Here is a 67092-nt window from a genome sequence, read left to right as displayed (position 1 = left end):
TCTGATTCTCTGTGACCCTTTGGACCGCGGTCCACAAGGCTCCCCTGTCCATGGGATTCTCCAGGCAAGAATACTGGACTGGGTTCCCATGTCCTCCTCCAGGGGATCTTCCCAACCTGGGGATTGAACCCGTGTCTCTTGTGCCTCCTGCATTGGCAGATGGGTTCTTTATCACTAGTGCCACCTGGGAAGCCTGTAGATTGAAATAAATCACTATTGAATTGGCATCTGCCCATTCCACTGAAATATTTCATCATGTAAATAATTTCCACGTCTCTCCTTTATAATAAACTGATGGTGGCACCCCGATGTGGAGAGCATCTCCAAGACCACCCCAGGTTCAGTGACGTGTGGGGGCTCACAGGATGCAGCATATAGCTGTCCTCATGGTTGTAACTTATTATAGCTGGAAGATACAAGCCAGACAGCAAAGGGGAAAGGCACGGGGTGATAGTTGGAGGAGACCAGGTCCAGGCTTCCAAGAATCATCTCCCAGTGGAGTCACGTACGATGCACTTGGTTTCTCCAATGACACATAGTGAGAGCACATGTGAAATGCTGTGCCTAGGGGAAGCTCATTAGAGACGCGCAATTTTTATTGAGGGCTGGTCACAGAGGCACTTCCTGCTCAACGCATACCAAAATTCCAGCCTCTCACAAGGTAACAGGTGTTCAACATGAGCCCCACTTCGTGTATGAATAGTTCAGGTGCAGACAGTCATTCTTATCAATTCTGGGAATGGTAGGAGCAACCCGCAAATCCGACTTCCCAGACACCAGCCCTGGACCTAAGCTTCTCAGCAGGCTTCTCTAAGGATGGCAGTCTCTGGCCTGCTACATCTGGTTTGCACAGCCTGCTTATCTCTTGCTCCTTAGGAAAAGAGTAAGAAATCACTGGCATCGATATGGGTTTGGAAAATGCCCAAACTGTCTGAGCATGTGGATAAGGGACCCAGTGTTTTCTACAAATGTTCCAATGCCCGGGTCCCTGTATGCCAAGTGTGGCACTTCTTTTCATCTGTTTCAAGAATTGGATTTAAGCAGCAATTAGGCACCATGTCCGGAGAAAGCAATGGCAACCCACTCCAGTACTCTTGCCTGGAAAATCCCATGGACGGAGGAGCCTGGTAGGCTGCAGTCCATGGGGTCACGAAGAGGTGAACACGACTGAGTGACTTCACTTTCACTTTTCACTTTCACGCATTGGAAAAAGAAATGGCAACCCACTCCAGTGTTCTTGCCTGGAGAATCCCAGGGACTGGGGAGCCATCTATGTGGTCACACAGAGTCTGACACGACTGAAGCGACTTAGCAGCAGCAGGCACCATGTCAGCCAAGAACTTCTTTGGTGGGGTGGCAGCTCTTTTAAGGGATTCCAGGCCTGCCCGGGGACTGGAAAGTCACCTCTGGAAGGGGGTTCCGTCAACTACCCTGACATTATCTTGATGATTAACTTGCTTCCAGCCTATTCGAGGCTTCCAGAACATCACCAAGAGGAGGTCATTCTTGTACTCGCCAAGGTTTCAGGTTGCTTATATTGGAAACTGACTAGAACCTAGGCTCAAAGAAGTCCAGCTTTGGAGCTGTGTCACATTAAAAGAAACAGTTCAGTAAGGAAAATGCAGTTAAAATGAAGTCTGATCTTTATTTGCATTTTTCAAAGAACATTAAAGACCACAGATTTGTTACCTACAGTGATACATCTTAAAATGTATTTCTGCTCATATTTTTAAAACATTTTATTTTATAATTTTTAATTTAAAAAAGTTTTTGGTGCTGAAACCTGAGATAAATGTTTTGTTTTAGAACAGTTTTTGATTTCCAGAAAAGTTGCACTAATAATACTGAGATTAATATATGCGTGCATGGCAGTGTGCATGCTCAGTCTTGCCCGACTCTTTAGGGCCTCATGGACTGTAACCCACCAGGCTCCTCTGTCCATGGGATTCTCCAAGCAAGAGTGCTGGAGTGGGTTGCCTTGCCCTCCTCCAGGGGATCTTCTCGACCCAGAGATTGAATCCAGGTCTCCGGCATTACAGGTGGCTTCTTTACCGCCGAGCCACCGGGGAAGCCTCAGATGACTGTATATTCCTCACCTGATTTCTCCTATTATTAACATCTTATATCACAATAGTAGATTTGTCATACCTAAAAAATGAACTAAAAAGGAACCAATGTTGATACGTTAGTAACTGAAGTCCATATTTAATCCAGATTTCCATAATTTTTACCTAATTCTTTTTGTTTCAGGTTTCTAGTAAGGAAAACCTATTTAGTCAACATATGTCCTTAGGGTTCTCTTGGCTCTACTTTCCTTGTTTTTGATCACCTTAACAGTTTTGAGGAGGAAACTGCCCTTTGGTTAGGGGTTGTCTGATGTTTTTCTCATAAGGCTGGGTTTTGCATTTAGGAGGACCACAGAGGTCAAGTGCAGGTCTCATCACAAGAAACCTTGCTCACCTGGCTGAGGTTGTGTTTGTTGTAAACACCCCCCTCCCCCTTATCTGTACTGTTCTCCTTGGATAGAAGTCACTATGCACCACCCACACCTCAAGAGTAGAGGGTTATGCTCCACTCTCTTGAGGGCAAAAATATCTATATAAATTATGTAGAATTCTCCTTAGGAAACCTCTCTATTCACTTGCATCTATTTATTTATTCAATCATCTATTTGTGTTGGTAATGACTTGTATTTTGGGAAACTATCTCTCATTCATCTGGCACAGGTTCTCCTATCTCTTTCTACTATTCCTTACAAATAACTTTTTCCATTATTTTCATTTTTCTCTTCTTTCCTTTTCATTCCCATTATCCTGTTTTCCCACCCCCTTTCTTTCCTTGAATCTCCTACCCTATTCCTCCAGTTGTCCTCCCAATTGGTCGATTGGTTACTCCGCATATCAAATAAAGTATCTAGAAAATAAAGTATAAATAAAATAAAATATCTAGAAAACAGGGGGAAGGGAAGCAGGGAATGCTCATTAGTCAACATCAGAATAGTTTAGCAGTCAAGGGGGCAGAAAGAGGCTGTGACTATTTCAAGTACTGACAATTTTACCCATCTTGTATGCATATATGTGGAAATGGTTTCTAGAGAGCTTGTGTCCGGGGTGGTACTGAGAACCATACATGTAGTATCTTACTCAACCTCACAACAACCTCATCATGCTTATTTCAGAGCTGATAAATCTGAGACTCAGGGAGAGTACCTGCTCAATGTCAAGTTAAAAGGCAAAGTGGGGGTTTTAAGTCACAATTGACTCCAAATCTGGTGTACTCGTAGGAAGAACTGAGATGTATTTATAATCCTGGCTCCCTAGAAAATGAAACATACCTCTACTTCTAAAAACACCAATGTGGAGTACAGAAACATGTTCACAGTCTCAGAGAGTCTCAGCTCTCACGAGGCCTTGGCTCTGTCTGAATTTGTAGGTACACCTTAATTACAGTCTTGCCCTTTTCCTCCATGGAGCTGGTACCTCGGTTTTCACCTCCTGCAAAGCAGACTCTAGAGTGTTTTAGTCTTTTTTCCTCTGTGAGTTACTGTGGAGAAAACCGTTAAGGTCTCTGGATTCGTTTTCTCTTGCTGTGTCACAGGTAACCATAAACAGCGGCTTAAAGCAATACCCACTGCTTAGCTCCCGGTTCTGTAGATTTGTGTGACAGCTCTCCGTTCAGGGACTGGATGGCCAGGCTGCCTTCCTTTCTGGAGGCTTCGGGGAAGAATCGGCTTCCAAGCTCATCCAAGTTGTTGACAGAATTCAGTTCCTCGCAGACTAAGGCCTCTGTTCACAGGGTGACTTTTGCCTGGGAGATGCTCTCAGCTTCTAGACCGCCCTCCACTCCCTGCCACAGTCTTTCTTCATGTAGCTCCCTCCGGATACTCTCATGCTTTGAATCTCTTCCCTCCTCTGCCTCTGACTTGGGATCCAGATTTAAAGGGCTCATGTGATTGGTTAGGCCCACCCAAATAATGAACCCACCTTCCCCACCCACCCACCCCTTTTTCTTTGACCACACTGTGTAGCAGGCAGGGTATTTCCCCAACTAGGGATCAAGTCTGGGCCCTCTGCAGTGGAAGCACGGAGTCCTATCCACTGGGCCACCAGGGAAGTCCCAGCCTCCCCTTCTTAAAGTCAGTTGTGACACATAATATAACCTAAAAAAAAAAGTGAAAATGTTAGTCGTTCAGTCTGATTCTTTACAAACCCAGGGACTGTAGCCCACCTGGCTCCTTCATCCATAGGATTTTCCCGGCAAGAATACTGGAGTGGGTAGCCATTCCCTTCTCCAGGGGATCTCTCCAACCCAGGGATCAAACCTGGGTCTCTTGTATTGCAGGCAGAGTCTTCACCATCTGAGTCACCAGGGAAGCATAGCAGTAATACTCCATCACATTTCCAGTCTTAGGTATTAAACAGGCTGTAAACCACATCTTACAAGTCTGTCTACCACAGCCTCCATTCCTTCATTTATTTACACATCTCATAGTTATGGAATGCCTGCCCTGTGCCAGGCATAGTTCTAGGAGTTGGAGATACAATGGTGAACAAGACAAACCTGACCTCTTAAAGCTTACTATGTAGCATAGTAAGACAGATAGTAACCAAGGAAACAAACAAACAAAAAACTCCCTGTTAGCGCTGAATGCTCTGCGGAGAATTAAAATGGGCTGGTCTTTAGGAAAGGGCTCTCCGTGGAGGGACTGTTTTAGATGCTCCGTGAGAAGATAATATAATGAAAAGGTCCATGTGAAGATAATCTAACATCCACAAACCCAAGATGAAAGTCTACACATTCCAGGGTTCCTTCTAATCATGTTTAACACGCTTCACAGAGAAGCCTTGTTTTAAACCACACCCAAAACCACTATGCACAGTGTCTTACTCATTCTGCTTCCTTGGCTGTGGTTGGTTTGTGCAGCTTTGAGCATAATCTCCCAAGTTCCCCAGCAGTAGCTGGGTTCCATGGCATGCCAACCTTGGCCTGTGTGAGCATGTATTCCTTGTCCCATAAACAAGCCCCTGTTTCTCCCTTCAGCTTTCTTCTACAGGCAAGCAGTATCTTCTTAAAAAATTCTTGTTAAATTAATTAATTGTTTTACTTTGGCTGTGCTGGGTCTTCGCTGCTCTAAGGGCCTTTCTCTAGTCACAGAAAGCGGGGGCTAATCTTTGTTTCCGAGTGCGGGCTTCTCATTGTGGTGGCTTCTCTTGCTGTGGAGCACGGCTCTAGGGCACACAGGCTCTGGTGCACAGGCTCAACAGTTGTGGAGCACGGACTTAGTTGCTCCTCAGCCTGTGAGATCTTCCTGGACCAGGGATCAAACTTGTGTCTCCTGCGTTGACTGGCAGGCGAGTTCTTTACCACTGAGCCACCAGGGAAGCCCCAAGGCAAGCGGAATGTTAATTGAAGACTCCTGAGTGTAAGATGCATGTTTCCCAATCAGTAATAATATATCACCAGGACATGTTTCTGCTAAAAAATATACTCGACTGAATCTGCATTTCAAGTTCCTGCTTTAAATTTGCAGAACCCAAACTTTCAGTGAGGTGAGAACTGCCTGGCATAAGCACAGTGCACTCCACGTGTGCCCTGGGCACACCACTGTTTAAAGGCTTCCCAACCCCAGCTGGACATTTTCAAGGTGAGAAACACCAGGCTGTGAGGTTTTGGACCTAGTTTATTTTCATAAAGCATCGGTGCCACTGATGTGCTCTGAAATACACACCAAACACTTTCTGGTCACTTTCTGGTGACCATGAGCCAGGCACCATCCAGATACAAAGATGAACGGTCCCAGTCACTACCTTCAAGGGACTTCCAGGGTGACACAGGAGAAATGTGCAGATGGGCAATTATAATATAGAAGGCTTGCTTTGACCAACTGTCATTTATGCAAATGACTTTGACTTACTGAGTGTTTACTCTGCGTGAGGTACTGCTACTGGTGCTACAGAGACAGCAGTTGGACAAAACAGACATAAATCCCTCCCCTCATCAAGCTTATATTCTAGGAAATTCCCTGATGGTCCAGTGGTTAAGACTCCTTGTTCTCACTGCTGGAGGCCTGGAATTGATCCCTTGTCAGGGAACTAAAAGTCCCACAGGCCACATGGCACAGTCAAACAAGCAAATAAACAAAAAACTTACCTTTTAGAGGGGCAGAGAGTAAAGAAATAAACTCATAAAATATATCAGGGGTCAAATGGTGATAAATAAATATTATGGAGGAAATGAAAGGCTAGAAGGGTGCTAAGAAGTATAGAAAGAAGGGAGGCTATTATTACTTTAAAGAGGTGAGATAAGACATTGCTGAAAAGGTGACATTGGCATGATGTGAGGGGGACGAGGGAAGAGAAGGGGCTGTGTTGGGTCTTGCAGGTCATTATAAGGACTGACTTTCACAGAGTGATCTGGGGGCTACAAGAGGGTCTTGATTAGGAGACTGACACGATCACCTCACTTTTGTTTTGAAAAGGATCCCCCTCCTTGCTATGTGGAGAAAAACAGGTGAAAAGAGAAAGACAATCTAGCTGGTTATTGTACACTCTAGCTGAGAAGTGATGGTGACTCAGACCATCACTGGATAGCCGTGGAAGTGGTGTATGTGGGATTTGTTGATGGGCTGATCGAACATGGGGATATGACAGAGAAAAGTGGAGTCAAGGATGTCTTTAATATTTTTGTGGCTTAGGCAACCAGAGAAACAGGGCTGTAATTATTCTCTGGGGGATGGTGAGAAGAAGAGCAGGATGGAGCCAGAGAGATCTGGCATCTGGTTTGGGGCAGGCTGGGTGTACGTTGCGTGTCAGACATTTAATGGATGTGTCAAATAGACATCTGGGTGTGAGCTGGGCTTTCAGGAAAAGAGGTCAAGTGCTGGTGATACAGTTTTGTAACTTGACAGCACAGATGTGATTTGTAAAACTATGAGCTAGTATTTTGGATGTCTTTGCTGTCAGCGTCTTTGCTGCAAGCATTTTCGCTGCAGATTGGCCATAAGACAATTTTGCCATGAAGGATATACTAACCGGTTGACAGTTTGGAGTTTGACAGTTTGGTTTCAATAAGTTGAAAAGTGTTGGCATTTCTTCTAGTCAGTGACATTATGGATGTCTTTATTGAGCTACCAGGTGATGCCTCTCCTTTACTTTTTGTTCTTTTAGCTTTTTCCCTCCCATTGTTTTATCTTTTACAGCAAAATTGCCTCTGGCCAATCAGTTATGAGGTAAAAATATTTGGGGCAAAAATGCTTGCGGCAAAGATGCTTACAGCAAAAGCATCTAGAACCATGAGCTAGAACCAGAAGATGAAGGCAGTTAGAGGAGGAACAAGGTCCAGGAACTGACCTCCGGAACTTTTCAACCTTACAAGTCAGAGGGACGAGGAACAGACGGAGAGGTGAGAAGAAAATCAGGAAAGGAGGATCCTGGAAGTCAAGTGGAGAAAGTGTTTCAGGGAAGATACAGCGATCATCTCTGTGTATGAGAGGAGATGGAATCCAACACATTGGTAGGTAAGGGCTGACCCGAGATAGGAGCATCAATGAATGTAATAGGAGGGAAGGCAGAGAGTCTGAGCATAGATGAAAGTGGGCAGCCGATGGCACAGTGCCAAACTTCTCTAATTTCTCCTCTGTTTTCTCTCAGCCATCAGTGGAAAGTAGAGAAAGGAGGGCCTGGAGGTTAGAGAGAGGGAAACGTATGAACTGGTCACCTAGGAGAGTGAGAGCAAGGCCGAGAGAAGTGCAGTAGGATGGGTGAGCAGCAGCATGGCGCTTGTTGAAGCCTGTGGTTGTGAATTTGAAGTGAGACTTCTCGATGTGGCTGTGCTTTCATCTCCAGTCATATGAGGCTGCAGGCAGGAGTAGGTGGAGGGTTGGATTGGCCAGGGTTTGGGGTAAAATAGAGAACTGAGCAGACAATAACTAAATGATGGAGTCCATGTTGGGCCTGGAGGGACTTCCATGGTGGTCCAGGGGCTAAAACTCCGTGCTCAATGCAGGGGGCCTGGGTTTGATCCCTGGTCAGGGCACTGGATCCCACATGCTGCAACTAGGGATCCTGCATGCTGCACTGAAGACTGAGGACCCAACGTGCTGTAGCTGTAGCTGTAGCTGTAGCTGAGACCAGGTGCAGCCAAAATAAATAAATAAAAAAGAAGGAAAAATTTGGGTCTGGAGGAAACAGAGAACATGGGGGATGAGAGCAGAGAAAAGAGGTACACTGGATGAGTGGATTGCAAATAAATCCCAGTCAAGCAGCAGGGTTGTTCCAGTTGGGATCTGATAGAATTAACCACAGCAGAGGGTGGTCAGAAAGTAAGATGCTTGAAATCTAGATTTGGGAACTGAGATAGTTAGTATGACAAGATCTGGATAGAGGTCAGCATACTATGGCCTTGCAGGTTAAATCTGTGCCTATAGCCTGTTTTTATATAACCTTGAGATAAGAATGGTTTTTCACATTAAAAAAAAAAAAGAGTATTATCCTTTTAGCAAGAACAGTTGCTCCAAGAATTGAAGGTATTTCGTGGCTCACAAAACCTAAAATAATTACTACCTGGCCCTTTATAGAAAGAATGCTGACTCTTGGTCCAGACTCTAGGGTATCAATGGCTGTGTGAGTGGCTGAGGTCAGGTAGAGGACACAATGGTGAAGGCCAGGTGGCCAGGATATCTGCCAGGATCAATTACTTGGGTACAGAGCCCACCAATCATTATAATGGTGGCGTTGGAGAGAGTGACAGGGAACCAGAACTAACAGCCAAGGAATGAGGGGGTGTGACCTGGGATTGGTAGATGACTGAAGAGAAAGGGCCATAGCATGGAGGAATCAAACATGGTCTAGACTGACGATGTGAGCATCAGAAGTGAGAATTTAAGGGAAGAGAGAGAGGAAGAGATAGAGAAAGCATGCTCTGGGATGGAAGGAGTTAGTGGGTTAAAACTAGTTGGTCATGGATCCACCTCCCCGTGTCAGTGGTTTGATGGAGAAACTCTAAAATTTATTATGTTCATCAGTACAAATACCTTCATTATAGCATTCTTGTAAACAATGAATGTGAAAGTGTAAACTGTGAAACAGGATACTTGTTTTAAAGCTGTGAAGTATTATGTTGCAAATATGTATAATGTAGTACTTCAGTTGTACCCTTAACAATCGTTGTCTTTTTTTTTTTAAGAACCTTATTTATTCCACTCAAGTCAGAAAAATCCTACAAAACACTGTATTAGAGAAAGTATCCAGTCATATACAGTATAAGCATAGCTTGATTAGGGGTGAAAAAAAACCTTCATCAGCCTGATTACATCCTTTTGCCATTTCCTGAGTGGCTTTTAGCATTATTCAGGTTGCCTGTTTTCCACTAAGTGAGCATTAATCAACAGCAAGTAATTATGCTTTTCTCTAGGCCCAGAATAGATCCCATCTTGTCCCTCTTTGTGTACTAGTCTATTTTCACCAGTGAATCATCATCTCTGTGAAAGGAGGCATCGTGCTTATTTTTATCCCCAGCATCTTACATTATGGCTGTTAGCTGGTACTGAATACCTGTTAGTTGAGTTTAACAGGTAAATTTATCCTGGAAATTGACATTATACCTTTACTCATTCAAAAATATGGTAACAGACTCTAAATACTTTTCATGCACCTAAATGGTCCTTTGGTATTGCTGCCGCTGCTACTTAGTTGCTTGTCATATAAGACTCTGTGTGACCCTATGGACTGCAATACACCAGGCCCCTCTGTCCATGGGATTCTCCAGGCAAGAGTACTGGAGTGGGTTGCCGTGCCCCCCTTCAGGGAATCTTCTCGACCCAGGGATTGAACCGGGTTCTCCAGCATTGCAGGCAGATTCTTTACCACTGAGCCACCAGGGAAGCCCCATTTGGTGTTGATATATTACCAAATGCTTCAAATGCAGTCTTCTCTTGGTATCTACAGGGGATTGGTTCCAGTTTCCACCATATATTAAAATGTGCAACACTCAAGTCTTATGACATAGTATTTGCAGGCAACCCTATCACATTCTCCTATATAATTTAAATAATCTCTAGATTACGTATAACTCTCAATGCAGTGTGAGTGTTAAGTTGCTTCAGTCGTGTCTGACTCTTTGCAACTCTATGGACTGCAGCCCATCAGGCTCCTCTGTCCATGGGATTCTCCAGGCAAGAACACTGGAATGGATTGCCATGCCCTCCTCCAGGGGACCTTCCCAATGCAGGGATTGAACCCATGTCTCCTATGTCTACCTGCATTGGCAGGCAGGTTCTTTACCACCTGGGAAAAAGCCCTAATGTGGTGTTGCTGCTGCTAAGTCGCTTCAGTCGTGTCTGACTCTGTGTGACCCCATAGACAGCAGTCCACCAGGCTCCCCCATCTCTGGGATTCTCCAGGCAAGAACACTGGAGTGGGTTGCCATTTCCTTCTCCAATGCATGAAGTGAAACGTGAAAGTGAAGTTGCTCAGTCAAGTCCGACTCTTAGCAACCCCATGGACTGCAGCCTACCAGGCTCCTCCATCCATGGGATTTTTCCAGGCAAGAGTATTGGAGTGGGGTGTCATTGTCTTCTCTATAATGCGGTGTAAACCTATGTAAATAGTTGCCAGTAACAAATTCAAATTAGGTTTTTTGAAATTTCTGGAACTTTTTCCCCAAATATTTTCTTTCTTTCTATCTGTTGCTCTGTCTTTTAAGGCTTTTTTTTTTTTTTTTTTTGGCTGTGGGATCTTAGTTCCCCAGCCAGCAATTGAACCTGGACTCTTAGCAGTGAAAGTGCAGAGTCCTACCCATTGGGCCTTCAGGAAATTCCCTTCTGAATATTTCTGATGCACGTCTAGTTGAATCCAGGGATGCAGAACTCCACAGGTGTGGGTGCAGAGGGTTGACTGTACTTTTAAAATAACTTCAAAGAGAAAAGGATGAAGATGTAGAAACATTGGATTTCATTTTACCTCCCAATTTTCTAGTATTTTTGTTTCAGGTCTACCAAATAATGAGCAATAATCAATAATGATTTTGCCATTTTCTTTGAGATGTGACAATGGAAAGTTAAGAATGTTGGAAAGCTTTTTTGATACTTAGGTCAGGTTTCTCTTTATTTTATTCTGTTATGTACCTCTCTGGTCTACTGAAAAAGTTTTCTATCTACAGCATTTAAAAGCTATATTTGCTCTTATGTTTAGCTATTTTGACTTAAGCATTTTATACACAAATAAGCCTCTTGATCTTGTCCTATAAAACAGTTCCCATGGCTTTTTAATACCTACTGCTCAACTCTGCTCTTATTTTTTGAGGTGTAAGCTCAGGGTGATCTAATCACTTGGAAGAAGAACTCTCTGAAATGAATTTTAAAGTAAATTTTTTTTTTTTTTAGAATTTGTGATTTATTTTCTGTCTATGTCTGCATTTCCCAAATATTCTTTCTAGTGATAAACAGAAAAACCTCTTTGCTGAGGCAGAAGGAATGAGGGGGAAATGCTTTTTGTGTGTATATACTGTAGTTTTCTCATTCATTAATGTGGTACTCTCATTAATTTACACATCCCATCTATTATTGTGGTGGTGAGTTTAGTCACTAATTCTGTGTCCGACTCTTGTGACCCCATGGCCTGCAGCCTGCCAGGTTCCTCTGTCCATGGGATTTCTCAGGCAAGAATATTGGAATGATTTGCTATTTCCTTCTCCAGGTGGTCTTCTCCACCCAGGAATTAAACCCACATCTCCTGCATTACAGGTGGTCTCCTCTATTATAGGCAGATTCTTTACCACTCATTATTACAGAATGTGTAATAAATTTGCAACAATTTATTCCACTGCTGCTTTCTGAATTTTTCTTCTGAACTGATTTTAATTTTTTTGGTCAAGCTGCAGGGCATGCAGGATCTTCTGTTTCCTTGACCAGGGATGGAACCCATGCCCTGGCAGTGGAAGTGCATAGTCTTAACTGTTGGACCACTGCCAGGCAAGTCCCAGAACTCATTTTGAATAATTAGATTAAGTTTAAATGGCTTTCAAGTTCTAGGCATAATGTTTGAACATTAAAGTTGTTCATCAAAAATAGAAGACCTGTAGCAAAGGGCCGGTTACAGAATTTTTTCATTAACACTTTTCTTAGGTTTGTGTGGAGTATATGCTCAAAATAAAGGCGACGACAGATCCATGTATTTTCAAATATTTTGAGGGTCTGGTCTGCTGCACGTCTTTTCTCCCCACGCTAGACTGCTGTCTCCAGTATCTCTCCAACCTTCAGGTCTTGGCTCAAAACGAGTTTTTTCTGAGGGCCCAGGCACTCTCTGTGTCACCAACTTTAGGATTTTATCTAGATGTGAAAAAAACCTGCTTGGTTGTTTTGTTACTTATTGCAACTCTCCTCCCCAGGCTAGTCCGTCATGTGACAGGTCTCCACTAGAGGTGAAAATCCTTGGCCTAATGATATGTTCTCAATGCATTTGTGTTAAGCGAATAAATTTGGTATTTTAACTCAGCCAAGCCAGTATCCTTGTCTGGAGAATTCCAGGGAGGGAAGCCTGACGGGCTACAGTCCATGGGGTCGCAGAGAGTCGGACAGGACTGAGCGACTAATTTTCACTTTCAAGTCATATCATTCTCTTCCCTAGGCGAATGAAACTCCACTACTTTGGCCATCTGATGCCAAGAACTGACTCACTGGAAAAGACCCTGATGCTGGGAAAGACTGAAAGCGGGAGAAGGGGACGACAGACGAGATGGTTGGACGGCATCACCGACTCGATGGAGATGAGTGAGCAAGCTCCGGGGAGTTGGTGATGGACAGGGAGACCTGGCGTGCTGCAGTCCATGGGCTCGCAAACAGTGGGACACAACTCAGCTGACTGAACGGAACCGAACTAAGGCGAATGAGACCGATTTTAACTTTGTAGGACTCCGCACAAATCTTATTAGAGGAAGACTGCGCTTTCTCGCCAGACAGTAGTTCTGACCCAAACTGCATCTTTTTCACCCCTATTCTCACTCGAGCAGCTAGGGGCCTGAGAACCCTCTCCCCAACGTTCGTCTCGCAGAATCCAGAAGTGGAACCCGAGCGCCCGTCCGCCAAGCACAGCCGCCACGTCAGCCAGCGCGCGTGACGCCAACGCGCTTGCGCGCGGGAGGGGCGGGGCGCGCCCGGAAGCCCGCCCCCTACATCCGGGGCCTAAGCGGCGGCGGCGGCGCCGCCGCGCAGGGCGGGTCACGTGGTTCTTTCCTTTCCGTCTCTGGCCGGCTGGGCGCGGGCGACTGCTGGCGAGGCGCGTGGAGCCTCGCGCTGGTTCCCCTTCGTCTCCTCTCCCGGCCTGGGACCGCGAGGATTCGCTGACGCCGGGTGAACTGAGCCTGCCGCCAAGATGCCGGCCTATTTCCAGAGGCCGGAAAATGCCCTCAAGCGCGCCAACGGTGAGGAGGGGATCGGAGCGCGCCGGACTGGGGCGGCCCGAGGCCTCGGAGGTCGAGGGGGCCCGGGCCTGGTGCGCGGTGTGCGGACGCCCGACTGTGGCTGCACGGGAGGCCCCTGCGGCCTGCCCGCCGCCGACCTTACCCAGGGTTGGGTATGGTATCCCTTCTCGCCCCAACCGACATGGGAGGTAGAGCGGGGAGGGTGGGAGGCACGGAGCCGGGAACCGTCTCTCTGCGGAGCTCGCTTTCCTCCCGCCGCCTCCCGGTGAGTCTCGGAGGCAGGGTGGCGGCGTCGCGGCTCCGGAGACAGGCCGACCCGGGCCAGAGCTCCTCTCTCTCCCCGTCTCTGCTGGGCACCCCCTCACTCCAGACCACGGGGCCTTGTGCGATTCGGCCCCGCGCCCCCGGCCGCCATCTGGGAGTGCCGGGGAGGAGGAAACATGGCTCCCTCCCGGGGACAATGCACGCGAGAACCTCGGCTCCACCTCCCGCCGGGCCGGGAGGCCTGGCAGGCCCACCTCCGGGCTCTCCTGCGGTCGCCTCCGCGCCCCCGAATTCAGCGCCGCTCTTTGCCGGCTCAGGGTCCACTTCCCCTTCCGACCCCTCTTCTCCGCTTCGGGGACTCTGACCCCTTTAACTCGTTCCCTATTTTTTTTTTTCTTTTCTTTTGGCATTGATTATTGGCAGCTGCGAAGCCTACTCCGAGTCACAAGGAAGTTGGGACAGAGTTAATACTGTAAGAGGGACTTGAAGTTTCTCTCAAATATTAGGAAAGTGAGGCCTAGGGAGACTGGTTTGCCCAAGGTCACTCTGGGAGTGAGTTGTTGAGCTAGAAGCCTAACACCAAGGTCTCTGAACTTCAAGATCCATCGTGATCCCCCCCCCCCCGCCAACTATTGCGTTGCTACTTGCGATTATTTCCATATGTGTGTTTGAGTCGGCGGCACTGTTGGGAAAACGTGTGTGTCCTGATTTGTTCAAGAGGCATTTATTACATTGTCATTACAGGGGGTGCAAATGTATTCTCTGGTCTTTCAATAGATTTTATTTAGGGTTTTTAAGTGTTAAGAGTGTCCATTGCTCTTTAATTTTCACGCTTCCTCAAGCCAAACGAGTTTTGGGTCTTACCCCTGTTGTGGATCGATGTACCGTGTCTGTTAACCCTTTTATACTTATGAAGCTTATTTTGTTAGTTCGTTTGAAAATCCTCTTAGGAAAAGGTCAGTTTCAGTCAATGCGTACAATTGGTACTACTGATAATCTGTCAGGGCCAGAGAGCTGTTTGTCGTATGCTTGTTACTTTTACTGTAAGTTAACAATTTCGGGGATAAGTAACCGTCTGCGGAATAGGAGAATGCCACATTCTGTGGAATAGAGTAACTGTTCTAAAAAACAATGGAAACTACAACTTTGATCTAATCACTCATTCTGATCCTCCATGTTAATAGTTTGAACAGGCAGGAAGTTTACACATGCTGATTAATTTATAGGAAAGAAAATAAGATTGAGATGGAAATTTAACCCTACAAAATAAACTAGCAAATTTAGGGAAAGCATTATTTCTCAAATGTCTTGAAACTTAGGAGAATTATATATTGTGGTATACAGTGGCTTGGGTGAAACTACTGTACATCTGTTTTATAGCCCTTTGAATGCTTTACCAACATATTTTTTCCCATGTTAATTGGCTGAAGCCCTGTAATCTTCATGGCCTAAATACTACATATTGATGTGTTCAAGCCTTGTATCCTTCACTCCTCCCTTTTGAATCTATATGAACTTAATATTTCAGTAACTTGTATGTTAACATCTTAAATCTTTTCTCACAATTTCTAAGTTGAAATAGATTTGATTCATGAAGAGCAATGTGTGAAAATGTCAGAAATTCAGGTAGGCAAGATGAGAAAGACATGGGGATGGGGACTTGAATTTGTTAGTGTAGTTTTTGTAAAAGGCCTTTTAAAAAGCTGTTAGATGAGTGCTCTGGTATGGTAGAGATGCCTTCCTTTTCAGGTAGTATAATTTCTGTCCCTTTCATCTTAGATCCTGGCTTAGTATCAATGAGCAGAATGTGGATGGCATATGACACGTGACAAAATTTTATAAATAGGGTAATCAGAGCACATTTTATTTTTAATGGAAATCTCATAACATTTGTAATATCAAATCAAATCACATTTAGATCTCATCCATTCGAGTATCCTAATAAGATGTGAATAAATTTAGATGTAGAATGATTTATCAGAGCAATAGTTTTGGAAGCAGTTGGAAAACAAGCATTCTGGAAAATGACACCGAGTCCCAGCGGTTACCGGCAAGAAATTTGCATACCCCAGAGTCATTCAGAAAAAGCCCCTTTTCCAGTTCATACATGATGATAGTGCCAGTTCAGTTGCTTCTGACTGTATAACAGCCTTTTAACTTACACTCTACAACCATTGTCTTAAAAATAAAGTTGTTATTAAACCCACAAATTATGTAACATTATAGCTTATCTACTTGGTCTGTTACACAAATAAACTAGTAAAATTGAAGGGCTGACCTAAACTTTACTATAGGTAGATACACATAGATCACTCACTGTGTCTTTTAAGAATGTCTACCCTCCTAGGAATAGTTTGTAATTCCAGATTTTATTTTTAAGACGATATCAATCTGGAAATGAACGTTTCTCTAAAGATTGCAGTACAGCTTTTAGTGTGTGATAGTTTTCTATCGCATAGCCTCAAAAACTTGTTTTTTTCCCCTAATTAGATGATTGTTTTGGAATTTGAAAGTACTGAATTTGGAATCTTGACTAGCTGTTGAGGAAATGAAAAGTACTTTCAGTTTTATCACTAAACAAGGCTTACTATTTTTTTAAGTGACATTGTTACCACAGTCATTTAAAAATAAGAGATTGGGAATTATTTTTTGATAGTTTGTTGTTTTGTCACCACATCATACTGGGGCCAGCTCTTAAATTTAACTCTTGGTGCCTATTTTGCAACATATTGACAGTGCTTATATACAGTAGTATGGGATTTAAATCCTCAGTGTAATAGTGGGAATTGGATAAGTCATTTTGGTGGGCTGCTGTGATATCCTTAATGTAAAGGATAAACGTAAAAACATTTACTCCCCAATTTTTGGCTGATAGAAGCTGTTTCTATTAAATAGTTTTGAAAAAAATACTAAAATATTGTTGAATTTTAAAATAACGATGTGTGCGTGCTCCAGGAGGATGATGAGTAGGTCCTTCCCTTGAAACAGAAGTATCTAGTTGTAGTCAGTGTTACATCTTTGATTGGGAGGGGGTAATAAAATTGACCCGAGCGAAGATGGCCTTGCTCCCATATTGGCAGATTTGATATTGAGATTATTGAAGTATTGAAGAGGGGTTTATATTAATTTGCTTGTGAGGAGTATGATTGGTATAATATGGGATGATGTAGGATATTGTGTTAAAAGATACTAACTTCAGTGTGTTTTGTGATTTCTCCTGTATAAGGTTTTAAAAATATACTAGAGTAGAAATATTGTTTATAGTTTTCCTGGAGGAAGGAATGTTCAGAGGCAGCATTCCTGAAAGATATGATGATTGAAAGAAGAAATAACAGTTACTAAATCCATAGATCTAGTAAATCCTTCAGATAAGAGACATTTTGGTCTGTGTTTGCCCTAGAATAGTTATATCTTAGATAATGTTATACATTGTTAGGTTAATGCTTAAAATAATTATTTGTCAAGGATATTTTTTTAAGAAAAATGAACATTGATTTTAAAAAACGATGTGTTTTAACTTTTTTATAGCGTAAACTAGTGTTCTGCCAAATTATTTGTCAAATTTTCAGTGGAGAAATTTTTGTGTGTGTGAAATTTGGCACTTAACTGAGTTTTAAGTTGAACATAACCAGAAAAGAACTACGAGTAGTCTGTTAAGTGTATTAAGAAAGTTTGAAAAAAAAGAAAAAAAAAATGACAAATTTTAACTTTGGTCAGAAATGTAATGGAGGAGCTTTTGCTTTTATTTTCAAAACAAGCAGTATACCCAAAATCTGAGGTTGGAACAGGTTTTGAAATATTGCTACATACAGAATGCCATCAGATTTGGGCAGTGAATTTTAAAGAGTATACATTGGTTTGCGCTACATTCAAATATTTTTTTCTCAATTAAAAAATAAACTTTTAATTTTAGAAGTTTGAGGTTTACAGAATTATTATAAAGATAGTACAGAGGGTCACACCATGCACAGATTCTCCTGTTAATAGATATCTTAGATCTGTGTGGTATGTTTGTTACAACTAGTGAATCAATGCTGATACATTATTATTAAGGAAAGTCCATACATTGTTCATATTTTCTCAGCGTTCTGTAACGTCCCCTGTGTATTTCAGGATCCCACCCAGGATACATTACGTTTAGTTGTCTCCTTAGGCTCCTCTTGGTTGTGGCAGTTTGTTAGGTTTGTTGATGGCCTTGACAGTTTGAGGAGTATTGGTTGTCAGGTATTTTGTCTCTTAGCTGGGATTTGTCTCAGTTTGTTTCTTGTGTTTAGATTGGGATAGATAAGTGGGGAGATACTTCGTGCTCATGGATTGGAAGACTAAATGCTGTTGTCAGTTCTTCCAAACTTGTTATATAGGTTCAATGAGATCCCAGTGAGCTATTTTGTAGGTATCGACAAGCAATTCTGAAGTTTGTATGGAAAGGCAAAAAGTGTTACATAGCCAGCTAGTACTGAAGAACAAAGTTGGAGTACTCACACTACCTGACTTCAAGATTTTCTGTCAGGCTACAGTAATCAAGACAGTGAGATATTGGCAAAAGCCTAGGCAGGTCAGTAGAGAAATGATCAAAAGACAGTCCCCAAATAGACCCACACAGTCAGTTGATCTAAAAGGAACATAGTCAATCTAATTTGTTTTTTCTACCTCAAATCTTAATACAAACTAGCAAAGATTGCATCAGCCAGATCATTGTGACTGAAGTTACACTTGCTTTTTCTGCCTATTCAAGGGGGAGATTGTTACCCTCATGACTTGAATTTCTGGAACTTCATAAAGTAACTTAGACATAATTGGTGCAGAGGAATTGAGTGAAATCTAGTTTTACCTATAGGTCATATTTGAGATAGTATCAGTTTTCCATTTGTTTACCTTGGCATAGTGTTAGAAATCAAAAATAAATTGTGACCTCAAAAGAGATGGTAATAGGTTGGGAAATTAAAAACAGCCAGGTTAAAAAGCAAGATTTAGGTTTTTATATGGCATTCATAACTAATTTTCTTCTGAATTACTTTTCCAGAATTTCTTGAAGTTGGCAAAAAGCAACCTGCTTTGGACGTTCTTTATGATGTTATGAAAAGTAAGAAACATAGAACATGGCAAAAGATACACGAGCCGATTATGTTGAAATACTTGGAACTTTGTGTGGATCTTCGCAAGAGCCATTTGGCTAAAGAAGGCTTATATCAGTATAAGAACATTTGTCAACAGGTATGAACAGCTGGGTTTTTATATTTTAGTAAGTGCTTTTAGTCATTTTGGGAGGCATTTACTGTTCAAATTTACTGTTTAATACGATAAAGTTTGCTTTTAAAATATTTTTTGATAAAATATTTTTTGGTTTGTTGGGAGACTTTTATTTATTTATTTATTGGCTAGGTGAACATCAAATCTCTAGAGGATGTTGTTAGGGCATATTTGAAATTGGCAGAGGAGAAAACGGAAGCTGCTAAAGAAGAGTCCCAGCAGATGGTCTTAGACATAGAAGATCTGGATAATATTCAAACTCCTGAGAGGTATGTGGGCTGAATTGCTAAATATATCTTTCTCATTGTTTTTCTTCACATGTGTCTCCATTGTCCCCATTTGAAGTAAATGTTTATTAGAAAGAATGCTTGTCTTTGGGATTTTAAATGTACGGTAACTTCAAGTCATGTACTATTCAGAGTTCATAAAAGTGAAAAATTAAACCATCCGATAGGGTGTATACTAATTTAAATGGCTTTAATACAGATTGAGAATTCAAATACTTGGACTAAGTGATAGCTTTACAGTATGTTCAAAGTTGTAGGTAGGATTTGAACTATTTTATAATGATCATTGTTGGTTTTGGTTTTATAATCATATGGCAAAGTAGGAAACCATGTCTAAAATTGTTTTCAACATTTTTAAATATTTTTGTAGTGTTCTCCTAAGTGCTGTAAGTGGTGAAGACACTCAGGATCGTACTGACAGATTACTTTTAACTCCATGGGTTAAATTCCTGTGGGAATCATACAGACAGTGTTTGGACCTTCTTCGAAACAATTCTAGAGTAGAGCGTCTCTACCATGATATTGCCCAACAAGGTAAAACAAGAACTGATTTGAAAAGTTGACTTAAGGATAGGTTTTGCGAAAGATTTAACTGTTAAAGTTAACCTCCTTTTCTCTGTAGTACTTATTTTACATAAATTTAATTCTTTCTTTGATGATTAGCATTCATTTAAATATTGAATAAGAAATTTGTTTCATTAGTCAAGGTAATTCTGTGTTTTCCATTGATGTCTGAAGCACCCTTTAAAGTCATTTTGGAATTTTCTAAGTGACTGAAAAGATAAACTTTCTATTGCTTTCTGGCAAACTTCATTCTATCAGTACTTTTGACTCTATAGCATACTCTTCAGCAAGCTACTTAACCATATACTGGGTTTCTAAGGTCTTTCTGAGTTCCAGAGTGTTACTGAATATAGAACTAAACCTTACTGAAGACTCAGGATCATCATAAAAAGTATCCAGTAGTTAACAGTCCGTGCACTTTTAATCTGAAGAACTGTACTGTTTGTTTTCTTAATCTTGTCTTTTTGCCTTACTGTTCAGCTTATCTTCCTGTCAGTGCAACCTTTTAACTATATATGACATGAGTGGCTCTTGGCTTTTTCTTACTTTTAGCCTTAGGCACAAGCTTGTCACCATTCTTTAATATGGTATTTGTTTTTGTTTATTCGAGTTGTAAGTGATGATGTGACTAAGAGTAGCTTACTAGGAGCATTAGAATCTGTTTCGTTTTGCCCACATTGGCTAGCATTTAACACAAGTCAACTCTCAACTGTTTTGATAACAGTTGAGATAAATATTAACTTGTAGTTAAACTGCATCCTTTTGTTTCAGGTCTATTGAAATAGAAATACTCTTTTAAGGGATTGACAAAGGACATTGAAAGAAGTTATTTTAGTATTGCATGTATGATAGTAGAGAATTACGTGTTTTAATGATAGAGCAAGTAGTTCATTTATACATCTGTGCACAATTGAAATTAGGTTACCATAGACCCCCAATTTGTATTCCTCAGTTTGTTAGTGCAGAAGCTTTGTTTTCTAGTAAATTAGGTAAGAGAGTTAATTCTATTTCAGACCAGAATTTTTTTGCTCTTTTAGGGTTTGAAGTGATAAGTGTTTGAAAGGTGAGTCTCTCTTAGACCTAAACTTAAATAGCTTCCTTAGCTCTCAGAACCATTTCAGTCATAGACCAGGACTGATGACTATGTCTAAAAGGTGCTCAGGGCACATGAAGTGAGTTATAACTGATCATTTCTCAAAACTGATGCTGAGTTTGGTAAATCTTGTTAAGATAACTAACCTTAATACATGAAATAGAACCTGTTTAAATACTAAGTTTATGGTGGAAAGTACCTAATATATTTTACAATTATGCTTATAGCTTTCAAGTTCTGCCTCCAATACACCCGGAAGGCCGAATTCCGTAAGTTGTGTGACAACTTGAGAATGCACTTGTCTCAGATTCAGCGCCACCATAACCAAAGTACAGCAATCAACCTTAATAATCCAGAGAGCCAGTCTATGCATTTGGAAACTAGGCTTGTTCAGTTGGACAGTGCTATCAGCATGGAATTGTGGCAGGTATTTTGTGAACTATTTTGGCTTTTCTTTGTAGTAATAATAACCCATATTACCTTTTTTTCTCTTAATGAGTATCTGCGTCTTGGTATCTCTTGGTTAATTTCAATAGCTCGGTAACAGATTTGAGGTTGTCTGATGGAGAAGGAAGAGTTTGGGACAAGAAGTCTCAGTTATTTTGGTTCTTGATGCCTGCTGTCACTTCCAAGCCAAATCATCTAACCTCTTTTTCAGACCTCAGTGCTCAAATTGTGGCTCAGTGCATGGAGAGTATACATTTACAAAATTTTGTAAATAATTTCATGGTAGCTTTGTCTCTTGTTTACCTGGATTTAAAAAAATCGGTTTGTCTTTCCATCTTATTTTAATAGTAATTTATTGTACTTTATAAAAGTATTGATGGCAACAGTTTAGAAATTACAGACTTGTCCTTTACTGCAGAGAGTTGGAGAAATGCAGCACTAGACTGTCCCCTAGATTTCTCAGTGCTGTGTAGACTTAGTAAGCTTGCACAGTGAATATCCTACATCAGAGATCTCCGTAGTGGGCATTTTGTTGTCAACATGGACTTTTTTACTCTAAGGATTCTGCAGACATTTTCTCATGAGTTATTTTTATATATTTGATTCTTACTGAAATTGCAGAGGCAGAAACTAAAAATTGGTAGTTTTCAGCCAATGAAAATGTGATCTCCTGCTCTCCCATATTTTCCTTTTCTGCAGGTACACCCTTAAGATACCTGAACTAAAGGAAAAGGTTTAATAGAAGACAAGTAAACATGCCTAGTATGGAAAAAATGGATAAGTGAAAGGAAGAAAATATTTATCCATTATCTTAACATTCAGAAATAGCCTTTATATTGTGTTTTATGTCCTTCCAGATTCTTTAAAATTATATTCCCCCAAGTGGTGTGATACTCTTTAAAGGCTTGAGCAGTCTAAGAAATTGTGTTAGTTTTCTGAAATATATCAGATAGTTAAATTATGAATAAAAAGAACCACACATGAAGGTATTTTATTTGCTATTTTTATTCTTAAGTGTAATATATTTTAAGTTTCATAGATTTTTTTTGTTTGTTTTTTTAGAATGTAATGACTGTAATTTATACCACTAATTTTAGGAAGCATTCAAAGCTGTGGAAGATATCCATGGGCTATTTTCCTTATCTAAAAAACCGCCCAAGCCTCAGTTGATGGCAAATTACTATAACAAAGTCTCAACTGTATTTTGGAAATCTGGAAATGCTCTTTTTCATGCGTCTACACTCCATCGTCTTTACCATTTATCTAGAGAAATGAGAAAGAATCTTACACAAGAAGAGATGCAAAGGTAAGAATCTTACTGTTGGGTAGTATTGAGATATAGAAGAGCTGTCTTGTAAATGGTGTGATAATGCTAGATCAGGGCTTCTCAGCTGCGCTGCTGACATTTGGGGCTGGTTATTTTTTTGTCAGGGGGACTGCGCTTAGGATCTTTGGCAGCATCCCTGGTTTTCCCACTGCTTACCAGTAGCACGCCTTCCGACTGTTAACTACCAGAAACTCTCAGTGGTATTCTTGGGCAGTATTCTTGGTCTTTGGTAGCTATCTTTTATCTGGTAACCAACCCTCCAATTGAGAAAATGGAATGTTAGAAAAGGCAGTGTTACGGTGTTAGCTTCCTTAACTGAGTGTAGGTATTTAAAATTTAGGAACTAATTCGACCCCCTCCCCCCAAAATGAGTACTTTTATCAAGTAACTTTTTCCCCCCAGCTATAAAACATTAACTGTGTAAATAATTGGCATGTGTGTTTTTATGTAGATAGCCTATAACCTAACAATCTAAAGACTTATTTTTTTAGCATTACATATATACTTCCAGTCATGTTTGGTTTTTATTATATATTTTAGTTGGGTTTAGACAACTCACATACCATTTCTTACTGGCATTTCTTACTACCATTTCTTATGTTATTTTAGTCTCTAGCAGAAGTACGTAACGTACATCAGATTGTTTTTCTTAGCTTGTAAGCAGTGCATGGAACCAACTTAAGTTTTTTCTAGCATATATGGCAACCCACTCCAGTCTAATTGCATGGAGAATCTTGGACCGAAGAGCCTGGTGGACTGCAGTCCATGGGGGCTGCAAAGAGTTGGGACAGGACTGAGCAACTAAAAGTTGCACTTCCATGTATATATATGTATCTTTTGCCACACAGAGCATCATGTGGGATCTTAGTTCCCCAAGTAGGGATTGAACGTGTGCCTCCTGCATTGGGAGCTCAAGAGTCTTAACCACTAGGCCACCAGGAAAGTCCCTTAAAAAACTATTGAGGGCAGTGTTCATTATGTCATTCACTATCAGTTATGTATGTAATCCTTGTCTTTTGGAATAAGGGAAAAAACTTAATTTTCTTTAAGTTATTTCTATACTCTTGTGTTAGAAAATACTGTAAGAGTACTGTCATAATCATTAGGTTGTTTGGCTATATGTACATTATTTTCCTTAATCCTCCCAACACCTTGTGACTTAGAAAATTAAGTATCTTGCCTAAGGTTCCAGTCTTGGAAATGGTGAAGCTGAGATTCCAACTCTTGACTCTTGGGCTCCAGAGCCCGCAATCCTTAGTGTCCTATGGTGCTCTAAATTCAACCTGAGTTTTGTGTTTTAAGGAAGCTAACATTTAACCTTTGCCCTCAACTCCCATAATACGTTTTGTGATCCTTGCAACTTTTCCCTCTTTTCTTAAGTGTCAGTTTTTTCTTAGTTTTAAAAATCTTCCCTAATAGTTTCTATAAGGAAGTAGGGGTGTATGCAGATGTGTCTGTGCTGGCATTCAACACAGTCATTCTAGCTAGAAAACACTGACAGTAGTAAGTGGGTGGGTGAAGTTCTGTTTCTCCAAGTGTTCATTTTAGGATAATCCATTTCTTTTTTAATTAATCCCATGCTTTGATAAACGCTTAGGAGGCCAGTTCATCGTGGTGGTATACAAATTCTATCACTGGCACGTTTTACTAGATAATTAAAGAGAAGTGTCTTTCTCCTTATCAAGTAACATTTGCAAATTTAACAGATTGTATCTTTGTTCTCCAGAATGTCTACTAGAGTCCTTTTGGCCACTCTTTCCATCCCTATTACCCCTGAGCGTACTGATATTGCTCGACTTCTGGATATGGACGGCATTATAGTTGAGAAACAGCGTCGCCTTGCAACCCTGCTAGGCCTGCAAGCCCCACCAACGCGAATTGGCCTTATTAACGATATGGTTGGTATAAGTTTTAGCACTCTTTAACAACTTTGAACAGAACGCTCTATGATCAGGTTTTATAATTTATGATTAAATGAATTCTGATGCATTGCCAGGGGATTCTGATGCTTGGACAAGTTTGAGAACCATTGGTGTAAGTCAGCCCTGTGTTGAGGTGAGATGTTTTGTCTTGAATGAGCTGGAGTTAAATTGGATGCGCCAGACAAGACTCAGACTAGCTTTGAGGACTAGCACGGGCCCCTTAATAAGGGAAGTATGATGGGCAGGAATGATCATGGCTTATTTCAGGGGATGTAGGAAAAACTGAAGCTGATAGGTATTAGAAATATGATGAGTCCAGGAAAGCATGGAATTAGATTAGGCCCAGTTCTGGACAACTCAGGTGTTTCTAACTTTGATTTCTTTAACTTTCATTGTATGTTACTAAGGCAGTGGTTCTTAATTAGGGCTATACACTGTAATTGTGTGTGAAGTACTTTTAAAAATGCAGATTTCTAGGTTTCACCCACTGCAGATACTGATTTCAGAATATAGAGCCCAAGGTTTTGTATCTCACAGTGTTTTACATTGGACTCTTTAATTCAGTAGGAATTTATCATGTTAGTGTCTGTTATCTGCCAGGCAAGTGATAGTTGAATGAAATTTGTACTCCAGAGGTGTTTGATTCACGGTAGTTTGATTTAGTGGTTACTGTGGTACAGCTCTAGCAAATTACTTCAGGATAAGAGAAAAAAGAGGGAATATAGGCCTTATTTCTTCACTGACAGAGTCAATCAGTTTGGATAAAAGTTAATACATTTTGTAAATGGCAACATCCTTCACTGGCAGAGTCAATCAGTTTGGATAAAAGTTAATACATATTGTATATGGCAATATTTTTATCTTGTAACAGTTCTCTATTATAGTAGCAAGGCAAGTTCCTTTTGTGGTCAGTTTTTCAAAAGAACTAACTTAACCTCTGAAATAGTATTTCTCTCTCAATGCCTTCGTGTTTTATACTGCTGCCATTTATAAAAACTGGCTTTGTGTGTTGGCATGTTTTTATGGGACTGAATTAGGATTGCTGCTGGTGCTATGTCGCTTCAGTCATGTTCGACTCTGTGCAACCCCATAGACGGCAGCCCACCAGGCATCCCTGTCCTTGAGATTCTCCAGGCAAGAACACTGGAGTGGGTTGCCATTTCCTTCTCCAGTGCGTGAAAGTGAAGTCACTCAGTCGTGTCTGACTCTTAGCGATCCCATGGACTGCAGCCCACCAGGCTCCTCTGTCCGTGGGATTTTCCAGGCAAGAGTACTGGAGCGGGTTGCCATTGCCGTCTCCTGAATTAGGATTAAACGTAATTAAATAAGAGCATTGTATTTAGGAAGAGGTCTTAACTAGCAAATAAGTATTAGAAAAAAAAATTTTTTAATACTGAAAAGTGTGCCTGATGGAAGTATTATCCATATCTCTTGAGCTCATGTAGCATACCTTGATGTTAAAGTTGATCAGTTATGATACTGATGTAGGAATCTGTTGGTGAGGTCAGGGTCAGTAGGCAGGACATTCACATTTGGGTCCTCATTGGACCCATAAATAAATTCCTATAAGAAGGCTTCTAGTTGGTGCCAGATGAATGGCTTAACTAGATGTCAGGAGGCATTGTCTAAATCTTGAGTTCACTATATGTACAAGGTCGAGACCTGAGTATTATGTTTATGTAGCTAAATTCATAATCACCTAGAGAATGATTCTAGTATCTCAGGAACAGACTCAAGTTAATCAAGTTCATAAAGAGATTATTAAGCTTGGGAAGCAAGTAGATGGATAGCCTGTCTCAGTACATTCCTTATTGGAGGTTGTGCTCAATGGAAAATCCAGAATATTCATTTATTTAAAATACAAGTACAGTTGATTCATAATGTGTTCATTTTTGCTGTACAGCAAAGTGATTTAATTTTATATACATTCTTTTTGATATCCTCTTCCATTATGGCTTATCTTGGGATACTGAATATAGTTGTGCTGTTCAGTAGGAAATCTTGTTTATTCTGTATGTAACAGTTTGCATCACTAAACCCCAACATCCCAGTGCATCCCCCTGCAAGCATAAGTCTGTTCTCTATGTCTGTGGGTCTGTTTCTGTCTCATAGTTTAGATTTCACATGAAAGTGATCGTATGGGACTTCTTTCTCTTTCTGACTTCACTTGGTACTATCATGGCTAGTTGTGTTTGTGCTCCAGCAATGATGTTACTCCATGCTTTTCCACTGTGTGTGTGTGTGCTTTATCAGCTCATCTGTTGATGAATATTTAGGTTGTCTCCATGCGCTGGCTGTTGAGAATAGTGCTGCTATTCACAATAGTAGGGGTGCATGTATCTTTTTTGAATTACTTTTTCTGGGTCTGTGCCCAGGAGTAGGATTGCTGGATCATGTGATAATTCTAATTTTAGTTTTCTGAGGAACTGCCATACTGTGTTCATTAGTGGCTGCCCCAGTTTCCGTTCCCATCAGCAGTGTAAGAGGGTGCCCTTTGTCCATACCTTGTCCAGGATTTGTTGTTTATAGATTTCTTTTGCTAATGGCCATAGAGTAGGTGGCCATTTGTGTTGATGAGTCTCTATCATTTCATGGCAGGTGTGTGACTGATGTCCCATGACCTGAGGGCAGGTTAGACAAGCTACATCTGTATTGTGCAAGGAAGCTCTATTCACATATCAACTTAAAATATGACTAAATTGTAACATACATTTTTAAAGTACATGTCCTAAGTATAATTGTATAAATTCTCAAAAAGATTTTTCCATTCACCACTTTTTCCTGTTTCCTCCAAGAGTAGCCACAGTCCTGATTTATGACACCACAGATTAATTTTGCCCATTTGTATATTTTATATGAAATTTAAATCTCACATAAATATGTGAAATTCTTCTCCTCATTGGTGAGATATATTCATGTATTGAATATAGTTGTTATTTCTTTGACTGTTCCTGTATATTATGTGAATCAGGGCCTGTTTTGTCCTGAGTTCTCTCTTTTTGTTTTGAGTTTGTGGCTTTCCAAGCAGTGTTTTCTCTGATACAGCTATTTGTAAACTGGTATTTACTTTTTATTGATAATAAACTTATTTGTATTGGCTGCATGAATTGTCTTTGTAAATATTTTGATTGTGTTGATGAGTTTTTATTTCCTTTGTAAATTCTTGTGGGGTTTTACTGTAGAGAGTTGCATAATTTGGGGCAAGAGACTCAACATAGTGGTCCTGGATTTCTCTTTGGTAGAGGTGGTTGAGGCTAGATAAATACCAGTCATTTCTCAGATCTCCAGTGTGATATTTTTATTTAATTTATAATCAATTCAGAATCCCAGTTACAACATACCTTCAGTTAATCCTTTTGTTTTGCTCACTGTAGGTCAGATTCAATGTGCTACAATATGTTGTCCCAGAAGTAAAAGACCTTTACAATTGGCTGGAAGTCGAATTTAACCCACTAAAACTCTGTGAGAGAGTCACAAAGGTAAGCTTTGGTTATATTATCATGTAGCCATCCCTGTTACAATTTTATGTTGTATTATTTTCTTTTTTATTGGAATATAATCACTTTGCATTGTGTTCGTTTTTCTGATGTACAGTGAAGTAGATCGGCCATATGCATGCATATGTCTTCCTCTGTCTTGGACTTCCCTTCCACCATGGTCATCGCAGAGCCCCTGCTGAGCTCTGTGTGCTGCGGCTTCCCACTAGCTGTTTTCTGCCCGGCAGTGTGTGCTTGTCAGTCAGAACCTCCCAGTTAGTCCCGTATTTGTTAACAGAGAAGTGTTATCCTATGTGTTCGAATTCGGTGCACATTTCATTGTCTTTTTTCTTTATGTCAAGAGAAAAGATATTTCTGATGTGCTAAATAAACCTTTGGAGGTAAATTAGCAGCATGACTTAATTTAGCCATTGCTGTCAGTCACCTTCATACAAGAGTCAATAGCTTCCTGTTACATTTTGTATTTCTTTGCATAGTGTGGTGATTTTGTCTGTGAAGAAAATGAAAAAGTATCACAAGTGTTTTAGTATTTATTGTAGAGAAAATATAACTCTTTTGATGAATTTTATAGGTTCTCAATTGGGTTAGGGAGCAACCTGAAAAGGAACCAGAGTTACAACAGTATGTTCCACAACTGCAGAACAACACCATACTCCGGCTTCTCCAGCAGGTAAAGATGGAAAAAGATGGATGTTTCATGGAACAGCTGGGAATGTTCCAGTGATTGTTCTGATCACAAAACTAAAAAATTTGGAAATAGCCCAGAAAAAAGCTTCCTCAAATTCTAACCCTCACCAAAATTATTTTATGTGTTTGATTTGAAAAATAGTTATTTTACGTAACTCATAGCTGCTTTTGTCTCTTTTGTCAGCCGTTGTCTTCATACGTTTTTCCTTGTTAGCCATGTACATCTTTCTTATTCCTTTCAATACCTATGTAGTTTTTCATTGTCTCAAAGTACCATGGTTTGTTTATTCAGACTATTGGTGGAAATTTTTTAGTTTTTTTGGCCATAATAAAAAGTTGAAATACTGAACATTTTCTTTACAAGTGTATTTGCATATTTCTGTAACTTTTGTAGCTAAGAAGTAGAGTTAGTCATAGTTTACACATTTAAAACTTTCAACAGATCCTCAGAGATTGAATTCATGGACCCTCCCAGCAGTAGTTAAGAAAGCTTTTTTTCCTGCTAACGCTAGTATTGTCAGTCTGTTAGTTTTTTTGGCAACCCTGTGGTATGTGGGATCTCAGTTTCCCACCCAGGGATGGATCCCTTATCCCTTGGATTGGACGTGTGGATTCTTAACCACTTGACCGCTAGGGAAGTCCCAGTATTGTCAGTCTTTTAACTGTTGCAGTTCAGCTTTGTACTTGAGTTTGAATATTATGGTTTACAGTATGACTTAAACGATCCTGTTGTGTCTTCCATTTGTTTCATTGATGGTGGAGAACGTTTACTATATGTTAACTTCCATGTTTGTGCACATGTCATTGACCTGCTTTCTTTATGTGTGAGCAGTGTTATTTCTTCTGTGCTATACAAATAATTGAAGGTTAATTAGCAGTATAACTAAATAGTAATACTGCCAGTCTCCTTCAGACAGTTTTATTAAATGTTCAGATGAATTAGGTAAGTAGCAGGTCTCTATCTACAAATACGTGACCATTTAGGGGTTTTTTTGGTTTGTTTTTATGGAACTAGGATTTGAAAGGATTATGTGATGGTTTGAAATATGGCGTAATCTTTTCATTAGCCTTGGATTTTAATTCTAGCTCCAGCAGTGAATGTTTACATACTCTGAGCTTCAGTTTCTTTTCTTTGAAAAATAGTCTAACTTTCTAACTTTCTGCTGTTCCATGAGACTCCACGTAACAATTGCTAAATAAATGATAGCTATTATTACTAACCTTGTGTTTCTTATGCAGGTGGCACAAATTTATCAGAGCATTGAGTTTTCTCGTTTGACTTCTCTGGTTCCTTTTGTTGATGCTTTCCAACTGGAACGGGCCATAGTAGATGCAGCTAGGCACTGCGACCTGCAGGTAGGTGCTACCAGGGGACACTGAGGCGGTGGAAGGCCTAAGAGGACTAAAACACACACTCTTTGCTTCTCTGCTTTTGGCACTGCTTTAAAGCTTTAATGAATTGAGACTTCTAGCTTTGATATTTGACATTCTTCAGTTGATTTTTTTCCTTAAATTCAGTTGAAATTTTAATCAAAGTTACTAACTTGTATAAAGACTTTATATTTGCGTGTAGATTTAACTATTGATAATACTCTTCAATTTTCATAGGTTCGTATTGACCACACTTCTCGGACCCTTAGTTTTGGATCTGATTTGAATTACGCTACTCGAGAAGATGCTCCAATTGGTCCTCATCTACAAAGCATGCCTTCAGAACAGATAAGAAATCAGCTGACCGCTATGTCCTCAGTACTTGCGAAAGCACTTGAAGTCATTAAGCCAGCTCATATCCTGGTACGCATCTATGGGAGAAATGGATGACGGAATTATGAGGGGCCCTTTAGGTCTTTCACCAAAAGGTTTGAAATGATGTCTCAGAGAAGGGATTTATTATATATTTCCTCTTAGTTGTGTTTGATACTTTTGATATTTTATTAAATATCTTTGTCAGATAACACAGATCGTTGAGCTGCCTTCTGTGGGTTAGAATAACAGGTTAAGGTGATCATAGGAGTACTGTGATGAGTGATAAACCACAGGTGATGACCCTCCACATAAGGAGTACTGTGATCATGCCTTTGCCTTCTGTTTAAGTTGTTTGTGAACTCTGTATTTTCTCCTTGGCTTGAACACTTTATAGTATGCATGGTTCAGATAAAAATTGGCCTAGCAGATAAAGGTTCTTCAGCTATGTCATTGCTGTTAAAGACTTTGTACAGTTGTAGCATCATAGTGTTTGGTGCTAGAAACCAGTAGTTGAATAATGTCATCTTCTCTTTTCAAGTGCAAGTACATGTTAGGATAATACATTAGGAGTATGTAGCAATATTTTTGGTCTCGGATACTGTGGTATGTCACTTAAAGATATTTTTAATGCATTTGTTCTTGAAGCAAGAGAAAGAAGAACAGCATCAGTTGGCTGTTACCGCATACCTTAAAAATTCACGGAAAGAGCACCAGCGTATCTTGGCTCGCCGTCAGACAATTGAGGAAAGAAAAGAGCGGCTTGAGAGTCTGAATATTCAGCGTGAGAAAGAAGAACTGGAGCAGCGGGAAGCTGAACTCCAGAAAGTGCGGAAGGCTGAGGAAGAGAGGCTGAGACAGGAGGCAAAGGAGAGAGAGAAGGAGCGGATCTTACAGGAACATGAACAAATCAAGAAGAAAACTGTTCGTGAGCGTTTGGAGCAAATCAAGAAGACAGAACTGGGTGCCAAAGCATTCAAAGATATTGACATTGAAGTATGTAGCATATTAATGCATTAAAATTGCAGTTTTATTCAGGTCTCTTAGGAGCACAGTTCTTTACCATTTATTGGTTTACTTTGGGTTTTTGGTTATTTTGCTCAGTTTGATACAGCTATTAATAGTTCATTAGTCTATGAAATAAGCATTTGTTGACTCCACAGTTTTTAGTCACTGTTGAAATGGAGTTTGGATACAGTAGAATACAGGAATAAGAAGTAGATGTTATGATTACGTTGTTTTTCCTCACAAATAAGCCTGTTTTAAAACATTTTTGTTGCCTGAATTTACCCATTGTAAGCATATGCCCTTTTGAAATAAAGTAATTTAGGATCCATTTCTAGGAAGAAGTGGTGCTCCATATTGACTGGTATGCACTTTTATACTCTTATTAACAGAAATGTATACTTTTCAGGACCTTGAAGAATTGGATCCTGATTTCATCATGGCTAAACAGGTTGAACAACTGGAGAAAGAAAAGAAGGAACTTCAGGAACGCCTAAAGAATCAAGAAAAGAAGGTAAATGGAAGAACTGATGAACTTTAACGTGCCAAGTTAAAGCAATTTTTTTAACAACATTTGTTTTCATGATACTCAGATTGACTACTTTGAAAGAGCTAAGCGTTTGGAAGAAATCCCCTTGATAAAGAGTGCTTACGAAGAACAGAGAATTAAAGACATGGATCTGTGGGAACAACAAGAAGAAGAAAGAGTAAGGCTTTAATTTAATTGTAATATTTTTAGACTAAGCAAACTATAATAAAGCCAGTAATGGGAAAAGGGTTTCAAATTGATTTTTGTATTATTTTGCCAGAAATTGTATTTTAATGGCTGTATACAAACAGGTTGGTAGACATTTACAAAATAGAGATTAAATAATGAAACTTGTAAAGTACAAAGAATAGATGAACTTTATTTATTTTTTTTGAAAATTGCTTTATGGAGATATAATTCATGAAATTAAAGTGTGCAATTGATGTTTTTAGTATATGGAATTGAGCAGCAATCTGATTTTAGAACATACCCCAAAGGAAACTCCATATCCATTAGCAGTCACTCCATTTTCTCTGCACTCCTTCAGCAGCCACCTAACTCCTTTCCGTCTCTAGACTTGTCTGTTTGGGTATTTCTTACAGACGGAATCATATAGTCTGTGTGTGTGAGACTAAACAGCGTCTTCAGTAGTTTTATTTATGTGTACTTAACAGTACAAAAGCAACATTCGCAAATGCTTATAGTGGCCAGATTTGTAGTAAAAATGAGTGACCTCATTTTGGTTAAAAAAGAAACCACAGGCAGGAGACAACATATATCTGTGGTGGCTGCCTCCTCTTGGTTTCATTGGATTGTTGTCATTCTGGGCCTAGTGTTAACCATCTTTTCCAGTTTTCTTAGAAGTTGGAATTTGTGTGATAATTCTTTTAACATGAAATTACAGAAAGCTTGAGAGGATTTGCTGCCTTTTTTTAGGTTAATTTATTGAAACAAAATTAAAAATTTTTTTTTCTGCTTGTGCTTCATGGCATTTGGGATTTTAGTTTACTGATCAGGGATCAAACCCATACTCCCTGGAGGGGCCAGAGAAGTCCCTCCAGTTGCTTTTAAAGAAGAAAATACAGTAATAAAGCCATGAAGTATGTGTTGTTTTGTCACACAAATTTTAGTTTTTCCTCCATAAATTTTGTGGTTGTCTTTGTTCAGTCTCTAAGTCCTGTCCAGCTCTTTGTGACCCCGTGAACTGCAGCCCTCCAGGCTTCTCTGTCCTTCATTATCTCCAGGAGTTTGCTCAGACTCAGTGTCCATTGAGGTAGCGGTGCTACGGTACCGTCGGGTTAAAGCTGTTTCTTACGGATGCCCCAGGTCTTTTTTATTCATCTTCTGTTCCTCATTGTCATCCTAGGGAGCTGTTGGTATGGCAGAATGGAGGGGGCAGAGGAGATGCTTATACTTCTTCAAGCATATCTGTCAGAAATTCGGGATAAATTAATCATCAGATAATGAGCACTTTGAAATTTAACTTTGTATCATGTGTTTGCAGATTACTACGATGCAGCTGGAACGGGAAAAGGCTCTAGAACATAAGAACCGGATGTCACGAATGCTTGAAGACAGAGATTTATTTGTAATGCGGCTCAAGGCAGCACGACAGTCTGTTTATGAGGTGAACTTCTTGGTTTCAGGGAAACCTTTATTCATGAGCTTTGCCTTAAGGGTTCTTCAGTGTGGTGGTACATTCTCTGTCTTGAGCTAACATAATCATCGTTCAAATAATATTTTAATAGAGATGTCTTGAAATTATTTCCTGGACTTAAGTAGCCATCACTATAAACTGATTTTTTCTGAAGGTGAAAATAGACTGCATTAAACTTGCTTTTGATATAAATTTTTGTTCTTTGATTCAGAAAGAGAAAAAAACGAGATTGAAAAGTCCTGCTCTTAGACTCTGATTTAATCATTTTATTTATTTTGTATAAATGAATCCACTGTGTATAGATAATACTGTCAATTCAAAGTTTTAACCATTTGCCACTAAAAATCTTGTTATTTGGAATTGATTTTTAGGTTTGTAGGTTGCTTTTTATGGGTCCACCAGACTTAACCATGCTTTTGTAACTTACTGCCATTTTGTAGCCCTTGATAGTTTGATTCCTTTCTTTTGGTGATCATTCAATTCCAGGAAAAACTTAAACAGTTTGAAGAGCGGTTAGCAGAAGAACGGCATAATCGCTTGGAAGAGCGTAAAAGGCAGCGTAAAGAAGAACGAAGGATAACCTACTATAGAGAAAAAGAAGAGGAAGAGCAGAGGAGGGCAGAAGAAAAGATGCTAAAAGGTAACTAGTTGGACTGAGACGGGGGCTATACAGCAAGGCTGATAGATAATAGGTCTCCTCTGTACAACCTTACTTAGGAAACAGGAATGTGGAACCAAGGTGATAAGCTAACTAGTCCTCAGGTTCTGACAACCTGACTTAGTTCTCTGCAGTGTGTTACCTGTGAGGGTGTTAATGTCCTCTGCGAGCCTATTTCAACGATGTTGGTGTTCTTTCACAAACTTTGCCCTTGTATTATCATTGTAGTCTGTATAGTATTAACATTTATTGAGTGAAATGGGCCACGTGAAGTTTCTCAAATGATCCTTTTTGTGGCATCGCAGATGCTCAGGTGTTGGGGTGGGATTCTAATATCTTTCATTGTGTTGAGTGGGATAAGACTTGTTTTCTTGAATATTTTCTGATATTCAAGTTTAGCTGATTGTAAACTATTTTAAACTTTTTTAAAATAATTTTTTTTCTACATTATGCTGCCTCTAATACCAGAAAAGTAGACCTATAGTATAGCACCGATGGAAACCTGTGGGTGGGAGGCACACTTTATAACCTGATGTGTCGTGCAGAGCGAGAAGAGCGAGAGCGGGCTGAGCGCGCGAAGCGTGAGGAGGAGCTACGGGAATACCAGGAGCGGGTCAAGAAGCTAGAAGAAGTTGAAAGGAAAAAACGTCAGAGGGAGTTGGAAATTGAAGAAAGGGAGCGTCGTAGAGAGGAGGAAAGGAGACTTGGTGATGACTCACTTTCTAGAAAGGTAAGTACGGGTGTCAGTGCTACGTGAAAGTGAAATGAGGTTGCTCAGTCGTATCCGACTCTGCGACCCCATGGCTCCTCCGTCCATGGGATTTTCCAGGCAAGAGTGCTGGAGTGGATTGCCATTTCCTTCTCCAGGGGATCTTCCCGACCCAGGAATCCCGGGTTTCCCGCATTGCAGGCAGACGCTTTTACTATCTGAGCCACCAGGGATCAGCCAGGTCTCTGCATATCAGAGCTGTCTGCGTTTGTCAGTGTCTGGGCATGGTGTTTTGAATCACATCATTCAGATTTGATACTGCTTTATCTTTCCAAAGACGGAGGGTTCCTAAGGAGGATGGGGAGGGGATTAGACTTGTCTTAGCAAGCTGGGATTTTATAGGCTTTAGAGTACTTGTCAGGAAGAACTAATCCCATGAAATTAAGTATTTGATGAAAAGTAATACAGTCATATGGAAGAGGAACTGTTTGGTTCCTTGAAAGGAGTTGCTATGATGTAAGGGTCCTCAGAGATGAATTTGTGGGACCAGCCAGTATTCAACATCCCTTGATAGAAATGCAGTCTTAGGCTTATAGCCAAATCTTTTGAACCAGAATTTGCATTTTAACAAGATTACCAGGTGCTTCAAATGCTGGTTTAAGTGTTTATTTTTAATTTCCATTCGTGTCCAAAGTGACCAGTGCTTCTGACTTTATCTTGTATAAAGAGGGTATCTGATACCTTCTCCTGGCAGTAGCTTTGTTACCTCCTTAAACCACATTGTTTCAAACCCATCCCTCCTTTCTGTCCCTGTGCTCTTGCCGTATTTAATTGAGCTGGTTTCTTCTGCCTGTACTACTTACAGGGCTTATCCCTGGTTGTCATCTTTTCCCCTAGCCTCAGACCTTCATCTATACTGTGGCTTGCTTGGTTTTTCATAACGCATACTTGATTGTTACCTCTGCTTTCAGTTTCAGACTTTCCTTTGGGTCGTACTCATTGCTTGGAGCCCAAAATAATTAAACACACCTTAGCAGCTAAGGTGTGTTTAATTATGTTTTATATTTACTGTTATTTCATTAGCTTCATCAGTCGCTGTTTTCTTAGTCACTTCTACTGTAGCTATTCGGAGCTAGTGTTAGCTTTTATTGCGTCTGTGACATCCGCCTGCATGCTCTTTGTTTTTCCTGCAGTGTGTCTGTGCTGCCCTTTAAATGAAATACTGCTGTTTTTTAAGGTTAGTGGTGAGTAGCTGGAGGGTTTATTGCTGGAGGGTTTAGGTCTCTGAACCTTCATCTGTGCTGCACCTGTATCAAATGCTTCCCTTTATTGGAGGGTCTGCTCCTAGTTATGTAGCTTTCAGTTTGTTTTATAATGTATGAATGGATTTTAGTTTTGTTAATTTTGTTGGTAATTATTATGAGTGTTCTTTTCCTATTGGGCGCAGAGGGGGTGTGTGTGGGTGTGTGTGATTTGCTACATCTGTTAATTTAGTTCTGAAGCAGATCCACCCATGGTTATGGATTTCAAAGGTTTTTATCAGTTTTTGCAGTTCTGTGTTCATCCTTTGTTGCTGTTTCTGTTTTGTTAGCTCCCCCTTCCCTTTCAGTTGGAGAGTGTTCAGTTTTCTGTTCACGTTTAACATGGTAGCTAACTGTGGTAACTAACTAGTGCTTATGCCTTTATTCCTGACATTTGTTTTGGCATTTATGCTTTTCTCTGCTCTTCTACCATCCATTCTTTTCAGAGTCTAAACTTACAGTCTGTAGATTTTGAGAACTCTTCCCTTTCTTTAGAACAAACAAAATGTGCAAAACAAAGAAAACAGGCACTGCTGTGCTTAGTCGCATCTGACTCTTAGTGACCCCACAGATTGCAGCCCGCCAGGCCCCTCTGTCCATGGGGATTCCAGGCAAGAATACTAGAGTGGGTTGCCGTGCCCTCCTCCATGCTCCCCCAACCTAGGGGTCGAACCCAGGTCTCCTGAACTGCAGGTGGATTCTTACTGACCGAGCCACCAGAGAAGCCCAAAGATGGAGAGGCTTAAGGCCTGTTTGTCTCTTGTAGTGGCACCTGTGTTGGTCCTGCAGTTGTGTCCAACTCTGCAGCCCCATGGACTATAGAGAGCTGGCCAGGCTCCTCTGTCCATGGAACTCTCCAGGCATGAATACTGGAGTGAGGAGCCATTCCCTTCTCCAGGGGAGATCTTCCCAACCCAGGGGGTCTCCTGAATTGCAGGCAGATTCTTTACCATCTGAGCCACATCTATTTAAAGGCTTTACTTAAATGTATTGCCTCCAATGCATTTAAACAATGTTTTCTATTTAGAATTCACTTATCAGTTTTACAACTGCATTGGCAAGGTGATTTAGTTTAAAATATGTTTACACTGTATCTTTTCCCCTTTGCATGTAAATTTTTTGTTTTGTATATTCTATATTTTGTTTTTGTGTATGCCTCACAAGAGGTTTTGTTTTTCTCTCACAGTTGCATAACAGTTCATTGGTTTAGCCAGTTCAAAATCATCCTCCTTCAGAGGTTGAGAGACCTGTCAGTCCTAGTACTTACTGGGAAGAGGGTTCTTGACGATAGTCTTCATCTTTTTAGTTCAGTAGATATTCTGCTGTGTTCCTAGGAAGCTCTGAGAAAAGAAGTTCTAGTGTTTCACCAAGTCTTTGTTTAGCTGCCTAAGCTTAGGTCTTTGCTGTTCACCCTTTCTGGCATGTGTGCCCCGTCAGTCAGGATTCAGTTTACGTAGAGCATATTGAATTGTCTTAACTCAGGAAGATTTTTTTCTCCTTTTTTCTTCTTCTGGCCTTTCAAAGTCCTATTCTTTATCTCTTTTAATGTTTCAGTTATTTTTTTCTTCTCTCTGTGTTATAGCAACTAGCTCTTTGAGGTTCCGGTTCAATTTCTATCAGGGATGTTGCCAATGTAGTGACTCTCACTTTGCTCATTGCAGGACTCTCGTTGGGGAGAGAGAGATACAGAAGGCACTTGGAGAAAAGGACCTGAAACAGATTCTGAATGGAGAAGAGGCCCTCCAGAGAAGTAAGTAGAATTAAGGAGAAGAGACTAATCATAGGTCCTGTTAGTATCTTACTAGTGTTTTTCTCATTTGGCATATTTTGTGGGGGTGGGGAAAAGGGAGTCATGAAGAATTGTATGCATACCTATTACTGGAATGTTTGTCATGGCTTACTTCAGTGCTGCTGTAATTACATAGAATAGATATCTTGGAAAATACGTGCTTTAGGTTTTTCTTTTATTTTTAATTTCCTAAACTAATGGTATTGAGGTTAGAGTATAGTGAATGGTTTCATAGTATTTTTCTTGTCGTTTTGAAAGCTGGTAGTAATAGATTGAGAAATTGCTAAGGCATTCATCATAAAGTGCAGATACCTTTTAGAGGCAGTTTTCTGCTTACTGGTTTATTTGTTGACGTAAACTTTTGGATTTTGTGTTTTTGTGTTTTTTTTAATTGGAACATACTCTTATAGAACTAAGATTAGTGAATTTACACTTTGGAAGTAAGTAAAATCATTGCCAAAGAGATCATGTACTTTCTTAAGAAAGAATACTCTTAAAGGTGTTTGGCTTGTTACTCTGTAGGGAGTGGAGACGTGGAGAAGGGCGGGACGAAGAGAGGCCTCACAGAAGAGACGACGACCGACCGAGGCGCCTGGGGGATGATGAAGAGAGAGAGTCCTCTCTTAGACCAGATGATGATCGCATTCCCCGACGTGCCATGGATGACGACAGAGGCCCACGACGTGGTCCTGATGAAGATCGGTTCTCTCGCAGGGGGGCGGACGATGACCGGCCTTCTTGGCGTAGTGCAGACGATGACAGGCCTCCCAGACGAATTGGAGATGAAGACAGGGGTAGCTGGCGTCACGCAGATGACGACAGACCACCTAGACGAGGGCTGGACGAGGACAGAGGAAGCTGGCGCATGGCTGATGAGGACAGAGGACCCAGGCGAGGGCTGGACGAGGACCGGGGGCCGCGCCGAGGAGGTGCAGACGATGAGCGTTCGTCCTGGAGGAATGCTGACGACGATCGTCCCAGGCGGGGCATGGATGATGACCGGGGTCCCAGGCGGGGCTTGGATGATGATCGAGGACCTTGGCGGAATACAGACGATGATAGATTTTCCAGGCGCGGTGCAGATGATGACAGATTTTCCAGGCGCGGTGCAGATGATGACAGGGGACCTTGGAGAAACATGGATGACGATCGGATCTCAAGACGGGCTGATGACGATCGGATTCCCAGAAGGGGTGATGATTCACGACCTGGTCCCTGGAGACCATTTGTCAAACCAGGTAAAATTGTGGTATTCAAAAAACCAAATTGGATGCTTTATATGTATTTACAAATGCTACCTGAAATTTTACACCAGCTAATCCCCACTATTCTGTAGAGGGTAGCAGGTTATTTCCAAGAAAAAACACAGGTCTCAAAAGGACAACTTACATTTTGATTGTTAAGTAAGACGTGTTCCTGCTATTTCTGGGCTTTGAGGTTCTTCTTTCTGTGCTTGTCCATAAGTATCAGTGTTTTTCAGGATCCTTCCTGGACTGGACTCTTTGTAGAAGTAATGAAAAATAAACTTATCATTTGTTTGTACTCTTGTCAACCATGGCATTGTGTTCATGAGAGGAGCCCATTTCCTTTCTCTGTCTTGGGCCTGTTCATCCTTTCATGCTTTTGTTTCATTTATTCAGCTATGCTGAGAGAAAGCAACGGCACCCCACTTCAGTACCCTTGGCCTGGAAAATCCCATGGACGGAGGAGCCTGGTAGGCTGCAGTCCATGGGGTCGCTAAGAGTCAGACACGACTGAGTGACTTCACTTTCACGCATTGGAGAAGGAAATGGCAACCCACTCCAGTGTTCTTGCCTGGAGAATCCCAGGGACGGGGGAGCCTGGTGGGCTGCTGTCTCTGGGGTCGCACAGAGTTGGACATGACTGAAGTGACTTAGCAGCAGCAGCTGGGACTAAGTTGCCCAGAGCAGGATCTTAGTGGCATGTGAGTTCTAGTTCCCTGACCAAGGATCGAACCCAGGCCTCCATTGGGAGCGTGGAATTTTTATAGCTGCCGGACTACCAGGGAACTATTCCCCCTTCATAATTTTTATTATTCTCGAGTAATTGTGTACAGGTCTATGCCTTCATTACTGTCTTGCCCAGATGACTTTTACCCATACCTTCAGACCTGTGTTTCCAACTTTTATGTAGCACCTCGTCACTTGACACTTCAGACACAACCTATGAAAACAGAATTCCGCCCTGCCCACCCCCTCCCCCCCCAACCCCGCGGTTGGGGGGGACACATACACACGTTTCTCTTCAAGGGCGTCACTGTCCATCTAATTGTATAAGATGGGAGTTCTCCTTTACTGTGCTCTTTCATCCTTCTTGTATCTTTTCAATGACTGATGTCTTTTCAGTAATTTATTTTAAAAGCAGTTTGAGCACCTGCCTGCCCCTTAGCCTGAGTGGTTTCTGTTGCATACTCGTGTTTCTTCTCACTTCATTCCATTGTGAAGCTTTGTGACTTTTGGGTAAACTTAACTTTGCTGTGCTTTATGTAACATGGGGATAAAAGCATAGTTGATTCTCATTAATTCATGATAATTACATTTTTATAAAGTCAGTGAATACTGAACCATTGCTACTAAGGGAAATACTAGGTTAGGTTCCTGTTTTTTCCTGAACCCTCTGGTCAGTTTTTTCCAGCCAGTCAACACATAACCTTGTTTTAACTTTCTGTTTAAAGATACCTCATTTAATGTACATTATTGATTCATTAGCATTGAACTCCCTGGCCAACAACACAGTCATTCATTCCTGGAAGAAGTTTTATCTAACACCTGTATTTTCTCTCTAAGTCATGTCCATTGCCTTTTTGTCTTTGGGAGAATGCTGGGGTAACTGAAATCACTAAAAAGAAGCACAAAAAAAGTGGAAATGTGCCACTAAATAGGCCATTCAGAGGCTACTTATTTAAAGTAGGAGAGCTGCAGCCAGAAGACAGCATTGCCTTGTTTGAGCTCAGCTGAGAACAGGCCCGTTGGGTGGCCCAAATATTTCACCACTGGGTACATGCCTTGTATATGACTTGTGAACGTGCTGGAGTGCTAATTTTGGAATTACAGATTTTTAGCAAGTAGCAAATTAGCAGGTATGGAATAATCTACTTAGAGCTGTGGATAGGATTGAAAGAGCTAATAATAGACAGACGGTTTAGACTAGTGCTGTAGCCCACCGGAATATAAATGGTAGTGATGATAATTGTTGGCCTTGCAGCTATAAGAGATTTTCATTGAAATAATCTGCTTCCTTTCATTTCCTTTCGTGTGTGTGCCTGTGCACTTGTGTGCACACATTTTCCCTAGATTGGGACATCGCACGGCTAAGTGAGATACTGAGCAGGGCCAAAGGCTTTGTCCTTATTTCATGACCTTATGGTGGTAAATGGTAGGGGGCAGGATTGTGAAAGGAAAGAGTCTTTTTAGTTAGGTTTTGAAAATGTTGAAAGATATAAGTGAACTCATAATTGGGGCTCTGTCTCTCAGATCTAGATCCTACCCCTCACCCTTGAAGTTCTCTGCTTAAATGAGTTGTCTTCACTGTCAGAACAGGTTTACAGATTTTTATACCTGAAATCTTGGCATATGGAACATAAAGTTCCTATGTGTTATATGTTAGAAAAACAATAATAGGTAGTCAGAATAGGAGTTGGTTCTGTGAAATGAGGTAAATGCATTTAGTTTTTTAAAATTATGTTAGAGTGTGTTAATTAGCCATTAACAGAGGTGATGATTAACATCAAGATTTGTGGTTGCCAATCTGTTTCTTGAGTGGAAATTTTCATTTTGTTTTTTAAAAACCTAGGTGGATGGAGAGAGAAAGAAAAAGCCAGAGAAGAGAGTTGGGGTCCACCTCGAGACTCGAGACCATCAGAAGACCGTGAATGGGAGAGGGAAAAAGAGAGAGACCGAGATAATCAAGATCGAGACGAGAACGACAGGGACCCGGAGAGAGAAAGAGACAGAGAGAGAGAGAGAGACAGAGAGAGAGATGGTGATCGAGATGACCGCTTCAGACGGCCAAGGTTTGATACTCTGGTTAAGACTGTGGCCTTACGGTTAAAATTCCTTTAATGTCCTATGCATTCCCAGCTATTTTTGAAAAACATGCTCCCCCCTTGCATATATTTATCTAGTAGAATCATAGATTTTTAAAAATTTAGAGGTCATCTGATTGAACCAGATTCCTCTCTTCAAGAGGGGACAGGCAGGCTGGCGCTGTCTGTAGGTTGTGTGGCTCTATGGTGGTGGAACCAGTCCAGGTTCTTCACTGTCCCTTACTTTTGCCTTGTGGTTGAGGTCCATTTATTGCTTTTAAATTATTTAAAAGCCCCTTTGCTATTTTTTAAGAGTTCTGGCTGGCTTCATCTGGTTAAAGTGGCTTTGTACTAACCTAATCTAGATCAGCACAGTTCAGTACAGTTTCCTGCAAGGATGAAAGTGTCCTGTAGCTGTAATGTCCACACAGTAACCAGCTATCACGTTTGACTTGAGTGTTTGGAATGGGTAATGACTATTCTGTTGGACAACGCGGAGCCAGATGTTCTCATTTGACTTCATGCCTGAAGCGTCATTTTGAGGTCAACTCATGAGTTTAAGACTTCCCTGGTGGCTCAGATGGTAAGCGTCTGCCTGCAATACTGGAGACCCAGGTTCGATCCCTGGGTTGGGAAGATCTCCTGGAGAAGGAAATGGCAACCCACTCCAGTGTTCCTGCTTGGAGAATTCCAGGGACGGAGGAGCCTGATAGGCTACAGTGCATGGGGTCTCAAAGAGTCGGACACGACTGAGTCACTTCACTTCACTTCACTTGTTTAAAGTTTATTCCTGTTATTTGCTGACCTGGGTATTATATATCCACTTAAATTTACCCGTGTTGTCTAACGACAGACCTTAACGTGTCATTTGAATTGGCTTGTAGGGATGAAGGTGGCTGGAGAAGAGGACCAGCTGAGGAGTCTTCAAGCTGGAGAGATGCAAGTCGTCGTGACGATAGGGACCGCGATGACCGGCGTCGTGAGAGAGATGATCGCCGTGATCTAAGGGACAGACGAGACGACAGGGACCGAAGAGGACCGCCTCTCAGATCCGAGCGTGAGGAAGGTAGAGATGTGCTTTCTGTGTGACCGCTGGACACCGGGGAGCCATAGTTGATGAGGGGATTTACTGTCTCTTTAACTTCTGTGAACACCAAAAATAAGATGGCCAAGCATATCATTTATTCCATTTAAAGTTCATGGTCTTCACAAAGTTACTGGAGAAGGAAATGGCAACTCACTCCAGTACTCTTGCCTGGGGAATTCCATGGACTGAGGAGCCTGGTAGGCTACAGTCCATGGGGTTGCAAAGAGTCAGACAGGACTGAGCAACTTCAGTTTCACTTTCATTTTGTTTAAAATGACCATGGCACTTTGGCCTCAAAAGCTTTTACTATTTATTTGGTTTTACATCCAGGGTATTTCTTCTTTTATAGTATAATGAAATATATTTCACTTATTTGCTGGTGAGTCTTCAACAGGAGCCAAAAATTCTGTAAAAAATTTTTATCCAGCCAGATATTTGTCACCTTATCCTAAATTTTTTAAAAATTAGGACACTTAACAGGCCAGTGATTTATTGCTTGCAAGTTGGTATTTTTAAGTCTATTTTAAAGGTTTTTTCAGAAATTGTATCAAAATGATTAAAATGTATTTAGCTTTTTTTTTTAATGAAGATTCTCTATCATCTTCAGTACTGAATTTCTGAGTAATTTGAGGCATTTCTTTTGCTTCAGTTCTATTTAGTCTGAGCTGATAGAATACAGTACAAATTAATTTTCTTTCCTTTTCTTTTAATTAAAGTAAGTTCTTGGAGACGTGCTGATGACAGGAAAGATGACCGGGCCGAAGAGCGGGATACCCCTCGTCGTGTTCCTCCCGCAGCTCTTTCGAGAGATCGAGACCGAGACCGAGACCGAGACCGAGAAAGGGAAGGTGAGAAAGAGAAGACCTCCTGGAGAGCTGAGAAAGATAGGGAATCTCTTCGTCGTACTAAAAATGAGACTGATGAAGATGGATGGACCACAGTACGACGTTAAGTCTCAATATAATGGATTCAAATTCATGTCTTTACATAGGTTTGATCACATTCAAGGATTATTATATTTGTGCTTCAACCAATCTAAATTGGATTCTTTAATGTCTCACCATAACACAAAAAGCATGAACTTGTATTAATCCTATATAATAGATTGATCAGGCACCGCATCCACAGACGGTTGGAAAACCACGCCATGTTTTTGAATTTAAGGTGTTGCATTATTTCGTCAATCATTTGTTTACAAAAAAGAAAAACTAAAAATAAATTTAAAATGAGAATTCTTCAGGTATTGAGTAACACCTGTATCTTGGTATAGAACTGATCTTTTTTCTTTTGATTTTGAAATATCTGGTATTAATTTGTATTGAAGTAAGGTTCTGTTATAGAGAATGTATCTGAAGTCTCTAAAACAGGGAGCTGAAACAGTTCTCACACCATTGAGACATACCTCTAGATATTTTGAGGTATTTACTATTTACTAAATTCAGAAGGTTTTTAGGTTTACTCTGAGTGCAGTAAACATTACACACATTGGATACAGTGGAGTTTTTGGTAGATTTTACTTGAAAGAAGGTGAGTATAAACCAACTTGTGGTCATTATTATAATGACGAGAATACTGCTGGAGTGTGAATCCAAAACAGATATAGCTTTTAAATTTTAAAGCATTTGGTAAACTGTGGCTGAGTTTTTTCTGTTGCCAATAGCAAACTGCTTTTCCATTTATGGAGAATTCATGCCTTTCAAGCATTTTAAATATGACAATATTTATAAATGTGTGGTTTGGAGGAAATCTTTAAATTCTTTTTCCTAATTTCCTTTCTCTTCAGGATAGATTCTTTCAATAAGTAATTTGTAGTAATGACTGTGTTGACTTCAATTTTGGAGTGTAGTAGCTATGTTAAAGATTAACTATTTGGTCTTATTGAAGCCAACACAGAACTTGCTGCTGTGTTTTTTCTTCAATGATAAATAAAACACTTACAGAATTTGTTTTAGTGTTAATTTGTGGTTAGAGTTAGTGTTTCATATATAATGTTTAGCTTGCATATTCGTTGAGTTTCTTTCACTTGAGGTTTTACCAGTGGTATTAATTTTCTCACTGTTGAGTATCAAAGAAGATAACCTAAATATAACAAAAAGCAAATGTGGCTAGGATATTTCCACTAAAGTGTCTTCCTCGGTTACTGGATGAACCTCTGTTTCCCTGTAAAGTTGTCCTGTCTGTATAGGGGGTGTGTGTGTGTGTGTGTGTAAAGTTGTGTTTCCCTGTAAAGTTGTCCTCTCTGTGTGGTGTGTGTGTGATGTACATCTTGAGTTTTCCCCTGAAATTAAAAGCATAATTGACTTCACAGAATGTTAATTCCAAATTTATAGTGGTTCTAGGCAATTAGATTCTTTCTGGTGTTGAGTAGAGGTGAGAATTACTCTTGGTGCAGCTGTGAGGCCAGAAGAGGGAGTATTGATGCTTTTTTATAAAAAACTTTACCAAACGCAGCCTTTCGTTTTTGATGTTAATAATGATAGAACTCACTTTAAAAAACGTTCAAATAAGTGAAAGTCTTATGAGAAGAGGGCCTTTTGTAACAAGTGAAAACTTGGGACAGTAACCTGCTCTGTCCTTTTACTAGAACAGGACATACCTAGGCAGTCACATACAGGCCCCAACATTCATTCATTTGAGCTGATTTGTTTAGATGGCTGTCTGATGGTTAGGTTTCCAGGCTCGTCTGCAAACGACCCTTCCTCCCCAGACCCTCTCCCAGATGTGCTGTCCTCCCAAGCTCTGTGACCTGGGTGTTGGAATCGGAGCACAGGGCAAGGGCAGAAGAGTGTGCTGCTTGTGACCCTGCTCAGGGCCTCAGTCTTGCCCCCTCCCTCAGTGTTTATTCTGCATTTGTAGACAGGGTGTCATCACTGTCAGTATGGGTAGATCTGAAGGTGGAGGCAGCAGCCCAAAGAAGGTTCCACATCCCAGCGGTTGTCCAAAGTGGCTACTAGGGGGAGGCTGGCATCTATATGTGTGACATGTTTGGCTGGACACCGACTTAAGATTTTGTAAGTGTAACTAAAATATACTGCAAATTAATGGAAGGAATGTTCATGTTGTAGCTAAGAACAGATTAGAAAACTAGGAGCAACTGAAATTTTTCTTCGATAGTACATGTTCATTTGTGGTTCGATGTTAAAATGTAAGGTAGTCTGTGGCTGCACAGTTGGTAAAGCTCTTTTGAGGACTCCATACATCTTTTCCCAAAAATATGCAGTCTTTTGAAAATAAGTACTTTCGTCACTATTTTGTATACTTTCTAGACTTCAAAAAATTGGATTTCCTTTTATCTTAAATTTAGCTTTTCAAGTGCTTAAAACATGTTTCAGATTGAGAGTTGCTTTTAAATGTGTTAGAGCCTGTTTAGTAAACCTTTTCAGAAGAGAGTTTTAGAGAACTACTGACATTCAAAATACTAGAAGCTAAAGTTAGCTGCAAAACGGGCAAATGGCTGGTGGGGGGTGGGGTGTTGCTGCTGATAGGTAAGTCACCTGCCTAGTCCTTCCGGTCTGGAGAATGCACCCATCTGTTAATAGTGACTCTTGAAAAGGTAGAATTAAAGCAGTGGCAAGAGGTGACAGGAATTCATGTGACCTAAAAACAACCCAGAAAGCAACTCTTTTAAATTGATATATTTTCTAGCAAAACTGGAGAGAAGTTAATGCATGCTTTTGAGTTTAGGTATATTAATATCTGAAGTTTTCTCATTTGGCGCTATACTAACAAGTATAGCTCAAGTTATAGTTCTTGACCAAGAAATGAATGGTTTGCCTGTGTGCCCCCGCGCCCTTCTCCCACCCTTTGACCAAAAAAGCTCATAGCTATCTCAACTATCATGGCAGCTTCTTAGACTTTAAAAGAAGTGTTCAAATGAAGTAAATTTGCTGTGGAGGGAGGTAGTTAAATATGAAGGCAGCCTAATTTTTAATAACCTAGCTAAGCTCTCCTGGAACCTCTAAAGACTAAATTTGTTGCTGTTATTTTCAAATAGTGATTTTTGTACATTTTAGATGACTTCATGTTAATTTCCATTTTTACCTTCTGTGTCTGTTCTGATGGTACATATGGTGTGGTAGGTTAAAGTAGAAGTCAAGCACCTTTGCCCAAGATTAATCTCATGGATGAAAATAACTGGTGGGATTCCAGAATGGTTGTCTTCTAATGGGAATGGGAACACAATAGAGGGAGGCTGTGTTCCATGTCTTACCCCGCCTACCCCCAGTCAGTTCCTTTAATTGTTACTTATACTGGTTTGAGGACTTCTGTGATGGTTTAAAGCTGACACAGTCCAGAGTGGAACCTTCCTGAACACCAGTTGTTCTATTAACCTTCCAGAGCTCAAAGGATTCCATCTTATATTTAGTGTGAGAGGCAACAGCTGGAATGAGATTGCCACTATTTAGAGGCCCTGAAATCGAGCAGTTCAGAGTGAATGAATACTGCACTCTTTTGATCTTAAGTACGACATATTTTTGAAGAACTGGAATAGGAAGGGGCATAAAGAAAAAGCCAAGTAGTAGAGTTAAAGGCAAGGTTAATGAATTCATATACTGTTACTGTATAAATACACAATTTTTTTTAAACAGCACCATTTTCAAGTGTATACACAATATGATTATAACTTGGCACTATTTTTAAAGGGGGAAAACGGTAGTTGCTCGTTCAGTAATAAAAAGATCTGGTACATGAGCTGTATTCTACCTGCTACCTACAAATTGTACATTTTATACATCTCCAGCTAGGACAAAAACAAGCCACAAGGAGGGAACACCCACCCAAACTACTGTAAAGTATACCAAGTCTTCACTTAATGCTGCTACCAGGCAGGGCTTCACCTGGAATTATAATTGGGTAAGGACAACAGAAATATTACTTGTTTCAAACAATAAAATAGTCATTTTGCTGACACTCCATAAAATCGCCAGTTTTAAGTTCAGTTGAGAGGCTTTTAAAAAAATATTCTAGACCTAGTAAAGTGCCTCCACTCATAAAATTAAACATCCAAGATTAGATTGAGACAATTTCATACTGATGCGCATCTAAAATAGGTCGACGTATAAACAAACCACAGCGCCTTTAAGTTGCCACATTTCAGTTAGTGGAATACCCAGCCTTCACCGTCTGGATGTGCACAAACTGGAAACAAGATTTTAACGTCTAGTCTCAACCGCTCTTCGACAGGAAAATACTCAGTACCGTCGGCTTCCTCTGGAAAAGCCAAGACGAGCTCCACACTCCCCGGCAGCGAGGGAGAAATGGTGCGCAGACCAAACACGAGAGTGGGCGGGCGGCTACCCTGGTGGCATCAGGTGGCAGCAGCAGACGGGGATCCGGGCCCTTAGCGCAGCTTCTTGCCGGGCAGGCCGTCCCGGGCGCTGCGCGGCGGCGGGCGGGCTGCAGGCGGAGGCGGCACTTTGGAAAGCGGGCAGTACTTGATGGTGTGCGCGTTGTCGCCGCTGGCACCGCACAGGGGACACGTGTACCGGCGCAGCACGGGGCACAGCACCCGCCCGTCAGGTCCCTTCAGGATGTGGGTGGTGTAGAGCGCCACCGCCTCCTTGTTGTTCCGGCAAAACACGCACACCTGCAGCTCGGGTTTGAGCAGCCGGGTGGCGGCCGCCCCGTTGGCGGCGTGCAGCTTGGGCTCGGCCGCCCACGCTGGGGCCCGCTCCTCTCGCGGCGCTGCTTCGGTGGTGGCCGCGGCGGCCGCGGGTGCGCAGCCCAGAAGCACGGCGGCGGCGCGACCAGCGAACGGGCTCAGCTCAGCGAAACGCTCCTCCAGCAGCCCGGCCTCGGCAGGGTCCGCGCACAGCTCCAGCGCGCGCAGCTCCAGCGCGCCCCCCAGGTAGCGGCTCCGGGACCCCTGGTCGTCGCTGTCGTCGTCGTCGTCCTCGTCGTAGTCGGGCGGCCCCAGCGCGGGCCCCAGCGCCCCAGGCCCGGCCCCCGCGTGGGGGGAGCAGCACGATGAGGAGGAAGAAGAGGGCGGGGAGCCGTCTCCGCCGCCGTCCCCGCCGCGGGCGCAGCCGAAGCGCCGCTCGCCGTCCACCGCCTTGGTGATGAGCGTGGCGAGTCCCAGATAGTCGTTCCACGAGCTGAAGGGCTGCGGGTGCGCCGGGCCCTGGGTGCTCACGTAGCGGGCGCTGGGCACAAGCGCCATGGGCGGGGGGGCGCGGCCGCGGCGGGGCGAGCGGGGCGCCCAGGGGAAAGCCTCCATGGGCGGGGTGCGGGCCGCGCGCGCCGCCTCCCCGCCGCCGGCGCGGGCCGGACGGAAGGGACGAGCCGAGCCTGCCCGCCGGCCTGCCTCAGGGTGGGGCTGCCTCGCCGCCTTTTATCGGGCCCCGCTCCTCCCCGCCCCGCGGCCTCTCCGCCGCGGCCCTGCCCCCTGCCCTCCCCCGCCCGGGCCACCTCGCCCGCGCCTGGGACGGAGGCGGAGCGGAGGCGGACGCGCGGGGGGCGGGCGGGCAGTGAGCGCGCGCTGCTCCGGCAGGCGAGGCTCCAGCACCCCACGCGCTGCGCCCGCCTCGCCAGCTGCTGGGCAGCTTTCATTCTGGGAGGGGGCGGACAGGCACCGCCTCGGGCCGCTGCGCTAATTGGCTGCTGACCAGAGCCCCCTGCGCCACGGGCGCCGCTCCGGACGGTGATTGGTGAGTCCGGGGGAGGGGGCGTGCCCTACCGAGAAGCTGGGAGGGGAGGGGGATGTAGGGGAGGGGCGGCTGCTGGGGCCCGCCTTCGCCTGTTCCCCTGGTTTGGAACAGGTGACCAGTCCTGGATCTCTCTCAGCCTGGGGGTGAGACCCACCTCCCAAGCTTTTAGTGCCCTGGGCCAGCCTTCTGCCTTCTGAGAAACCCCTTCTCTCCTCTCTCCTTCTCATCAGCATCAGCAAGGAAAGATGTGGGGAGGCAAGACTTGGTGCGAGCTAACGATGCAGTTTTTAAGTGGGAGCCGCCCAGCAATCAAGTAACTTCCTTTTGCACAGCGTTTTGGAGAGCTTTCAACTAAGTGGAATCCTCTCACAAACCTCAGAGAGCTTCAGAGAGGTTTTAGTTCTTACCTCGTAAGTAGTGGAAGGACACATAACTTTCCCACAGCAGCACTGTAGCACCTCCCAACAGGTGTTCCGAGACCAGGTGGTGGCCAGTAGCTGGTGACAGACAGGTAGGGGTGAGGGCCTTAGGACAGTGATCAGTGTGTGTGTTTCTAAGTGTGTGTAGCTCCTCACTCCGCGTTGCCCCTGGGGTGAGGGGACCGTATTGACATATGAGGTGTTTGTGCAATTGAAATAACAAAGCGTATTCAGGGGCCACTTCAGTGTCACCATTTAATACTTTGAAATGAATACTGTACTTTTGTAAAAACGGTGGAAAATAAATCAGAAGACTTTAGGTGGCTACGAGATGGTCATGCCCTTCCCAGGAGAAGGAGCAACAAGGTTTTTGAAAATATGGAAAGTAGGAAAAGTATTAGGTGGGAGGAGGGTTCCTGTAGAGTGCTGAGGGGCGGGGACAGTGCCTCCTCTAAGCTGGCAGGTAGGGTTTTCCTTCCTCTCTCTGGAGGAGCTCTGTCTGTTGAAACAAGGGTTGGGAGACTGGTGTTGCAGCTGTCATTAGTGGGTGGGTCTGGGTATGTCCCAGCAGGTGTAGAGTGGCCCCGTAGGGATGCCCAGAACCTAGTGCTGGCTCAGGTTAACAGTAGAATGAATGAATGAGTCCCAATGTTCACAGTGAAGGGGATCTTTGGTATCATTCAGTCCGATCTTAACTTTACAGATGAAGAAAATGAGACCCAGAGAAGAGAAGGCTTCTTTACGCCACACAGTGAATTTGTCACACTGCCAGAGTGAGGACTCAGGCCTCTTCATGACTGGCTTGGTGGCCTTCCCTCTACACCGTGAATCTGGAAGCTATTTCAGACTTTGAGACTGTCTGTGCGAGCATCAGCAGAAATCAAGTGTAGCACATGGGGGTACGGAGGAAGAGAAGCGCGATGGGGCCTTGTGCCTTTGGTAGGGCCCCTGCCCTCAGGCATGATCCAGGGACCACGCAGCAGGGACAGGGAAGGTCTTGAGGCAGTAACGTGGTGCCTGTCCCGGCCACCTGTCTACATGCCGGGGTGGAAGTTATATTTTTCAGCCTCTTCCTCACCTCCTACTCCCTGATGGTTGATTTAAGTCCCCAAACCAGGCAGTGATATTCAGCACTTGCCAAGCTGGTTCCTTTTCCAAGTTTGTGTTGGCACTCAAGTTGAAACGCTATTCCTTTATTTCCTCCTGTCTCCCACCAAAAATAAATAAAAGGGCCTGGCTGGTGTGGGGCGCCTGCAGAAGCGTGATGGGTTTGCTGACACTGAACTTACCACGAGAACGCTGGCCCCCAGAGTGGTATGAAGAGTATTATTCTATAAATGGAAAATTCCACTCTGTTCTTGCAGCCTGCGTACTTTCAAGGTATGCGGGCTTTTCAAGCTCTGAAGACTGCGAGCTACTATTCTGAGAAAAATCTCTGCGAGCAAGGTTTAAAGCCACCAGCGGCTGGGGCCAGCCCCTCTTGGTCAGACCAGAGAGAATGGCAACTAGGAGAGGCTTTCTTTCCTCATGTGGATTTTTTAGCCCTTGTGGATTTGAAGGGAAATAAACGCTTTTAAGTGAACTTGAATGGGAACAAATGCCTGGATCCGGGGCTGCAGCCTGGGTGGGTGGGATGTGGGAATCGTGAGGCAGATGTCCTGGGGAGAGCTGGCGGGGTGTGTCCTGGGGCCCTGGCTCCATGGTGTTTCCCGGGGCTACTCACCTCATCTGCTGTCAGCCTTGCCCAGAGTAGGTGTTTTGCCCCGGAAGAGTGTCTGGAAGTGGAGGTCAAGGGCATGAAGGCTTCTTTTTTTTTTGGCTGGGGTGGGGGTACATGCTGCACTTCGGTATACTGTCAGTGACCCCAGAAAGGCTAGAGTGCATGCCTGCCCCAGCTCTTGGCACAATCAGCAGTTACTTTTGTCACCAAGGACAGACCTCAGATGAGCTCTCTAGCTCTCTTTGAGGCTCTTTAGCCAACTTCTGAGATGTGCTTAGTACCTCTGTTGGATGAAATCTGACTGCCTTTGGTTCCGCTTCCAGAAGTCCAGACTGACAGACAGAAAAGCCTGAGTGTTAAAGTTTCTTCTAGGGACAGCTTCAGGTGGCTGGGGGCAGGAAGACAGAGGAGGAGGGGCCTCATCTCAGAGCTTAGACAGTGTATCTTCCGTTTCTTCTGGAACGGGGCCTGCATGCCACAGGCAGGGCAGGGCAGGGCAGGGGTGAGTTGTGAGATGCTTGGGCTCTGGGTGTCCAACTCTCCACGAGGCCCCCAGGCCCCATCCTGGGCCGTTGCCTTTGCTGGCAGCAGAACTGAACCAGGAGAGGCAACACACAGACCCTGGGCGTCTTGAAGCTCTTCAGAAACATGAGGTCAGCCCCAGGGAATGAGGCAGCTTGGCGGGGGTCCAGGCGGCTACAGAGATGCTGTTTGTCAGGCTCTGGGATCCCGTGGCCCGCCTGCCAAGCTCCTGTGAGGGGCAGGAATTTGCTCTGACTGCCCCAGCCCCACACGGCCCTGGGGCCTAGAGGTGCCTGGGGCCTGGAGGCGCATTTGGGCGCATCAGGGGTTCACTTCTGTTAACGGTCTTGACTTTGTCCGCGTCATGCCTCTGGCCAAGCTCAGAGGAGTGCCCTTTGGGGCTTGGGGTCAGCCACAGTTGGTGAAGAAGCCCCGTGGTGATGTGGCGGGAGCTGGCTGGGCCAGTGGTTAGGATTTTACCTTGGTCGTTCTGCAAAATCTTGAGTGGCCTTGGATGAGGGACTTCACCACTCTGGGCTCCAGTTCCTTCCTCCGTCAATGAAGGGGCTCTATGTAGAGGGACAGCCACATTCTCCTTCCTGCTTTCTTACTTTTATGAAGTCTCTCCCTTGAACCTGGCGAAGTGAGCTGTGATAGGTGTAAGCCAGCAGAAACAGCCCCTGTTCCTTGATATTTTTAGGAGAGGGCTGGTAACCCACGTCTAGTGCCTGAAATATAAGAGGGTTGTCTGTTAGGGAGGCTCTGGAAGAGAGTTTGCTCCTTTCTTCAGAAAAATACAAAACAAAACCAGGAACCTCACCTTCTTCCAGTCACTGGCAGGATGAAAATCTCAGGCAGCCCAGAGGTGACAAAGCTAAGTTTTCCGGACAAAAAGCTGATACACTGATGGCTGCCTGGAAAAGTTATTTAGAAAAATGAAGCCTCGGTGACATTTCTATTGCTGTCCTGTGACTTGTTACACAAGATAATTAAGCATCTTTATTGTTTCAGCCACTGCAAGTCAGGTATTGGCTTGCAGCTGAATTCAGTCTAATTGAGACCTGCTGTGCTCAGACTCTCGGTTGTGTCCGACTCTTGGTGACCCCATGGTCTGTAGCCCACCAGGCCCCCCTGTCCATGGGATTTCCCAGGCCGGAACACTGCAGTGGGTAGCCATTTCCTCCTCCAGGGAATCTTCCTGACCCCGGGATCAAACCTGCATCTCCTGCATTGGCAGGCGGATTCTTTACCACTAGCACCACCTGCGAAGCCCAACTGAGATATAGTAATTAAAAAGGCATTTGGCAATTCTGTCAAGAAGGTGAGACACCCCATTCTGGCCAGAGGGAGGTGACAACCATGTGAGCATTGAGTGTGTGTGTGTGTACGTGTACAGGGGACGGAAGGAAATCCAGAGGACTGAGAACAGGAGCTTTGTGGGGCTCTTCTCTTACCCAGCCTGCCTTGCACTGAAGCCTCCCAGCTGATGTTAGTATTGATAACACCACGACCATCAGACCAGGTGCTTCGTAGCATCGTCTCAGTACCACCTACATAACTGCTGCACGAGGGCTGGCTGGGATTGCCCTCGTGTTATCCATGAGTTGAGGCTGAGCTCACATGTCAACCCGTGTCCCTCTCCAAAGCTGGGCTGTGCTTCCTTGGGTTCACCTGGTCATCCTCTGGCCCTGGGGCTTCAGGGCACAGCTTGGGGAGGCTGGCCAGGAGCCAGGCAGGGGCTGAGGGAGGCAGAAGGGGACATTCAAGGCCAAACTGGGCCCATCCATCGTGTCAGAGATTGTTCCCCAACAAAATCAATTTTGTTCAAAAGCGGTGTGGACTTTTCTGTTTATCAAGTACTGGGTACTTTGGTTCAACGAGTAGTCCTTTCTGTTTGTAACACACCCTCCACCTCCTGGCCAATATGGTTCCAATTTTGTTTAAAGCAAGTTATGCCTGGAAGCTGAGGGCCTGAAGGGCAGATGTCCCTGGACTGATGGTGCTGATAATAACAGCAATAACAACGCTGGCACATCCGGAGCCCTCACAGGCTCATGGTTTTTTTTTTTTGGCCTCGCCACGCAGCAGGCAGGATTCCCAGCCAGGGATCGAAACCATGCTTCCTGCGCTGGAAGCTCGGAGTCTGAACAACTGGACCACCAGGGAAGTCCCAGGCTCGCAGTTTCTTAAATTCTCCCAACAGTCCTATAATCATACCCTTTTCACAGAAAGGAAAACAAGGTTTGGGAAGGCTTAAAAAGTGTGCCCAGGGCTTCCCTGGTGGCTTGGTGGCAAAGAATCTGCCTGCTGACGCAGGAGACTTGGGTTTGATCCCTGGTCCAGGAAGATCCCGCATGCCGTGAAGCAGCTAAGCCCGCGCACCACGACTATTAAGCCTCTGCTCTAGAGCCCTGGAGCCGCAATTACTGAAGCTTCGGCCCCTCTGGAGCCTGTGCTCTGGAAGAAGAGAAACCACTGCAGTGAGAAGCCCGCGCGCCACAGCTAGAGAAAGTTCGCGCACAGCGACAAAGACCCAGCACATTAGACCCCGCCCCCCCGCAAAACAAAAGTGTGTCCAGCATCTCCCGGTGGGCAGTGCATGGCTTTCTCGAAGGCCTGAGCTGGGAGCTACCCTACTTCCTCGACCACCTCCTGGCCTGTGGATACTGAGTTAGAATTCCCCACTTCCTGTCTTCCTACCTCCTCACCTTCTTTCTAACTGGGACTGTCCGCCCTCTTTGCTCATCTTCAGTCCCTGCTGTCTGCGGGGGGGGGGGGGGGGGGGGGGGGGGGAGGGGAGGGGAGGGGGGTAGAGGAGGGGAGGGGAGGGGGGCCGGGCTGGGGCGGGGGACGGGCAGCGGGGGGTGCAAAGGCTGGGGCCCCGAGTGGAAGAGTCAGACATAAAATGGTATAGTATGAGGGTAAGGCTGTTCTCCAGTGGGCCTGCGGGATGGGGTGGGGGCAGCCTGGCCAGCAGGGCTGCTCTGTATGGTTCTGGAGGTTGTGCAGTGTGCAAGGGCTTCCCATCTCAGGGAGTGCCTGGTGCTTCCTAGATGTGGTGATATTGATATATGCAGGAGTACATCTATGCTAGTTATCTGGCAAATTGGGAGTAAGGTCTTTTTCTAATGAAATCAGTATATGATGACAATATTCTGACATTTGGAAAAGCCCTCTGGAAGAAATGCCTTTTCCTAATTTGCCCAAAGCTTTGACTCTGACCAGAAGTGTTAAGTGCTAAGATTCTTGAAAGCAGCCCTCAGCTTGCCATTAGCTACATGCCTGTGGGCTTTTTAAAGCTTCAGGTGTTAGTGTCTTTCTAACTGAGCTGATCAGGCGGGTGCTGGCTGCATTTCTGCCCTAGTAGTGGTGGTGGACCAGAAGCTCCATTTTTCAAAGATTGCTCATTTTAGACATCTCTCCATCTTACCTGCCTTATGCTCGCGTGTCCCCAGCTGTCTTGAGTTCTCTAGGCCTTCTTGTGCCCTGACAGTGCCTGCCCTTGATGGTGAGGCGGCAGTTGTGCCTGTCCTGGGGCTTCTATGGCTTAGGAACCAGAAGGCAGGATGGTGGCCCAGGCTGGTACAAATTGAGTGGCTTTAAGCAAGTGATTGCCCCTTGCTGGGCCTCAGTTTTCTCTCATTTAAAATAATGAGGTGGCCAAGACTTCCCTGAGGGTCCGGTAGTTAAGACTCCACGCTTCCAATGCAGGGGGTTCAATCTCTGGTCAGGCAACTAAAATGCCACATGCCATGTGGTGTGGCCAAAAAAAAAAACGCACCCCAGAAAATAAACAAAAAACTGGGGACAAATTCTACCTCAATAAAGTTGTTAAGAAAAAAAAAAAAACCTAGGGACAGGATATAAACTCAGGATAAAAAAAAAAATATTAGGTGGCCTAAGTGATTTCTTAGACTTTTCCAGCTCTCAGATTTATTTGTTCACCATCAAGGCCTTGGGCTGAATGTGAATAAGACAGACATACTTCTGAGCTCATGGAGCTCATACTCTGATGAGGTGGACAGACGATGATACTTTGGAAGAAGGCATAATAGCTTCCTATTGCAGCTGTAACAAATGATCACCAACATAGTGGCTTAAAACAGTACAAACTTGTTTTCTTACCATTCTGGTGGTGAGACATCTGAAATGGATCTCAGGGCTAAAGTCAAGTTGTCTGCAGGGCTGTGTTCTTTTCTGGAGAATCTAGGGGAGAAACTGTTGCCTTTTCCAGTTTCTCGAGGCTATCTGCATCCCTTTGGCTGTTTTTCCCTTCCTTCTTTAAAGCCAGCAACAGCAGATTAAGTCCCTTCCATGCTGCTATCACTCTTTTTTTTTTTTTTTTTCCTGCCTTCCTCTTCCACTTCTCAGGACCTTGTGCTTACACTGGGCCCATGTGATAATCCAGGATCATCTCCCTATTTGAGAAGTTATGACCAACCTAGACAGCATATTAAAAAGCAGAGACATTACTTTGCCAACAAAGGTCTGGCTAGTAAAAGCTATGGTTTTCCAGTAGTCATGTATGGATGTGAGAGTTGGACTATAAGGAAAGCTGAGCACCCAAGAATTGATGCTTTTGAACTGTGGTGTTGGAGAAGACTCTTGAGACTCCCTTGAACTGCAAGGAGATCCAACCAGTCCATCCTAAAAGAAATCAGTCAGTCCTGAATATTCATTGGAAGAATGGATGCTAAAGCTGAAAGTCCAATACTTTGGCCACCTGGTGCAAAGAACTGACTCATTTGAAGAGACCCTGATGCTGGGAAAGATAGAAGGCGGGAGGAGAAGGGGATGACAGAGGATGAAATGGTTGGATGGCATCACCGACTCAATGGACATGAGTCTGAGTAAACTCTGGGAGTTGGTGATGGACAGGGAGGCCTGGTGTGCTGCGATTCATAGGGTCACAGAGTCGGACACTGAGTGACTGAACTGAACTGAATTAGCAATCTAATCTAATGATGATCTAATTAGATCTAAACTCGATCTAATTAGCAATCTTAATTCCACCTGGAACCTTAATTCCTCTTGTCGTGGAAAGTAGCATAGTCCTTTGGGTTTGGGAATTAGGATGTGGGCATCTTTGGCAGGGGGCATTATTCTGTCTCCCACATGAAGAGTACAGAGGACAGTGGGACCCCTTGGCAAGGGGCATCCAACCAACACACATGGGTCCTAGGACCTTTGCATGTCCAGAAGTCAACTGGGCTGGTGAGCTGAGGTTTCCTTTGCCAGTCAGGACCTGACAGCATACAGGGGACTCTAGAGAGTGGAGGAGCCTTGTGTGTGTGCATGCGTGTGTGTGTGTGCATGCGTGTGTGTGTCCCTCAGGCAGAAGGAAAGTAATTGCTGAGGGTCTGAGTTGCAAGAAGTGACAGTGAGCAAAGGAAATGGCATGTTAAAATCATTAAAAATAAGGATTATGATGATGTTATTTAATTTGTGGTCAAAATAAACAGCCAATTTCAATAAAAATACCAAGCAACAGCAGCATATACATCATGGGGGAGTGACTGGAGTAAAGCACTCTAAAATCCTGTGCTCTGATTCCAACACCCAGGAGAGTAAAGAGACTAACTCTAAAAATTTTCACTTATGGAAAATTTTAAGCATTACAAAAGTAAAGGTCCCAGTGTAAAGAATCCTAACTGGCCTTTCCCTTAATCCACGACGACTCTTATTTTATCTATTGCCCCCACACCTGTTTTTCACTCCATTCCCACACTGTGGATCATTGTGAAGTTATGAACATTGATAATAATTTTGATAGGTTAAGTATGTGTGTTAAAATCTGTTGAGCACCACTGTTAAAGGAAAATAGGGGCCATATATAGTAGATGTAAAGAAGTGGAGTGAAGAAAAAATAAATCTTACGAAAGAAAGCATGATCAAGGTGAAAGTCATGAACGTGGTAGAAGAAATTAGTTGTATGGCAGAGACTAACACAACATTGCAAAGCAATTATCCTCCAATTAAAAATAAATAAAAAATAATGATAGAAGATAATTTGAAAAGATTGATACAGAAAAGTGAAGGAATGAATGAAACAGAAAACAAAAATGTGACAGATGATCCACAGAACCAAAAAGCTTGTTCTTAATAAAAAACAAAATTAACTTATTTGGCAGGATTTATTTCTTAAAAAAAACAACACAAAGTGAAAAATTTTGTGACTAACTGCTTCTTAAATTTGAAAATGTATAGGAAATTGAAAAATTGCTGAAAGCAAAAACTCAGGAAGAATTTTAAAACCACAGTAGTCCTCTAACATTGTATAAACTGAACCAGAGTTAAAAGTATCATAATAGTGACTTCACTGGCAGTCCAGTGGTTAAAACTCCAGACTTCCAGGGGGCCCCAGTTCAATCCCTGGTGGGTGAAGTCCTGAATGCCACATGCTCTGGCCACCTAAAAAAAATTGTCACAAAGAAAATGCCAGATCCAGATGACTTTAAAGAGAAGTTCTATCATTCAAGGAACAAATAATTTCAATCCTATGCAAACTGTTCTAGATGTTAGCTAAAGAAGAACCATTTTCTAATTAATTTTATAAGACTAGTATAGCCTGATATAAAAATAACAAGTATAAGAAGGGAAAATTATAAGCTAAGCTCAGTTATAAAGATACATGCAAAAATCTGAAAATATCAGCAAATCAAATTCAGCAATGAAGGGGAAAACAGAAGATAATTTATCAGTTGTAATGCAGATGGACCTATAGAATGAAATATTGGTTTAACAAAGAAGTCAGTTAATGTAATTCACCATATTAACATAGTAAAAGAATGAAAAAAAGATCATCTCAATAAAAAGCATTTGATAAAATTCACGTAGAGTGATGATAAAAATTTTTGTAAAATTAGAAAAAGATTTCCTTAACTGATAAAGCATGTCTATAAAACCCTATAGTGAACATTATAATTAACACTTCTATTCACTATTGTCCTGGAGGTCTCAGAGGTCCTAGCCAGTGCAGGTTGGCAAGAAAAGTAGAATTATAAGGATCAGGAAGGAACAAACAAAACTGCCATTATTTACAGGTCACATTTTCTTTGTAGAAAATATAAGAGAAACTTGCTAGTCTGGTAAGAACCTATATGCCATGGGGGAACTGCTAAGCCTATGCTCCGCAAAAAGAGAAGCCCCCGCAGTGAGAAGCCCCCATACTGCATCTAGAGAAAGACTGTCAAGCAATGAAGACCCAGTGCAGTCAAAAAATTAAAAAAATTATATCTGGAGAATTTAGCATATCTTTTCCAGAATCAAACAAACAAAAATAATCAGAGGGACAGATAATCTGAACCATACAAATAATATACTTGAGCATTAGCTATCTATAGAGCATTATACTCAACAGAGAACACATTCTTTACACATGGGACAGTTATCAAAATAGAACAATTACTGACCATGTAGGAAGCCTCAGTAAATTCCCAGGGATCATATCATATTTCTGCCATGTTGTAATAAATACAAATTCTAAAAAAAATCCTGTACATTTGGAAATGCAACAATGTATTATATTGAAAATTTGCAATGAACTTTCAGAAGAAAAATAGAGTTTAGTAAGTTTCCTGGATACAAAATCAATGTTTACTGGGAAGATCCCCTGTAGAAAGAAATGGCAACCCACTCCAGTATTCTCGCCTGGAGAATTCCATGAACAGAGGAGTCTGGTGGGCTACAGTCCATGGGTCACAAAGTGTCGGATATGACCAAGCAATTAACACTTTTCATGCATTTCAATATACCAACAGACACAAAGTATTTGCTGTTGGTATATTGCCAACAACATAAACGATAAAATCTCACTTAAGTCAGCACTAAGAAATCGCCCTCCAAGAAAAATACCAGATCCAGATGACTTTATAGATAAGTTCTCCTATTTGAGGAAAAATAATTCTAATAATAAAACATGTACATGATCTCTATGGAAATGATTGTAAATTTTATTTGAAAGACATTAAAGGAAACCTAAATAGGAGAGATACACTGTTTGTGTAAAACTCACTATTGTAAAGTTGTTAGTTCTTCCAAATTCTTCTATAGATTCAACGCACATCCAATCAAAATCCTAACTTTGTATGTGTGCACATATGTGTCAAACTTGACAAGATGACTTTAAAACTTGTATGGAAAAATAAAGATCAAGAAAGATAATGTACTCTTGAAGGAAAAAAGGGCTGGATGGGTAGGAGTAAGAGCTTGCCTGGCCAAAGATCAAAATTATTAAAGATTTAGTTATTCAGACGATGTGCTACTGAGACAGCTGTAGACTGAGTGGCTTAAAACCAGAATCACACATATAAAGAAACTTGTGGGACTTCCCTGATGGTGCAGTGTCTAAGACTGCATTCCCAATGCAGGGGGCCTGGGTTAAAAAAAGAAAGATCCCATGGGCCACAACTGAGACCTAGTACAGCCAAATTAAAAAAAAAAAATTTAACAAATAAATAGAAATGTAGGGAAAAAAAGAACATGAACACATGATTCATAGTTGACATAACGATTTTTAAATATAAGAAAAAGTTTCAGTTCCACTGACAACCAAGGAAAGGCAAATTAAAACAGACTATTTTTAGCTATCAAATGATTTTTAAAAATCCTTCAGGTTTTCAAGAATTTGAAATGGATTGTTTGCTGTACTTATCATTTTGGACAACGATTGGCAGTATCTGTTAAGAGCCTCAAAATGTTCATACCCGTTAGATTGATGATTTAACTTCTAGGAATCTATTCTAAGAAAATAACCCAATCAGTTATTCTTACCCAGCAGTCAGAAACTCAAGCCAAAATGTTTACATTTTGGCAGGGTTGTTTGTAATAGTAACAGAATGAAAAACAACTTACTGGTCAAATAAAAGGGAGCAGTTAAATAATGGTGCACTTATGTGAAGAACTATAATAAAGTCAATGAAAGTTGGGTATTCTATTCATTTTTAATGACATAGGAGAATGCTTATGATGTAATTTGTAACCATAGTATTATTCTGGAATATTAAGAGTGGTTCTTCCTGGGCTGTGGAGTTATCGAAGATTCCCCACCCTTCTTTTTTTCTGGTGTAGTCAACAGCTATGCTTTGGAGCCAAACAGACCTTCCATGTCAAAGCCAGCGATGGCCAGTTGAGTCTCTCTGATACTGACTCTCCTGCCTCCCTTCCACTTTTAAGGACCCTTGTGATTATGCTGGGCCCACCAGGGTAATCCAGGCTACTCTGTTTTAAGATCCATGGATCAGCAATCTTATTTCCATTTCCAGCCTTAATTCCCCTTTGCCAGCTATTGTGCTTGTGCTCAGTTGTGTGTGGGGGGCTTCCCTGGTGGCTCAGAGGGTAAAGCGCCAGCCCCGGGTTCGATCCCTGGGTCGGGAAGATCCCCTGGAGAAGGAAATGGCAACCCACTCCAGTACTCTTGCCTGGAAAATCCCATGGACGGAGGAGCCTGGTAGGCTATAGTCCATGGGCTTGCAAAGAGTCGGACAAGACTGAGCGACTTCACTTTCACTTTTCACTTTTTCAGTTGTGTCTGAGTCTTTGTGACCCCATGGACTGCAGCCCGCCAGGCTTCTCTGTCCATGGGATTTCCCAGGCAAGAACGCTGAAGTGGGTTGTCATTTCCTCCTCACACGGTACCATATCCACAGGTCTGGGTGGTCATCTTCTGCCTGCCACAGTTGCCATGTGACCTTGGGCTCGCAATTCCCTTAAACCTCAATTTCTTCATCTGTAGCAGGGTTTCTTCAGTTCGGCACCATTACATCTTTGGATGGATAATTCCTTTGCTGGAAGGGGGGCACCCTGTACTTTGTAGGATGTTCAGCAGCAGCCCCGGCCTCTATCCATTAGATGCCAGTAGCAACCACCCCCTTCCCTACAACATGACAAGCAAAAACATCTCCAGACTTTGCCATGTGTCTCTTGGGGGCAAAATCACCCCTGGTTGAAAACTGATCTATAAAACAGGTATAGGGGCTTCCCTGGTGGTCTAGTGGTTAAGAATTTGCCTGTCAATACAGTGGGGAAGGGAGAAGGCAATGGCACCCCACTCCAGTACTCTTGCCTGGAAAATCCCATGGATGGAGGAGCCTGGTAGGCTGCAGTCCATGGGGTCGCTAAGAGTCAGACACGACTGAGCGACTTCCCTTTCACTTTTCACTTTCATGCATTGGAGAAGGAAATGGCAACCCACTCCAGTGTTCTTGCCTGGAGAATCCCAGGGACGGGGGAGCCTGGTGGGCTGCCTTCTGTGGGGTTGCACAGAGTCGGACATGATTGAAGCGACTTAGCAGCAGCAGCAGCAGCAGCAGCAGCAGCAGTGGGGAAGATTCCACATTCTATGCGGCAACTAAGCCCGTGCGCCACCACTACTGAAGCCCATGTGCCTAGAGCCTGTGCTCCACAAGAGAAGCGACCACAGTGGGAAACACCCAGTGCAGCCAGAAGTGAAAAAATTAATCTTTGATCAAAACAAAACAAGAAAACTGGTATAGTTCTTACCTCGTGGTACAGCTGTAAGGATCAGACAAAATGGTGTGTGCATAAGGTTCAGCATAGTGGCTGGTGCATAGAGAATTTCCCCTTTCTCTCTGCTTCCCTCTCCTCCGCACTCTGCTGCTGCAAGTAGCTATGTATCTATGTTTTATTTTTCTGAATGCACTTTGTGTGTGTGTGTGTGCACGCTCAGTTACTCAGTCGTGTCTGACTCTTGGTGACCCCCTGGACTGTAGCCTGCCAGGCTCCTCTGTCCATGGAATTTTCCAGACAAGAATACTGGAGTAGGTTGCCGGTTCCTATCCAGGCTCTCACTTTACTGCTTTGCTAATTAAAACAAGTTATCAGAAATTCTTAGCAGTTGTGCAGTAGGCTTGAAAATTAAATACCCTCCGAGGCAAAGGTACATTTTCATTGAAAACATTACAAATAAATTTCAATTATTCAAATAGCGGGTAAACTCCAATTATGAAAAATTCAAACAGTAATCACAAGGCTAATATTTTATTTCATTTTCCCAACCCACCCTCCATCATTATCTTCCCAGAGGTGTTCTCTGCCTATAAGTGCCATGAGGACAGGGATTTCACTTGCACTGTTCATCGTTTTACCTCCAGTGGTTGAAGCAGAGCCAGGCACACAGTAGATATTCAGTTCAGATTTGTTGAATGAATGAATGAGTTTAGTGTGTAGCATTTCAGTTCTTTGGAAAAAAATTGCTATATAAATCTTAGTTGTGGTTATTATTATATTCTAGTTCAACAGTTTATTAGCCATATGATCAAATTACCTAGCCACACAGAAATTTAATAATTTCATTGTCTGAAAGTGCATGGAGTTGTTGTAAGATATCCTGTCTTTGACTATGCATTTAAATAGACACACACACACACACACACACACACACACACACATTCTTTTAAATTTAGTGTTTCTGAGATCCTATGTATTATTCTGCAATTTAAAACAATTTTTAAAGTTTATTTGGCTGTGCTGCGTCTTAGTTGCGGCACACAGGATCTTTTGTTGTGGCATGTGGGATCTAGTTCCCTGACCAGGGATTGAACCCAGGCCTTCCAACCCTGCACTGGGAGCTCGGAGTTTTAGCCACTGGACCACTAGGGCAGTCCCTTGTTCTGCAATTTGCTTTTTCATGTAATATGTCAGAGGAGCTTTCCAGGTCAGTATATATAGAGCTGCTTCATTCTTCTCAGCTGCTCTAAAGATGAACCATGGTTTATTTCAGGGATGGTGTCAAACTCCCGGCCCTCCTCCTCCTGGTGTCTGGCAGGTGCTCACTGAACAAATCTCTCTTGCTGAATCACCGCCTGGGCAAAGTGCTCCTCAAGCTGGAGGAGCCTGTTGATATTTTAATTTTCATCAACTGTGCAAATCTTTGAATCTTTTTGGTTTGAATGCATCAGAGTCTGGCCTGGAAATCTACCCAAGATTATTTTTAGCCTGTTTGGCCAGGGGATCAGCTGCTCTATGGAGATGTTCACTCAGGGCCAGGGGTCAGCCTGCACGTACTACCTCCAGCAGGCAGTCACGAGCATTTAAAGATACTCCTGGGCCAGGGCTGGAAGTGGCTGTGGGATCCTGAGTCCCTGAATCTGAAAGCAGGACTGCAGGGCTCTCCTGAGATTGGCCCCGGCCAATATGTAAGGACCTCAGGGGATTCACGGCTGGATCCTTCTCTGGTCCAGCTTGGACTCTCTCTATGGTGGTGGTTGCCTGCTGATGGAACACTTACACTCTGGGCTTAGTCTCTGTCTAGCCCTCCCTTGCGGAGAAGGCAATGGCAGCCCACTCCAGTACTCTTGCCTGGAAAATTCCATGGATGGAGGAGCCTGGTAGGCTGCAGTCCATGGGGTCGCTAGCAGTCGGACATGACTGAGCAACTTCACTTTCACTTTTCACTTTCATGCATTGGAGAAGGAAATGGCAACCCACTCCAGTGTTCTTGCCTGGAGAATCCCAGGGACGGGGGAGCCTGGTGGGCTGCCGTCTCTGGGGTCACACAGAGTCGGACACGACTGAAGCGACTTAGCAGCTGCAGCACCAGCAGCCCTCCCTTGGCTCCAAACAAGCTGCGGATGTTCATACCTTTGTACAAACTGTTTCTTCTGCCAGGAATATCCTTCTTTTTCCTTTTTTTTGCATTCAAGGCTCAGCTCAAATGGCCCCTCTTGAGTAAAGCTTCCCCCTCCCACTGAGATGACCTGGTCACACTCTTCTCTAAGTGCCCAGAAGCTCCGTACCTGCTACATCCTGGTCACAAGGAAGGAAGACCTGTCTGCTCTCCTCACCTAATGGGGGCTTCTGGAGGCAAGGACCCCTGGTGCGCATCCCAGTGCCTGGCACATCATGGGACTTTGCACATGGCTGCTGGGTGAGGGAAGCTCCGTGGCAGCAGGATGAGGTGCTGGGAACAAGCAGGTGAGTGGAAACAAGTGCTCTGTGGAGAAGGAGCTGGGACATCGTGGGGTTAGGAGCCCTGGGCTCTCCTCAGGATGACTTCTTCATCGTCATCACAGGGGTCCCTTCAGGCTGGAACAAGATAGTGTATCAGAGACTTGAGTTCGACTCAGACAAAATCTTGTCTAATTTCTAAAAAAGAATACTAAAAGAAGATGGCAGTTGTTTCTGTGATACTGATTTTACATGAATCTGAAAACCAAAGCACTTTGAAGCACCCTCCACGTCGGAAGTCACATCAGCTGATCATAGTGATGGTCCCTTTTCTAGGGGGGTGACCCCCTCAAACCTCAGCCATCCAGGATGAGGCCGAGAAGTGGGAAGTGCGTAACTATCTCAGAGAATTCTATGAGAGCATTTTAGCTGTGCACAAGAGTCAGCTCCTCGCTGGGATCCTGTTAACTCATGCTTTACATACATTTGTCACAGGTACCTTTCTTATCTGGTTTCTCAGCTCAGACTATAAGGTGGTGGTGATGGAGAACATGTGGATGGGTTGGGCGGTACCTGTTGAGAGCAATGAAAAACAGTAGCTGAAAATCTGACAGTGAGAGAAGGGACCAGTCAACTCTCAAAAAGCTGATGTAGGCACAATTAGAACAGGATCACCTTGGGTTGGGCCATCTAGCATCTGGACAAATAGCCCACTTGCATCCAGTGACCTCTAAAGATATTATAGACATTACCATATGATGACAGGATATAATTATTTGGTAATGTTTATTCTGAGGGCTTCCCTTGTGGCTTAGGTGGTAAAGAATCTGCCTGCAAGGCTGGAGACCTGGGTTCGATCCCTGGTTTGGGAAGATTCCCTGGAGAAGGGAAAGGCTACCCACTCTAGTATTCTGGCCTGGAGAATTCCATGGACTGTATAGTCCATGGGGTCACAAAGAGTCGGACACAACTGAGCAACTGTGAATTATAAGAAAAGTATTAAATTCAATTACTCTGTTTAAGAAGGTAGGAAACGTATAGTACAGTTTTAGAAAATGATTAACACAGTTTGGAGTATCGATCATGTAGGCACATATACTTATGTGGCTTCTCTCCCTTCTCAGAACCACCAGGTAAATAATAACTGTGGTTCAATGTGTCCAGCTATAAGCTCTACCCTGTTTCCTCATTTAATCTCCAACAACCTTGCGGGGAGGGGTTATTGGTAATCCCATTTTATAGATGTGAAGGGTGAGGATCAGAGAGGGAAGGCAATGCATTAAGTGTCACACAGCCAGCAAAAGCTGAAAGGGACTTTGATCCCAGGTTAATAGACTCCAAAGCCGATGCTCTTAACCCATGGGTCCTGACTCTGCTGTGACTTTCCTCCGTTGCCTCAGCAGCCTGCAGCCCTGCTGGGTGTGTCTTCTGCTGCCCATTAATTACTCCACTTGCCCCGGCTCCCAGGGAAATGTTCAGGGTGATGGAGTTGTGTCCCAGGATGCTTGATGTATCGTCAGGGCCCCTGATGTCCACTGCCGTGACATTTGCTAATGAACAGCTCCCTTCCTGGAGCCAAATGAAATTCACTGTCTAGCCAC

The 67092-nt window shown here is 42.9% G+C and overlaps 2 protein-coding genes and 2 non-coding genes across 4 annotated transcripts; 3 read left to right on the top strand and 1 right to left on the bottom strand.

Annotated features, from left to right (window-relative positions):
• Positions 1-13280: 13280 nt before the first annotated feature.
• EIF3A (eukaryotic translation initiation factor 3 subunit A) lies at positions 13281-45438 on the top strand. Its single transcript, XM_068961252.1, has 22 exons — positions 13281-13416; positions 18704-18894; positions 19063-19199; positions 19588-19751; positions 21102-21301; positions 22419-22627; positions 24375-24546; positions 27945-28049; positions 28639-28737; positions 29994-30110; positions 30363-30548; positions 31146-31493; positions 31912-32016; positions 32096-32209; positions 33536-33658; positions 34175-34328; positions 34892-35076; positions 38018-38106; positions 38668-39383; positions 41959-42178; positions 43075-43256; positions 43994-45438. Exons 1-22 carry the CDS (start codon positions 13368-13370, stop codon positions 44227-44229), a joined length of 4101 nt encoding a protein of 1366 aa, XP_068817353.1. The 5' UTR covers positions 13281-13367; the 3' UTR covers positions 44230-45438.
• Positions 28374-28503, top strand: LOC138070601 (small nucleolar RNA SNORA19). The gene has a single exon (XR_011144168.1). It is a non-coding gene; the product is annotated as a small nucleolar RNA SNORA19 (small nucleolar RNA).
• LOC138070600 (small nucleolar RNA SNORA19) lies at positions 29547-29673 on the top strand. Its single transcript, XR_011144167.1, has one exon. It is a non-coding gene; the product is annotated as a small nucleolar RNA SNORA19 (small nucleolar RNA).
• Positions 45439-48492: 3054 nt separating the features above from the next.
• Positions 48493-49494, bottom strand: NANOS1 (nanos C2HC-type zinc finger 1). The gene has a single exon (XM_068961776.1). The coding sequence runs from the start codon at positions 49492-49494 to the stop codon at positions 48619-48621; it is 876 nt and encodes a 291-aa protein (XP_068817877.1). The 3' UTR covers positions 48493-48618.
• Between the last annotated feature and the right edge of the window lie 17598 nt (positions 49495-67092).

This window comes from Capricornis sumatraensis, chromosome 23 (assembly GCF_032405125.1).
Source record: "Capricornis sumatraensis isolate serow.1 chromosome 23, serow.2, whole genome shotgun sequence".
Taxonomy (NCBI): Eukaryota; Metazoa; Chordata; class Mammalia; order Artiodactyla; family Bovidae; genus Capricornis; species Capricornis sumatraensis.
Note: the sequence above shows the minus strand (reverse complement) of the source record. Positions and strands in the feature narration are given on the sequence as shown.

Bases quoted from the DNA above. Each gene is read 5' to 3' on its own strand.
- EIF3A (XM_068961252.1), top strand. From the start codon at position 13,368: ATGCCGGCCTATTTCCAGAGGCCGGAAAATGCCCTCAAGCGCGCCAAC. The intron at 32,017-32,095 runs GTAAATGGAAGA...CATGATACTCAG, and splicing joins TAAAGAATCAAGAAAAGAAG to ATTGACTACTTTGAAAGAGC. The intron at 34,329-34,891 runs GTAACTAGTTGG...TGTGTCGTGCAG, and splicing joins AGAAGAAAAGATGCTAAAAG to AGCGAGAAGAGCGAGAGCGG.
- NANOS1 (XM_068961776.1), bottom strand. From the start codon at position 49,494: ATGGAGGCTTTCCCCTGGGCGCCCCGCTCGCCCCGCCGCGGCCGCGCC.